A 72089-nucleotide genomic window follows, 5' to 3' on the forward strand; every position below is an offset into this window, starting at 1 on the left:
CCCTTGGTCTAGTCATCACCCATAGCTGGGTACAGACAGAGGATGCAATAACCATAGTACATTTGACCATCTGTAAAACAACATGGGAATAGAACCCTGAGTACGAGAAGGTACTCAGCTAGACTTACCCGTCATAAACTTAAAATAAAGACTCATCAAGGATCATGAAGGCTATTTAGTGGGGTAGCTGACAACCATTTTGCAAAGACCGCAAGGTTTTATTACCCAAACCTACATAAATCTTTTCTTCTTTAAATCTGCTCAAGTTGAAAGTATCATTATCTATTACCTAGGTTTGCTCCTGTGCTATTACAAGCAAGTATGAGACTATGATAGTACCTCATCACAGCAGTCATAAACCCGTTTCATTATAACCCAAGTGTTCCATAGTCCTTACTACGAGGACAGGGCTCATGTCAAGTGCTCACTATCCAGGAGCGATGGCGATTCGAATCGATTTCTAACCAGCTGGCGAGGTATTCCCCACACAAACTACACTCACTCATCAAGTGAGCTACAGATCACCGTATTACACTATCCAGGACCAATTCGCGGGTTCGGCAGGCACCGCCAGTACCCGAGGACCGTTTCCGGCGACCGAGGTATCCAAGGTATACCAAGGTTGCGCGCCGCGCCCTCGTCGTTCTCCTCAACCATCACCAATACAGCGCATGGCGGCTCGACTCCCGGCCCGGATAGCGTTCAGGCTTCGCGGTCGGAACGACTTATCCTTCCAGCTAAGTGTGGGGCATGCGTTCAACATGACAAGAGGGCCGTCAACGATCGGTCCTTAATCGACACAGGCAGGGGCACCATGGTCCACCCACCATAAGACCCCGCCCGGTCTCCAAATTCGTTCCACACTTGGTTATTCTTTTCCCCGAGCAACCAATGCTTAATCAAGCAGGTATCCACCTATATCTCGCAGGTGACAGGGAATCACCCGACTTCTACCAAACTAAGCAGGCTAAGCATAGACTCCGTGCCTATCTACATAGGACAAGGTAGTTGAATGAGTAGGAATAACAAGGAGTACTCATGCAGCAACGGTATCAGGCAACTCCTATCACTTAATATGCAATACAGTAGAACAAGTATAGCACTTTATATAAGTTAGCGAGAATAGGGAGACTTAGAATGCTCCGGGGCTTGCCTTTCTCAAACGTGTTGGGTCGGTGATCCGGACACTCCTGCAATTCCTCTCCGGGTTCCTGTGCTTCCGGAGGTTCCTGCTCCTGAAGCTCCTCGGGTTCCTCGGTTCCCACCTCGTTCTCCTGCGAGCCTGTATGATGCATACATGCTCATGAGGGGAGTGCGAGATGCCCGAGTGGATGCTTACATGAGGGAGTACCAAAGGAGTCATGTTATGATGCATAGGTAATGCACTTGGTCATGCTTATTACAAGGTAGTCAACATCATCCAAGAATAAACAATTGAATCAAACATCTATTACATTCTCTTCTATAATTATTTTTCAAATGAAATCAGCAACCTACATGATGCTTCAAAGATACACCAAACCCAACTTAGTCCATTCAACCCACATACACAACCATTCATAATTGTCTTTATTCATTTCTAAGCCCATTAAAAATCACATGCAATTCTGTTCATCAATAAATTCCAGAAAAATTACAGGAGACTACTAGCTAATCATAAAGTCTACTGTAAATTTTTCATAATTTTTGGTTACTTATTTTGAGCCACAAAAATCACAAGATTAATGGATAAGGCAAGTATAATCACCCTACTATGATATAAGTGTCAAACAACAGATTTCATATTTTTACAATTTATCTAATATCATAAGAAATACCCACAAAATTTTCCACATTTATTGCATGACCCATTTAATTATTAAAAATCATAAAGCACTGCCATGCAAGCATTTAAATTACCATAAATTCATTTATACACCAAATAATATGTAACAATATTTTCTCAGTGAGTAAACACACATGCAGAGCCAGCAAAACAAGTTTCACATTTTTCTGAGCCATATTTCATTTACTATGCATTTTCCAAGTTTAACAAAATCATGGATAAAATATATTCACACAGAAAAGTTGCTCCAACATGACATGCAATTACATCAAACTGTAGATCTGGAAATATAGAGCACACCAAAATTTATTTCATTCAATTTGGAGCTGTAGAACTCAAGATATAAATTTGACAAACTTTAAATCAATTTCTGGAAAACACTTTTTTCAAGAAAACCGACGAAAAACGCTACGCACACCCAGATCTACACCCACCGGGGTACCCCTGCGACTGACAGTGGGTCCCCGACCCCACCAGTCAGCGAGACCGAGAGGGAGCTCACCTCCGACGAGCGGATCTCGCCGGCGGTGAGGTCTCCGGCCACGGGGTGAGCACCAACGTGCTCCCCGCAGCAAGACGCACCCAGCGGTACCCTTGGATCGACCAGAGGACGGCCGGAACACCTCCGGCGAGCATGCATGGCGGCACGGCGGCGCTGCTCGCCGTGGCCAGGCTGCTCCGGCGCGGTAGAGCTTGCGCAAACGCCTCTCCGAGCTTCCTCACCTTCCTACCGACCTAGCGCAACAGAGAACGAGCGAAAAGACGCAGGGAAACGCTAGATCCGCCGCGGCGGAGTACTCCGGCGAGCTCGGGGTAACTCCGGCGAGCGATTCACGGCGCTCGACGGACTCTCACCTCGGTAGAACGTTCGCACGAGCTTACCCTAGCGACGGCGAGTGCCCTGGTGCTCTCGGCGTCGAGCTTGAGGCTCTGGTGTGGCCGGCGACGAGCGGCGGAGCTCTCTCCGGCAATGGCGCGCGGAGGAGCGGCTGCTGCGGCGCGGTGCGAGCGGAGGAGGAAGGAGAAGGAGGGCGCGGGGGGGGGACAGAACGGGCGAAATGGTCTGGGAGCCTGCGCCGGCGTCCCGACCAGGGGGGGTTGGAGGCCGGCCGCGGCGCGTCCAACGCCGGCGTACGGCCGCCACGTGGCCGGCGCCGGGTGGAGCGAGGCGCGTCCGCGCGCGGGAGGGAGAGGGAGAGGGGAGGCAGGCCGGGTCGCTTGCTGGGCCGAAAGGGAAGCGGGGTTGGCCCAGCAGCGCCTGCCCCTTTCTCTTTTTTTTTAAATTCTTTTCTCCAAATTCTTTCTAAATTCATTTGGACCAATTTAAAATCATTTTCACCTCTTGCTCCCAAAAACAAAGTTGTTCCAAATTAAAAACTCTACAACTTTGCTTTGACAAGCAAGACCAAATTCCAAACAAAATTTGAATTACAAGTTAAAACTCAGCTCTAGGTTTTAAATAAATTCATTTTGGAAAAGTTTGTATAAACTCCATTTCTCAAATTCCATAGCTCCAAAAATTGCACAAAAATGTTCTTAATTCTTCTTACACATAAAGCAACCTAATTTGAATATTTCACAATTTTAGAAACAAGCATCACATTTTTAACATAATTAAAGCACATGAAATGAAGCACATAAAATCATAATTTGAAAAGAGTGTCGTGCTCATGATGCTTGTGCTTGATGGAAATGCTTATGCATGACTTTGGTGAGACTAAGTGCATGCTTAACACCTAGGGTGTTACACCACCGACCTATTGGATCCAGAATAACATAGTACCACCTCGCCTATCGACCCAAAAACGCATAGAAGGGGAGGACTATATAAGGAGACCTCCTCTGGCCCCTGGAGGAGACAAGAAATTATCATAGAGATTGAGGGGTGCCCTCGAAGGAAAACCTCTTCTCTAAATAATATTTCTTTTTAGGCTTAGCAACCAATGTAAAGTAGAAATAGATCTTCTAGTTTCTACTAGATTGAGAGAGATAGAGTGGAGGTGTGGATCGGAGGAAGGCCGGCCTGTCGGTGTCTACTCCGAGTTGTACCTACGGGATCAAGTCTCCTAACCCGAGGCTTGCTTCTAAGATTCTTCAGTAATTCGACTTCTAATACTAGTAAGTTCTTGTTTTATTGTTCTTTGGTTTATGAGTTTACTTTAATCCTCTTCCGGTTGAGTATTAGAGTAATCACTTGTTAGCGTAAACGTGGTGTTTAGGCTAGGGTACTCATAGATATCCCCTGACTAGCTGGACCGTGGTAGTAGCGAGGAACGTGACAATTCCGAGTTACCTTTGCAGATCACATCTCGTTAGCAGGACGGGTATGTTTATAGGTGTGGGTCGAACATCCTTTGTGTTGTCTACATTCCGTGAGCCTCCCCAATAGAACAGTAGATCATCCTTACCAAGGTTAGAACGAGACTATGGTTGCAGTCTTCTCTATACATCACTCACATCGAGAGACATTCTTTGTAGCCTAAAGGGATAGTAGCAATAGATTTGGTTAGTCAGATGCACCCTTTCTCACAGTGGTAAAAATATAAATACGATAACTCTGGATAACCTCCCGGGTGAAATGCTCACCAATATCCGTGCGCTTGCGGATCATTTTCTAATTGCGTTACCAAATATCAACAAGCATTTCTGGCGCCGTTGCCGGGGAGAAAGACGGTTTGCTGAGATAACTTTGAGTCTTGCTATTATCTTGTATTATACTTTTATACTTTTATTCTTTTACCTTTTTATTTTTATCTTTATGGATAACTTAAATTCCATACCTATTATTAAATTCTTTGTACCTTCGGAGACCAACCATAGACCATGGGAGTCAACACGTCCTGCCCCTAATTATGATCTGTGTCCAGAGTTGATTGCAATAGGTCAAAACCAACCCTTTTCTATAGCTGAGGTCCTATCTTTTAATCAAAAAGATAATGCACTTTTAGCTACACCTAGGGAATCTGTTAATCTTTCTATAAATTCTGGTTTAGACCTAGCCCTACAAGACCATGTTTTTCCTAAATATTTTCACATTGGTCTTAATCATATAACCTTTGGTAGAGTCTTTCTTTCTTTATCTATTAGTAAAGGAAGGTATGTCTTCATTTGTGGACATCCTTCTTGTACTAGTCTTCATAGAAAAATCTTAGAGATAGAGAAGGAATCATCTCCCATACAAGGAAAGGAAGTTTTAATAGCCAATTTCCAAACATTTCAATCCCATGATTCGGCTATCCAACCCATCCTTGAGCTTAATAATCTCTACTATGCTATTTCTCTTGAACCTCCCGATAATCCTATAAATGCCAATTTTTAAATTGTTCTCAATTAACTTGATGGACTTTTGTTGATGTGGTGTGATGCTTGCTTGTTGCATGACTTTATGTGATCACTGAGTAAAACTTTCAAAATGCATTGAGTAGGTCGTTGGTCTATCTCCGGTGTATCTCTGTCGTTTTTTTAAATCAAATTCCGACCTTCACGATCTTAATCTTTCTATTTAGAGTTTTATAAGATCCCCAAATTCTGCTCCAAATCATTCCTATTAAAATTTCTCAGAAATTTTTCTGTCTTTTTCTGGAATCCTTTCTCGCTTTTCTATGACCATAATCTAATTTTTACATGCTTCTATATATCTTTTCATAAGCTCTAAATACTTTATTTGGTTCCCCATATTCCATAATATCTCCGAGATTTTTCCATAAATTTTCGGAGCCTTCAGAATATTTTTGGTGACTCATATAGTAATTCTAAATTTTCTAGAATTATTTTTAGCCATCAAATTTATTAATTTCGAAAATAATAAGCCATAATCCTTTTCCGACTTATCTCAATTCTCAAGTCCACTATATAAATCACGTTCCTCCTAAGGCGCCGACATCAAGTCTCTGATTCACGTTGCATATCTCAATCCTAGGTCAAGCCGCCGCCGCCGCCGCCTCGTCTTGCATCTCACCGGCCGCTCGCACGACCCAAACCATCCACGAAGAAGTTCTGAACTGTTCCATGCCTTGTCGTCGCCTGCTCGCAGCTAGATCCTGGCGCTCCACGAACGCGCTTCTATCGCTGTGATCTTCACCACGTCGAGGCTCTGTGGCTTCTTAGTCGTTGGTGACCCAGCATCGTCCTCTCTTTTCTTCCCCAATATGTTATCTCTGTTTTCTCACGATCCTGTTTCATGCATGCTTCACCGTGAGATCGATGAGCAAGTCGAAGCGCCGCCGGCAGTCTAAACTCTACAGATGCCGCTGCACGTATGGAGCTAGCGTTACCAATGTGCCCATCACCGGCCACCATCTGCAGTTGTCGCACTTCCAACCATATGAAGCTAGACATACTGTTATTTCACGCTATTACCAAAGCACAAAGTCTCAGCTGCTGCAACTGCATGACGTACGATCGCCCAATCCTTGCTACTCCAGAAAAGCTAATCGTGCAGCATGCAAATGTGCATCCTGATTAACTGAAGGTTAGTGGCCAGATTAGTCCCTTGCCATATTATTTTATTCATTAACCCTTATGCTGATGTCATGAGTATGTCATTCATGCATAATAAATTAGCATTATCTATTTATTCCTCAATCAAGAAAAAAAATACATTTTGTGTATACTTGTTCTGGCAACATTTGAGTCTCCCTAGTTATATATGCTCAGCATATCTTAATCACTTTAGTCTCACCATAATCTATTCTTTCTATGTCGCATCTGAACGTGTTTCATGTTTTCTAAATTTTTAAGTTAATTATTAATTTTAACTACTCTCTGTTCACACTGCTTTCTAAATTGAAACAATATGGAAATATATTTTTAATTTATAACTTGCTTAGTTTAACAATGCATCAGATAAAATTCCATTAATTATGTGCTCTCAAATATGACTTTGTTTTTGCAAATTAAAGTAATCGATTGATATATAAAAAGGCATTAAAATATCTATAATTAAAATGACTAGATTCAAAACTTGGTCTTTCGATTGAAATGCATAGTGACTAATCTGAATTAATATACTTCATATGGTTTTGTAATTATAATAAAGCAAGCATATAGTCTTTACTGTTATGATGTGAATTTGTTTTAAGCGTAGTTTCGTTGTCGATGTTTTTTTCATCTTGTGCCTGTAGTAATTAGTTCTCCTTTAGTACATTGCGTGATCTTGTGTGGTGTGCTGTTCTCAGTAGTTTTTGTTTATTGCTTGTATGTTTGGCTATGTGTGGTGCTTGCTACGAGTAGACGAGAACCGATTATGAGCGTTGAAGAAGGTGATGACCAAAAGCTGATGATATGAGAATTGAGCAAGTGGATTAAGGCAAGTATAACTTGGAATCATCCTTGTTACCTATACACAATTAATACAATATTTATCATATGCATGTGTCCACCTTGATGACCTTAGCAAAATCATAGATGATTGTTATCCTGAATTCCTTGTTACCTTTTTGGTTATGCATGGTAGTTCTTGCTAGTGCTTGATTATAATCCATGATCTTGTAACATGAATATTTGAATATACAATAAACAATAAAATAAGCTTTCTAGCAACTTGAACATAAAGGGTGGAAAGAACTCTGGCGTTTGCTAGATTGATCTTGACCCTCTATAAGGACTTATCCCTTGGCAAAAGCTGGGACAACTCGTACAACCATGAGGGCTATATGGCTCTGGCTTTAGCTCAGTATGAAGACCTTTTCTAGCTTGTTAGTGGTTACCCGAAATGGAGCTAGAGGGGCTGAACCGACACGGGTATAGTGCGAGCCCCTGTCCCTATTTGTATAGGCTGCACGTCATTGTGCCATTCGGAAGGGGTTATCTATATCTGCTCGCCAAGGAAACCTTGTGGCCCTAACATGTTAGACGAACTTTTGAAAAGCTTCATAGTGATCCCTGCCGACCTTCCTTGGTAGTGGGTTAAGAGGCTGATCACCTCGGGCGAAAGGGTAAATCATGACTCTTGGGTAAAGATGTACAACCTCTGCAGAGTGTTAAATATGGTATACTAGTCGTGCCCACGGATACTGGCGGCTCGAAAAACTGACGGAATAGATGGACATTGATGAACATGATTAATGATGATAAATGATGGTTTATTATATTGTTTATATGTGTTATTCTTTATTCTTGTATACATTGATCATGTGATTATGGGATTATATGCTACCTTGATATTGTTGTTGCAAAATGATAAACATGCTATATACATATAAAAGCTAAATGCAGTCAAACCAGTGTCAGCTATTTGAGCCTCATGAACCCCTGGTTATACTTGTTGAGTACGACATGTGCTCACTCTTGCTATTTCCCACCACTCTAGTTTACTAGTAAGAGTTATCAGAGGAGCGAAGGAGTTATGAAGGACGTTCTCAGGATACAAGAAGTGCCAGGCATATGTTACCCCCAGTCAACCGTCCCTGTGAAGAGTGAGCCTGAAGATTAGTTACCGTTCCATGATACTCTGATGTAAGTGTTAATTGTAAGTATGTTTCCGCTACATAACATTGTTTCTGATAATGTTCCTTTCTGTTGTTGTATGTGTGGACTTCCTGGGCACACATATGGCTTGCCTGGTTTTGTTCTTTAAAACCGGGGGCGACAGAGTGGTATCAGAGTATTGTTGACTGTAGGACGTATGCCTAGATAGCACTGATCGATTTCTAAAGAATACTTTACTATAAAACTATTTTCTGATCCCTTGACTCTTTGATTTTGATTATTTCTCAATCCTGTCTCGTTGTATCCTCTCCTTGATAGCTTCCTTTGAGCTATTATTGCTTACTCCCTTGATTTTTGTTCTATGTAAATTTGGTAAAAGTTTTCTGATCCTTCCTCATTCAAAAGTTTAATAGCCTTGTATCATCTCTCATCTACCCTTTAGGATGACCACCATTACTGAAGGAGCACGTGTAGAATCGATGATGTGCTGCGTGTATTGTCTTGCTTGATTGTGTTGCTTGTGTGCTGTCTCTATCCTTGTGTTCCAAAAGAGTCATAGAAGGTACCGTCTTGAGAAGTAGCTCAATCTTGTTAAGTTGGGTAGCGTCCGCTACCATCATCTATCTCAAGTACATCAAGTTCTAAGATATGAAAGTCTAATGATCAATCTTATCCTTCTTGTATACCACTTTCTTGTATATCAAACTTTATCTTTTCCATCATCAATCTTCATCTTCTTATGCTCTTTTATTAGTCTTTGCTCCTTGATCGTTTACTTCATGTAATATAACAATCTAAAGGTCAACTTCATATTTCCAATGTACCTTTCTTGTCATTGATCTTTATGTTTCTTGTGACCAACCAATATTTTCTAATGAACCCTTGTTAGTCTACAGTTATTTTATCATCTCTCACCATAGAGTTCGAAATAACCTTGAAGAACTAATCTTTGATCTCTCATCGATCTTTGATAATTTATAATCTTTTATCATAAATCTCATAAATCTTGAATCAAGGAATTCTGAGCACTATAAGATGTATCCTTGTCTTTTATATTACCTCTTGTTGATCTTCACTCTTTGAGTTTGAACCTCATAATGTGAAGACCCGTGATCAACCTTTACCTATTTTTTTAACCATCTTTGATCTTTCTTTTCCACCTATGCTGATCTTCAATCCTTTGATCTCATGTCATAAACCCCGAATTAATCTTGAGAACCAATCCTTGATATTTTGTCTACTTTTATTAATCCTTAATACCTAAATCATATATGATCAAAAGTCTCAAAGCAACCTTGATGATCAACTTTATCATTATCTCTAGTCTCTCTGAATCTCGGGACGAGATTGGGGTAGATTGTCACAGCCCAAAATTTTTGATTTTTTTGGGTTGTGCATAGAAAACACTAAACAAATATAAAATGAATCTAATATTGGATAATGTTTACCAAGTTTAGTTTGAGTTAGTGAAAATTTAGTTATAGGAAAATGCCAATTTTTAAATTGTTCTGAATTAACTTGATGGACTTTTGTTGATGCGGTGTGATGCTTGCTAGTAGCATGACTTTATGTGATCAGTGAGTAAAACTTTTAAAATGCATTGAGTAGGTCGTTGGTCTATCTCCGGTGTATCTCTGTCGTTTTTTTAATCAAATTCTGACCTTCTCGATCTTAATCTTTCTATTTGGAGTTTTATAAGATCCCCAAATTTTGCTCCAAATCATTCCTTTAAGTTCATCTTCCACCAACCAATCTATTAAAATTTCTCAGAAAATTTTCCGTCTTTTTCGGGAATCCTTTCTCGCTTTTCTATGAGCATAATCTAATTTTTACATGCTTCTAGATATCTTTTCATAAGCTCTAAATACTTTATTTGGTTCCCCATATTCCATAATATCTCCGAGATTTTTCCCTGAATTTTCGGAGCCTTCAGAATATTTTTTGTGACTCATATACTAATTCTAAATTTTCTAGAATTATTTTTAGTCATCAAATTTATTAATTTCGAAAATAATAAGCCATAATCCTTTTCCGACCCATCTCTATTCTCAAGTCCACTATATAAATCACGTTCCTCCTAAGGCGCCGACATCAAGTCTCTGATTCACGTTGCATATCTCAATCCTAGGTCAAGCCGCCGCCGCTGCCTCGTCTTGCATCTCACCGGCCGCTCGCACGACCCAAACCATCCACGAAGAAGCTCTGAACTGTTCCATGCCTTTTCGTCGCCTGCTCGCAGCTAGATCCTGGCGCTCCACGAACACGCTTCTATCGCTGTGATCTTCACCACGTCCAGGCTCTGTGGCTTGTTAGTCGTTGGTGACCCAGCATCGTCCTCTCTTTTCTTCCCCAATATGTTATCTCTGTTTTCTCACGATCCTGTTTCATGCATGCTTCACCGTGAGATCGATGAGCAAGTCGAAGCGCCGCCGGCAGTCTAAACTCTACATATGCCGCTGCACGCATGGAGCCAGCGTTACCAATGTGCCCATCACCGGCCACCATCTGCAGTTGTCGCACTTCCAACCATATGAAGCTAGACATACTGTTATTTCACGCTATTACCAAAGCACAAAGTCATCTCAGCTGCTGCAACTGCATGACGTACGATCGCCCCACTACAAGAAACACGTGGCTTTTTAACGTTTAGTTATGTCACAATATATGGAATTTATGTTACAAATTAAGATTTGTGACATCAAGTTGACAAAAATCAAAATGTGGAAAAGCCTGCGTCATAAAATGATTATGTGACATTTGTTTGGTTCATGTCACAAGCATATGACATTGGTTTATTGTCACAAAATCGTAGATCTTGCCACGTGGCAGCTGACATGGCAGGAAGAAAAAATGTCACAAACACTACAAAAAATGTCACAACCATCATAATTCTGGTACACGTAGTAGGCTGTTTATGGCCCATTATTCATGCCCATGTGTTTGTGGCACGCTCATGAAATACACATAAATTGGAAGAAAGCTCACAATTGACAAAATATTGGTCATCTTTTCATTGAAACCATCAACATTTGTACTTGTACAATTTTTCATAGAAAATACAAAGGCAATAAGCAAGCTACACGCAAGTAGCTACAAAATTAAGAGGGTAGCTTGTACAATACAACTCATATGATTTGCTTGCATAACAAAATCTTTCAAAAATAGCCACCATGTGCACTTTGATCCTCTTGCTGCACCAGTGTACATCTAAGCTCATTCTGACCTGAAAAACCAAAGGTTCCATTTATCACTAATGCAGTCTAAACAAAGTTATATGGAAAGGTGCTAGAGGTAAAAAAAACCTTGAAAACTTAGAAGCAGATTCTCAACCACGACTTGGTATAACAAGGCATATATAACTACTGCTTTTTTTTCTTTCATGCAAACTTTAAGCAACAAAATTGGTTTCCTAACATCAGCAAACAGAACTGAACATCATCCAAAATAAGTTATCTAGGTGTGAATTATCGACAACCTTGTCATCTCTTCCAAATGAAATTCCAATAATCCATCAATCACTTGATGTAGTTCTCGCAGTGTAAATGTACATATGCTGATGACATGAGAGCACATTTGGTATGCTCACTGTGGGGAAAATAATAGAGAACAATTATTAACAAGCACATATACATCAATCAAACATAAATACTGGAACTAGAATGTGAGCAGTAAAGTTTCAGAATTTCCACCATATACCAAAGTATTTAGATTTCTCGCATAAGGACAATATCAAAGATTTGGAGGCTCCTGGGTACCTCCAAATGCCATAGGGACTGAACCTTTAAGAACAACCATCACATACTGTGGAAGGAATACCATTCCAGTTAGCCCCTCAAGATGATAGTACTCAAGAGAAATGACTTCATCCAAATAAGTCAAGAGCAGAGAAACAATAAAAGCTAAAGTTCAGTAATTTGAGCCTAGCACCACAGGTCAACAACCATGGATCCAAATAATGTTAATATATGAGAATGAGATCAGCATGGTCAGGTTATGAACACAATGTATTCACTATTCAGAGAGGACAGTTTTGTCCTTGATAGTAGCTAAGCAGCTGCCTGACTAACACTAAATGGACTAAACGACTAACAGAAGATGAAAAGTTGTGATCTCTAGTACAGGGCATAAAAATTTGGGTACTGAACTACATAGCAAAGCAGCTGGATGAGTAACACTAACACGAAGTGACCAATAAACATGAACTTTCAAATTTCATCTATGTAAAATTGATGGCTGCAGTACTAGGGTAACATAAAGGAAAAGCACACGCAGCTCATGGTCCACATATTTAACAGCTCTTGAGATTAGTGCCAAAGAAAGGTATACACCAGAGGTTGCTGGTTGATAGAAATCTGGTCGAGAAAAACTATGGGCATAGACTTTCATCAGTTAGTTTGCTGTAACTACATCCTTTAAATTGGTAGACGAATGGTTTGGCATTTCTTGTACTGTGTGATCACAATTGTCAGTTCATCAGTCCCACATAGACACTGGGTGTGCAACCTGATACTGAGTTATCTAGTTGTATTCCTCAATGTTGAAAATATTAAAATAAAATAGGAACTCAATTTAAGAATGTCCACGATATGCAGGAGATTGCAGTCCCATCCTAGGGATTTTCTAAGTGAGTTCAGTGAGAATCAACATTGGGTCGTCCATAATGCACCTATAGAGGGTATTCCCCCAAAATAAAAGCCTAGAGGTAAAAATCCGCATTGAAGTATTTACCAAAAAGAAACATTGAAGTATTTACCAAAAATTAAACCTCAGATCTAGTACAGGAATGAAAAAAGAGGAAAGAAACAACCTTCGTGCCTCGCTTCGGCGGGCTGCCTCCATCCCCAAACCACGGCGGCGGCGGCGGCGGCGGTGCCTAGCCAGTGGCGCTTCCCCGTGAGCCTCGGGTCGTGGATCTCCCAAGCCTGCGGTGGCCTCGTGCCTGCACCAGCGAGTATCTGAGGCGCTGCAGATCCAGGCCGACCCCCTTCAACTGCAGATCCAGGTGGAGCAAAAAGAATGAGGAGTTGTGACTCACCTTAAGGGAACTCACGCTCGAACACACGTTGGTGTCCTGACTGCTCGCTGGAGCCCCCGCCACGCTGGAGTCCGGACCGGTCGCCGGTCCTCGCGGTGACCTCATGCCTGTGCCACACCGGGGTACCGGACGGTCGTCGGTGCCCTCGGCAGCCTCATGCTCGCGCCGTGCCGGCGTCCAGGTCAGTCGCTAGTGACTACGGCGACCTCGTGCCCGCGCCGAAGTGGAGGGTGCCGAATGGATTTGGGGAGGAGCGGAGAGATAGAGAGGAGGTCAGGCGGAGAGATCGGAGTGAGCAGAGGAATATCTGAGAGAGAGAGGAGAGATGTGAGGCATGCACCGCGTTGACCCAAGTTAACTACAATGGATAAATATTTCGGGTCCGTGAGAGCCCATTTCCAAAAAATTTTGGAAAAATTTTTAGATTCGTTCGTCACATCGAAGCTTTAGACACATGTATGGAGTATTAAATATAGATAAAAAATAAAAACTAATTACACAGTTTGGTCGAAATTAACAAAATAAATTTTTTGAGCCTAGTTAGTCCATAATTAGACAATATTTGTTAAACACAAACGAAAGTGCTACAGTGTCGATTTCCCAAAAATTTTTAGAACTAAACAAGGCCTAGCATTAAGACATTTTTATAATAGGTGGGCCAATTTTGACTTTTTTTATATATTTCTTTAATTTTGACTTTTTATATATATTAGATAATAAACTTTGCGTCCAACCTCGTCATTATCACTTAATCTCTGGGAAACAAAGATCATGAATTCTTCAACCCTCTCAGTATGTTCCCTGTTGAACATCCTATTCTTAATCCAAGATCTATCATCTGCAACAAATCATGACATACACTTGATCAAAAAAATTTACATATATATGATACATGACCAAAATTATCAAACATGTGACATATCATTATTTATATAAAAAAAATATGATCTGATATAATAAAATAGAAAATAGAAAAAAGGGAAAAACATATGTTGACGTGGCAAAAGACCTTGTCAACATGGAATGTTTTTTTTAAAAAAATAATAAAGTAATTTGTGACACACAAGCAGGCCTTGTGACATAGAAAATATTGTCATTAGATGAAATCAGACTTGTTAAATGACATTTATTGTGACATACAACTTTTAATTGTCACTAAGCCACTATGTCTAAAATATAATGTCACAAAATAGATGATATAGTAACATTCTTACAATTGTCATACTAAAAACGTTAAAAAGCCGTGTATTTCTTGTCCCAATCCTTGCATGCAAATGTGCATCCTGATTAACTGAAGGTTAGCGGCCAGATTAGTCCCTTGCCATATTATTTTATTCACTAATGCTTATTCTGATGTCATGAGTATGTCATTCATGCATAATAAATTAGCGTTATCTATTTATTCCTCAATCAAGAAAAAAAATACATTTTGTGTATACCTGTTCTGGCAACTTTTGAGTCTCCGTAGTTATATATGCTCAGTTATGTTATTCCTATCATATCTCAATCACTTTAGTCCCACCTTAATCTATTCTTTCTATGTCGCATCTGAACGTGTTTCATGTTTTCTAAAATTTTAAGTTAATTATTAATTTTGACTACTCTCTGTTCACACTGCTTTCTAAATTGAAACAATATAGACATATATTTTTAATTTATAACTTGCTTAGTTTAACAATGCATCAGATAAAATTCCATTAATTATGTACTCTCAAATATGACTGTTTTGGCAAATTAAAGTAATCGATTGGTATATAAAAAGGCATTAAAATATCTATAATTAAAATGACTAGATTCAAAACTTGGTCTTTCAATTGAAATGCATAGTGACTAATCTGAATTAATATACTTCATATGGTTTTGTAATTATAATAAAGCAAGCATATAGTCTTTACTGTTATGATGTGAATTTGTTTTAAGCGTAGTTTCGTTATCGACGTTTTTTGTCATCTTGTGCCTGTAGTAATTAGTTCTCCTTTAGTACATTGCATGATCTTGTGTGGTGTGCTGTTCTCAATAGTTTTTGTTTGTTGCTTGTATGTTTGGCTATGTGTGGTGCTTGCTACGAGTAGACGAGAACCGATTATGAGCGTCGAAGAAGGTGATGACCAAAAGCTGATGATGTGAGAATTGAGCAAGTGGATTAAGGCAAGTATAACTTGGGATCATCCTTGTTACCTATACACAATTAATACAATATTTATCATATGCATGTGTCCACCTTGATGACCTTAGCAAAATCATAGATGATTGTTATCCTGAATTATTTGTTACCTATTTGGTTATGCATGGTAGTTCTTGCTAGTGCTTCATTATAATCCATGATCTTGTAACATGAATATTTAAATATACAGTAAACAATAAAATAAGCTTTCTAGCAACTTGAACATAAAGGGTGGAAAGAACTCTGGCTTTTGCTAGATTGATCTTGACACTCCATAAGGACTTATCCCTTGGCAAAAGCTGGGACAACTCGTACAACCATGAGGGCTATATGGCTCTGGCTTTAGCTCAGTATGAAGACCTTTTCTAGCTTGTTAGAGATTACCCGAAAGGGCGCTAGAGGGGCTGAACCGACACGGGTATAGTGCGAGCCCCTGTCCCTATTTGTATAGGCTGCGCGTCATTGTGCCATTCGGAAGGGGGTATCTATATCTGCTCGCCAAGGAAACCTTGCGGCCCTAACATGTTAGACGAACTTTTGAAAGGCTTCATAGTGATCCCTGCCGACCTTCCTTGGTAGTGGGTTAAGAGGCTGATCACCTCGGGCGAAAGGGTAAATCATGACTCTTAGGTAAAGATGTACAACCTCTGCAGAGTGTTAAATCTGGTATACTAGTCGTGCCCACGGATACTGGCGGCTCGAAAAACTGACGGAATAGATGGACATTGATGAACATGATTAATGATGATAAATGATAGTTTATTATGTTGTTTATATATGTTATTCTTTATTCTTATATACATTGATCATGTGATTATGGGATTATATGCTACCTTAATATTGTTGTTGCAAAATGATAAACATGCTATATACATATAAAAGCTAAATGCAGTCAAACCAGTGTCAGCTATTTGAGCCTCATGAACCCATGGTTATACTTGTTGAGTACGACATGTGCTCACTCTTGCTATTTCCCACCACTCTAGTTTACTAGTAAGAGTTATCAGAGGAGTGAAGAAGTTACGAAGGACGTTCTCAGGATACAAGAAGTGTCAGCCATATGTTACCCCCAGTCAACCGTCCCTGTGAAGAGTGAGCCTGAAGATTAGTTACCGTTCCACGATACTCTGATGTAAGTGTTAATTATAAGTATGTTTCCGCTACATAACATTGTTTCTGATAATGTTCCTTTCTGTTGTTGTATGTGTGGACTTCCTGGGCACACATATGGCTTTCCTAGTTTTGTTCTTTAAAACCGGCGGCGACAGAGTGGTATCAGAGCAGTGTTGACTGTAGGACGTATGCCAAGATAGCACTGATCGATTTCTAAAGAATACTTTACTATAAAACTATTTTCTGATCCCTTGACTCTTTGATTTTGATTATTTCTCAATCCTTGTCTCGTTGTATCCTCTCCTTGATAGCTTGCTTTGAGCTATTATTGCTTACTCCCTTGATTTTTGTTCTATGTAATTTTGTTAAAAGTTTTCTGATCCTTCCTCATTCAAAAGATTGATAGTGTTGGTGCAAAAGTAGATCTGCAAACACAAATGGCTAATACCCGATTCAAACGTTAAGGCGTGCTAGCCGATTTGACCTTACTATCGGCAAAGGTGATAACTCGAATACTTTAGTCCTGACAACATCGATGCGCCTGGATGTCACGGCCAAGAGGTATTCACGCGGAACTCGAGAATACGCCGAGCTTAAGTCGACGAATTCCTAAGAACTCGTAGTAAAAAGGAAAAGTATGACGAAGTCATCGAAAGAGTAGATGTTGTAATATGAGTAAAAACTTGTGTTTGATTGATTGATAGATATCTTCATTACAAGGCCCTAGGGTCTACATTTATACCCTGCTCAAAGAACCACAATCAGACACGACTAGGACTCGAATCCCAAATTACACGGAATCTGTATACAAAACGAATTTAAACATCTATGGAAAACACAAAACTATCCTTCCGTAACGAACCAAGACACCACCATAGGTCAATCGGCAACCTTCACGTTCTCCTTCCGAGTCATCGGTAGCCCTCTCAACATAGTCATCGGCAAAGACTTAATGCTGACCATCGGCACGAACGCGTCACCACTCCTGGACTTAATCGCATTCAGCTATCCCTTCATCGGAACCGTCTTCATCGGCAATCCTATCGCAGACTAGTTACTGTTGCCCTATCTGCCGATCTTATACTTCACCGGTCCTAGGTACGTGTCCAAAAACGGTGTCAACACATGCCCCCCAATTTCGGAGTATGAAATCATTAATGCTCCAAAATTCTTTGCAGTAATGATGCCTTTCCACAATTAATTCTCTCAATTTGGCAACCGACCGTTCAAATCTGAACATCCTTGGCCCGATTCTCCTGCAGGTTCATCGAATTCCTCAACCTCCCGAACCGGATCTTTCCACTTTATACGCCCATCGGCAATATTACCGTTAGAGGGAACCGCCGATGAACCGACTAGGAAATCCCGCACAGTGAAATATCTCCAGATCATGACCGCTTCCTGTCAAATCATCTGCGCAATCCCTTGATTATCGTGTAAACAGTTACCATATCCACCTGAGTATCCTCGGATTTCACGGATACGGCGAGGAGATAAGTCAAAATTACCCTTGCCCGTTTTGTCCTATAAATACTTCCTTCTCGAGTACTCCTTCTCCACCTTGTCATTCTACAGCCCAAAACTCACTTTCCCGGCGGTGGCACCACCCAAGGTTTCCAAGATCCCCAATGAAGGCCTTTCTCCACCGATCCCAAAGTCTTCGATCGTCTTCCTTGCGAGGAGATGGCCATCAACTTCATCGTGCATGAGGTCAGTTCCACTTTTCTCCTGTACTTTTACTGCACTCTTGTTCATCTGCAGTTCATCTTACTGAATACTCCTTTCCTTTATTTTGTCCTTCTTTTTATCCCCAAAAACTTCTACGATCTGTCCAATAGAATCGTCATCCCTACCGATCAACCACACCTCCAATGTCTCGGTCCGCTAGGGAACCCAGATCCTACCGATCTGATCAACGCAGAGACAAACAAAATCCCCTTTAGAGCCGAGAATTTTTCTCTAGATCTATGGAAAGATGCCTTCCGTTCCTGGCCCAGTCCTACCAAGGGATGGAAGGATTGGTTCTTCAGAGTTAGCCACTCAAATGAGGTTCAGTGGGGTGAGCGAAAACTGGATCAATGCATCAGGTTGTCCCTTGCCGATATGGATAGGAACGAATCACTGTTGATTGCTGCATCGTATTTCTGGTCAGACACACTTAATGCTTTTATGTTTGGCCATGGTCCTGCTTCCCCCACACTTGCCGATGTGCTTATGCTCACCGGCTTAGATGTATCCATTGCCGATAGCACCCACCTGTTTGACACCAAACCCAGTGCTAAGGTAGAAACTCGTTCCATCGGCGGTTGGTCAGGGTACATCCAGAAATACCAACGAACAGGCCTTGTCAACATAAAGGAACAAACCACCTTCCTGAACATGTGGTTGGACAAATTTGTATTCTGTGGTCGATCGGCAGGACCAACTTCTGTCTACTTAGCAGCAGAGAAAGATTAGCTAATGGTGGCTGATTTCCTCTTGGTCGATACTTGCTCGGTTTGGCTTACCACCTTCTTCACCAAGTAGCCAGGAAACTCCTGCTCGGCCAACCCATCGGCAACTTAGGGGTCCCTGGTGGTTCATCAATATGTGGCTCAGTCTCCACATGCATAAGCGCCTTGAGTTTGACCTCTTCGCACAGCGCTTCCCCAGGGATATAGCCGAGGATTATGAACTGGATGAAGAAGAATCGGCAACTCATCCTCCCCTGAACTTTGGTGAAGCTACCATAGTTTTGCCTGGCACAGGTGGTAACGCAGACCAGGTTAGCCGATTCTTTCAGACTCTGTACGAGGGCCTGACCAGAGAACAGCGAGCATGGATGCCTTATGAAGACCCAGACACCACATTTCCTTTGGCCTTCCATCCCTTCAACGATGCTCTCAACAAGGATCACGATGTGATGATGGCAATCATCACCCCAAGAGCCATACCAGTTAACTTCTTTGGTGGTGGAAAAGCTTCTATCCAGACCTATGAATTCTACAACCCATCGGCACTAGCTCGCCAACTAGCTTTTGGCCAACTGCCGATTGCACTCTGCTACGCCGATGTGATAAAGCCAAGGGAGACTATCACCAACCATCTCGAGTGGATCAGAGTAGCCCAACTCCCACCGAATGCCGATACAAATGCCGATCTATCGGCTTGGGTTCCATCTCTCTTCATCACTCAGGCATATAAACAATGGTGGGAAGAATGGAAAGAACATCTATTCTGTAGATCGGCTCTCACATACCGTGGCATGATCGATCCCCAGTACAAAGTCCCTAATAATATTGTAAGTATCTCAATACCGATGTTTTAATTTCTTCACTGTATTTTTCAATCGGTAACCCCCTTTCTTTGTCACATACAGGTTGACGACACACCACCATCGGTCAGCAGGAGTGGCAAGCCGATTGAGCTTTTTCCATCAGGTCCGATCTTCTCGATCGGCAACAACGCTCCCACCTTGGCTGTTATAATGCATCGAGGTGTGCGTCTCAAGAAAGTCACCACCAGGCAATCAAAGACATCCCCATCGGTAGCCGCCACTGCCTTAGCACAAGCCTTCAAGGTAAAGTTTTTAATTCTTCAACTTATACCGATTCCATTCTTATACCCCATCGTACTTGTACTCACAAAACTTCTTACTATTGTATCAGCATACTGGCACATCGGCAAAGACCAGAAGTACGACTACCGATGCCCCCCAGTCCAGCCAACCAAAGAGAAAAGGCTCCAAGAGTACCGGAACCCAAGCGAAGCGCCAGAGAACAGCAACACCTTCCCCTCCTCCGAAGTCACCGATCCCGGTGGAATCTTCTCCCTCTTCTCCAGAAGTCCAGATACAACAAGCACCATCTCCTCAACCACAGGAAGAACCCCAAGTGGAAGAGTCCCAGTCAGAAGTACCTCAGCCAGAAGAAATACCAGCTAACGTACACGAGCAGACCACCGATCCAGCAAACTTAATTATAGCATCGGTAGTCTCCTCGATCCAGATAAGCACTGCACCTCCTCAAGGTAATATACTTTCTATTTACTACCGATGCACCTATTTTTCCACTTTATTAATCACTTCTATCAATCTTTTAGCTGACATATTTCCATCGGCAATCTCAGCCGATCAGCCCGTGGTTCCATCGGCGTCATCTAGTCAGAGGCGAGAGATGGCTCTGAAACAAGTAAATTACCCAATCTCTATCTGTATAGTTTACCAGTGCTTGATCATAGAATAACCTATTTTATTTTCTTTTTTAGGAACAAGATTCTCCTGACAGCTTGTTCTCCTTTACCATCGACATCTCTGAGGATGAAGGCAAGGAGGCAAGTTCTTCTCGAGCAGTTGGAATCACATCGGCAGAAATCAGGGCAAAGTTAGAAGAATTATCGGCCCTTCTTCATCAAGACACGGCCCAATTGGTCGATGACTCTGATCTGGCCAAGGCCTTGTTTAAAACCCTCAGAGGCCAAATCCCCGCCGATGCCGAAGAGATCCTTTTTCAAGCTGCACACCTAGAGAGCCGTCAGCTGCAGTATCAAAAGGCTGCCCAGCGTCTTGCCGATAGAGCTGCTCACGCTTAGCTCTCTGAGGAGATGATGAAAGTGAAGCTCCTCGCCGATGAGAAGCACAAGAGCATCGACATTCTGACATCCTCAGGAGATGTATTAAAGCAAAAGATTTCTAATCTATCGGCGAGAAGGGAAGCCCTGTTGGCAGAACTCAAACAGGTAGAAGAAGCCTTGTCCCAAGCCCAACAAGAAGAAAGCCAGCTGCCTGAGACGATCAAGCTTCTTGAACAAGAGCGAAATGTCCAAGCCCGCAAAGCACTGCAGATGAAGAAGAAACTGAAACCAGTGGAAGGTTCTGCCGATGATGATGTGAAGGAAATAGAAGAAGCCAACCAGATCCGTCTGCGCGCCATATCGACGATCCAGGCGCTGTTGAACATGTGAATTCTTCATCGGCGGCATTCTTTGCTTCTTTCTTCTAATCATTTTGGTCTAGCCGATAGGACTGTTATCGGTGCTTTTATAACATTAAGTCCGTCCCCAGATACATTTTGATCCTGCCGATAGGAATGTTATCGGCATTTAATCTTTTATGCATCGACCCATATACTTGGGTAATACTTCTTTAGATATTTACCATTTAATACTCTGGGAAATACAACTCCTTCGAGAGTTTCTAGAATATAGGCATTGCCAGGAGCAGATCGATTTATCCGATAGGGACCTTCCCAATTAGGAGACCACTTCCTGAACTTTGAACTTTTAGTCCCGATCGGCAAGATCAACTTCCATACTAAATCCCCATCGACAATCTCCTTAGCCTTAACTTTCTTATCATACCATCTGGCAACTCTTTTCTTATTTTGCTCTATGCTTATCAAAGCCCTCAACCGATGCCCCGCTAGATCATCCAACTCGTCTGTCATCAAAGTGGTATAATCATCGGCAGCCAATTGATCTTGAAAAGATAGTCACCTAGACCCAGTCTTAATCTCCCAAGGTAACACGGCATCGTGCCCATATACCAACTGATAAGGTGAAACTTTGGTCGATCCATGACAAGCCATTCGATATGACCATAAAGCCTCATTTAACAACGTATGCCACCTTTTAGGATTTTCTTCAATCTTTCGTTTAATAAGCTTAATAATTCCTTTGTTAGATGCTTCTGCCTGCCCATTAGCTTGAGCCTAATAAGGAGAAGAATTTAAAACTTTAATTCCCATACCGATTGCAAACTCATCAAACTCCCCTGATGTAAACATAGTACCCTCATCGGTAGTAATTGTTTGATGAATACCAAATCGGTAAATGATATGCTCTTTCACAAAATCAATCATGTTTGCTGATGTGACTTTCTTCAAAGGAATAGTTTCAACCCACTTGGTGAAATAATCAGTAGCAACTAAGATGAATTTGTGCCCTTTACTAGAAGGTGGATAAATCTGGCCGATCAAATCAATAGCCCATCCCCGAAACGGCCAAGGTTTAATAATGGGATTCATGGCCGATGCGGGCGCTCTGTGAATATTGCCAAACTTCTGACATCCTTGACACCCTTTGAAATATTTAAAACAATCCTCAAGTATAGTCGGCCAATAATACTCATTTCTTCTGATCATCCACTTCATCTTGAATGCCGACTGGTGCGCTCCACACACTCCTTCATGGATTTCTCCCATCAAACTTTTAGCTTCATCCTCACCCAAGCATTTGAGAAGAATTCCATCAATTGTCGGATAATATAATTCATCCCCGAGGAGCACATACTTGGTGGCTTGAAACCGAACACGTCTCTCAACTTTTTTGGATGGATCCTTCAAATAATCAACGATTTCTTTTCTCCAATCATCGGCACTGATTGCCGATATTGTATTTAACACGGGCTGATATCCCGAGGCATGCTGAGTCAATCGATTGGCCTCTTCATTATGTAATTGAGGAACATGCTCCAGTCGGAAGTCCTTGAATTCTTTTAACAGTTGCATACTCCTCTCGTAATATGTTATTAAAATCTCACTTCGGCATTCATAACTTCCAGCCAACTGATTTATAACCAGCATAGAATCTCTGAAGACTTCAACAGCATCAGCATGAGCTTCTCTCAACAATTGCAACCCCTTTATCAAAGCTTGATATTCGGCTTGATTATTCGTTGACGTGGCAACAATCGGCAGGGAGAACTCATATTTCTTTCCCCGAGGGGAATTTAACACTATGCCGATTCCTGCCCCCCGGTCACACGTAGATCCATCAAAGAAGAGTGTCCAAGGCACAATTTCCAAAGACTCCACTGCCCCGCAATGTTGAGTCACGAAATCAGCCATAACCTGTTCTTTAACTGCTTTAGCCGATTCGTAACGCAGATCAAATTCCGATAGTGCCAAAATCCACTTACCGATCCTACCATTCATAATCGGCATAGACAGCATATATCGGACCACGTCATCTTTGCATATAACAGTGCATTCAGCCGATAACAAATAGTGCCTCAACTTAATACATGAGAAATATAGACACAAACATAGTTTTTCAATGGCCGAATACCTGGTCTCAGCATCAATCAACCTTCTACTCAAATAATAAATCACACGTTCCTTCCCTTCAAATTCTTGAATTAAAGCCGAACCGATGACCATCCCATCGGTAGATAAATATAATCTGAAAGGCTTCCCTTGCTGAGGTGGAATCAAAACTAGAGGATTTACCAAATAACTCTTGATTTCATCTAGAGCCAACTGTTGCTCTTCTCCCCACATAAATTCTTGATCGGCTTTCAATTTAAGCAAAGGACTGAAAGCACGAATTTTACTAGATAAATTAGATATAAACCGCCTGATAAAATTTACCTTGCCAATCAAGGATTGAAGTTCAGTCTTGTTAATAGGGGCAACAATTTTGTTGATAGCATCAATAGATCGTCTACTAATTTCAATTCCCCTCAGATGCACCATGAAACCAAGAAACTGTCCTGCCGATACACCAAATGCACACTTATTGAGATTCATCTTTAAACCATGTTTCCTTGTGCATTCCAACACCTTTCGCAAATCGGCAAGATGCTTCGTGAAATCCCCAGATTTAACCACCACATCATCAATATAAATCTCCACCAGCTTGCCGATGAACTCATGAAAGATAAAATTCATGGCCCTTTGATAAGTAGCACCAGCATTTTTCAAGCCAAAGGTCATGACTATCCACTCAAACAGCCCAACATGACCAGGACATCTAAATGCAGTCTTTGGAATATCCTCTTCAGTAATGAATATTTCATTGTATCCTGCATTACCATCCATAAAACTGATGATCCGATGTCCAGCCGCAGCATCAACCAGCAGATCGGCAACCGGCATTGGATAACCATCCATCGGCGTAGCTTTATTAAGATTCCTAAAATCAATGCAAACCCGAAGCTTCCCATTTTTCTTGTAAACTGGAACAACATTGGAAATCCACTTGGCATACCGACATTGCCGAATAAATTTAGCTTCAATAAGTTTGGTTATTTTGGCCTTAATATCAGGAAGGATATTAGGATTACATCGGCGAGCTGGCTGTTGATGTGGCCGAAATCCAGACTTAATAGGCAACCGATGTTCAACAATCGATCGGTCCAAGCCAGACATCTCAGTATAATCCCAAGCAAAGCAATCTTTATATTCCTTTAACAAATTGGTTAACTGCTGCTTACACTCCGAATTTAACTTAGCACTAATAAAAGTAGGTCTAGGTTTATCACCACTACCTATATCTACCTCTATTAAATCATTGGCCGATGTGAATTTCTGGCCTAATTTTCCATCATCGGTGAACCTATCCATTAAAACTCCTCATCAGAATTGACTGCTTGGATCGGTGGAATTTCATAATCGGCAACTTTGAGGAAGTCCTTCTCCCAAATCTCTCCTGAGATGCACCTAGTCCTTTCATAAGTGTCCGCTGCTGCCGATGCAATAACATAGGAAGAATCTCCCGGGACAATCTCAATCTTGTCGCCTTCCCATTGGACCAAGCATTGGTGCATTGTTGATGGAATGCAACAATTAGCATGAATCCAGTCTCTCCCTAGCAGCAGATTATAAGCACCCTTTCCACTGATTACAAAGAAGGTCATCGGCAAGGTTTTGCTGCCGATGGTCAACTCGACGCATATTGCCCCCTTGACCGGAGACACATTCCCTTCAAAGTCTTTGAGCATCATATCGGTCTTGGTTAAATCTTGATCTCCTTTTCCAAGCTTCTGATATACTGCATACGGCATAATGTTGATAGCAGCTCCACCATCAATCAATATTTTGGTCATCCCCTGACCATCAACTCTTCCTTTGACAAACAGAGCTTTAAGATGCTACCTTTCATTGTCAGCAGGCTTTTCAAAGATAGCTGTCATCGGATCCAAAGTCAACTGGGCTATCTGGTCGGAAAACTCCAGCTCCTTGTCATCACTGGATGGCGCCAGAAATTCCATCAGCAACATAATTACCATGTTAACATCTGCCGATGGCCCTTTTCCCTTAGGATCTGATTGTTGTTGATCCCTAGACTGACCAAAATTTTCACCCTTAGCTCTTCTCGAATCTCGCGCTGCAGTCTCCTCTTCTGTGTCTTAGTCAACCCCTCTGGACACCATGGGGGAAGTGGTGACTGCCTCGCCGATGGACGACGATGTTCCCTTGACTCCATTCGATGAGTATTAGCATCTCTGCAAATATATGAACTCATCGGGAACTCATGCATTTGCCATTTCTTCAAGCTCTTCTTGGTTCCTGGGAAAATATGCAACACGATCGCCAAGCCTGTTGTGTACACTGAGCCTACCCCCCAGCCGATCATGAACCGACGCTCTCCCTCTAATCGGCCCATTAAATCGCCGATCATCTTCCTGATAGCGTCGATCGGTTTTGTCATACCGATCGTAACCATTACACTCAGGGCAATCTCTAACGGTAGGTAATTTAATGTTCTGCTCCCAGCAATGGATAAAGAACGGGCAGTTCCAGTGATCTTTGTGCCGATTCCACTCCTATCGGCGTCTTTCTTCTTCCCGATGATAGTTTTATTGCTGGCGCCGATACTGATCCTCACGTTGCTGCCAAGTCTCCCGAGGCCTTCTATGAGTTATTACAATACCAGATCGGGGAGGCCTTCGTGAATTAGATCCCTCCTGGATCAAACCCTTTCCTTTAGCATCGGCAGGAGTAATCTGATGTTGAGGATCAACCGATGCACTTCTTTCAGCTGCCTCTGACGTCAGCACCTTGGTTTTCCCCTTAGCGTCCAACATATTTGTCGGAAAAGGGTGTTGATCAATCTTCATCGGCCTCTGAGCTTTGGAACTATCAAACTTGATTCTCCCAGATTCAATAGCCGATTGCAGCTGTTGCCTGAAAACTTTGCACTCATTGGTGCTGTGAGAAGTTGCATTATGCCATTTGCAATATTTCATCTTTTTCAACTCTTCAGCCGATAGAATCACGTGATTGGGTGATAACTTGATCTGACCTTCCTGAAGTAGAAAGTCGAATATCCTATCGGCTTTAGTAATGTCAAATGTGAACTTCTCTAGCTCTTTATGTCCAAAAGGGCATGATATTGACTTTTTGTTCTTTACCCATTCTGCCAAGCCGATGACTGGTTCCTCATCAGAATCCGAGCTTGCTGCTTCATCAACAAATGACACCTTTTTATTCCATGCTCTCTTGGGCTCAAAAGGTCTGATATCCTGATCAGAAATTCTCTGCACTAAGTGACTTAAGCTCACGAACTCCTGAGAAGCATACTTGTCCCTGATGTGCGGCAACAAACCCTGGAAATCCAAATCGGCTAGCTACCGATCGTCCAAAACCAAACTATAGCATTTGTTCTTTACCTCCCGCATTCTCTGCACAAAGCTCTCAACCGATTCATCATTGCGTTTCTTTAATCTGACCAAATCGGTGATCTTCTTCTCATAGACTCTAGAAAATAAGTATTTGTGGAATTGTTTCTCTAGATCGGCCCAAGTAATCACTGAGTTGGGAGGTAATGATATAAACCAAGTAAATGCCGATCCAGACAATAATGACGAGAACAAGCGAACCCTTAACTCGTCCCTATTAGCGGCTTCTCCACATTGGATGATGAACCTGTTGACATGTTCCATGGTTGATGTATCATCCTGTCTAGAAAACTTAGTAAAATCGGGTACTTTGTACCGATTTGGAAGTGGAATTAAATCGTATGCAGGAGGATACCTTATCGGCCCAATAAGCATCGGCATCTTGCCGATGAGGCGGTTGCGGATCTGGCACCTGCTGATAGGCTTCCACGTGTCTATGCGGTGCGCGATCTGCATGGAACATTGGGTTAATCATCTGACCACCAATCTGCTGACCACCGATCTGTTGACCACCAATTTGCTGACCAATATTCATCGGTAGGTTGGTCAACCCTTGATTCTGGAACCCAGGTTGGATTTGGCCCTACTGAAACCCTGTAGCCTGATGATTCTGTTGAGGCATCTGTGGAAATACAAATTGCCCAGGCCATCCACGATTAACATTCATCGGCATAGACCCTGCCAATGACTGGTAATTGGGCATCGTCATTGAATTGACATACCGTGACTGAGTCATAAACCTCTGTTGCGTCGGCATTGAATCTGCCGATGCGTTAGGCATCTGGAATGTTGGAGCTTGAGAATTCCCAGTGTAAGGTCTTGCAGTAGTAGTTGTAGTATATTGGGGACTCTGATTCATCGGCATATTTGGAGGTGCCGATGCCATAGGAGCCTTGCCTCTCACATCAGCGGTCTGAGATGTGCCAGGTGTCTTCAACGTCAACTCTGGGGGTATACCATAACCCCACCAGTTAGGAGGAGGGACCGATCCCGACATCGTCGATGCTAATAAATCTGTAGCCAGCTTGATTTGCTCATCTGAAGTTGATGGATTGGTCAGCATCAGTGTGGATTGTGCATTAGTAACTCCCAACGTGCTTGGAGGAACAGCAGTTTCTAAGCCCGCAGCGGCTGTAGCAGCCGATGGAGCTGTAACTACCGGTGATCCCGGCTGATGACAGACAGGGCCCACATAATTTGGTGGCAATTGCCCCTCTTTGAAAGTTCTAGCCACGGCATTGAAAACCGTATTGGACAATACACCAGCTTGATTGATCAAGGCACAGTTAATAGCTCTGTCAACCATGTCTTGGAGTTTACCAGGATTGGCATCAAAAGTAACCTGCCGAGGTGCCGACAGTGCCTCCTTCTGGATCACCTCGCCGCTCCTGTTTATGCTGAAGGATTTCAAACATTGCTGCTTGTAGTCCTCCATGGCTTTTGCAATAGCTTGCTTCTGCTCATCTTTGAGATTGGCTTCTGTCACCGGGATGACGTTCTCTAGATCAAACTCGGTAGTCGACATGTCGATCTTGATCTTGAATAGGTCCCGCTGGGCGTGCAAAAAGATGTGTTGGTGCAAAAGTAGATCTGCAAACACAAAGGGCTAATACCCGATTCAAACGTTAAGACGTGCCAGCCGATTTGACCTTACTATCGGCAAAGGTGATAACTCGAATACTTTAGTCCTGACAACAGCGATGCGGCCGGATGTCACAGCCAAGAGGTATTCACGCGAACTCGAGAATACGCCGAGCTTAACTCGACGAATTCCTAAGAACTCGTAGTAAAAAGGAAAAGTATGACGAAGTCGTCGAAAGAGTAGATGCTGGAATATGAGTAAAAACTTGTGTTTGATTGATTGATAGATATCTTCATTACAAGGCCCTCGGGTCTACATTTATACCCTACTCAAAGAACTACAATCAGACACGACTAGGACTCGAATCCCAAATTAAACGGAATCTGTATACAAAACGAATTTAAACATCTATGGAAAACACAAAACTATCCTTCCGTAACGAACCAAGACACCACCATAGGTCAATCGGCAACCTTCACGTTCTCCTTCCGAGTCATCGGCAGCCCTCTCAACATAGTCATCGGCAAAGACTTAATGCTGACCATCGGCACGAACGCGTCACCACTCCTGGACTTAATCGCATTCAGCTATCTCTTCATCGGCAACCGTCTTCATCGGCAATCCCCTCGCAGACTAGTTACTGTTGCCCTATCTGCCGATCTTATACTTCACCGATCCTGGTACGTGTCCAAAAACGGTGTCAACAGATAGCCTTGTATCATCTCTCATCTACCCTTTAGGATGACCACCATTACTGAAGGAGCACGTGTAGAATCGATGATGTGCTGCGTGTATTGTCTTGCTTGATTGCGTTGCTTGTGTGCTGTCTCTATCCTTGTGTTCCAAAAGAGTCATAGAAGGTACCGTCTTGAGAAGTAGCTCAATCTTGTTAAGTTGGGTAGCGTCCGCTACCATCATCTATCTCAAGTACATCAAGTTCTAAGATATGAAAGTCTAATGATCAATCTTATCCTTCTTGTATACCACTTTCTTGTATATCAAACTTTATCTTTTCCATCATCAATCTTCATCTTCTTATGCTCTTTTATTAGTCTTTGCTCCTTGATCGTTTATCTAAAGGTCAACTTCATATTTCCAATGTACCTTTCTTGTCATTGATCTTTATGTTTCTTGTGACCAACCAATATTTTCTAATGAACCCTTGTTAGTCTACAGTTATTTTATCATCTCTCACCATAGAGTTCGAAATAACCTTGAAGAACTTATCTTTGTTCTCTCATCGATCTTTGATAATTTATAATCTTTTATCATAAATCTCATAAATCTTGAATCAAGGAATTCTGAGCACTATAAGATGTATCCTTGTCTTTTATATTACCTCTTGTTGATCTTCACTCTTTGAGTTTGAACCTCATAATGTGAAGACCCGTGATCAACCTTTATCTATTTTTTAACCATCTTTGATCTTTCTTTTCCACCTATGCCGATCTTCAATCCTTTGATCTCATGTCATAAACCCCGAATTAATCTTGAGAACCAATCCTTGATATTTTGTCTACATTTATTAATCCTTAATACCTAAATCATATATGATCAAAAGTCTCAAAGCAACCTTGATGATCAACTTTATCATTATCTCTAGTCTCTCTAAATCTCGGGACGAGATTCCTGTTAAGTGGGGTAGATTGTCACAGCCCAACTTTTTTGATTTTTTTGGGTTGTGCATATAAAACACTAAAATAATATAAAATGAATCTAATATTCGATAATGTTTACCAAGTTTAGTTTGAGTTAGTGAAAATTTAGTTATAGGAAAATGCCAATTTTTAAATTGTTCTGAATTAACTTGATGGACTTTTGTTGATGTGGTGTGATGCTTGCTTGTTGCATGACTTTATGTGATCAGTGAGTAAAACTTTCAAAATGCATTGAGTAGGTCGTTGGTCTATCTCCGGTGTATCTCTGTCGTTTTTTAAATCAAATTCCGACCTTCACGATCTTAATCTTTCTATTTAGAGTTTTAAAAGATCCCCAAATTCTGCTCCAAATCATTCCTTTGAGTTCATCTTCCACCAACCGATCTATTAAAATTTCTCAGAAAGTTTTCTGTCTTTTTCTGGAATCCTTTCTCGCTTTTCTATGAGCATAATCTAATTTTTACATGCTTCTATATATCTTTTCATAAGCTCTAAATACTTTATTTGGTTCCCCATATTCCATAATATCTCCGAGATTTTTCTCTAAATTTTCAGAGCCTTCAGAATATTTTTGGTGACTCATATAGTAATTCTAAATTTTCTAGAATTATTTTTAGTCATCAAATTTATTAATTTCGAAAATAATAAGCCATAATCCTTTTCCGACTCATCTCAATTCTCAAGTCCACTATATAAATCACGTTCCTCCTAAGGCGCCGACATCAAGACTCTGATTCACGTTGCATATCTCAATCCTAGCTCAAGCCGCCGCCGCCGCCTTGTCTTGCATCTCACCGGCCGCTCGCACGACCCAAACCATCCACGAAGAAGCTCTGAACTGTTCCATGCCTTGTCGTCGCCTGCTCGCAGCTAGATCCTGGCGCTCCACGAACGCGCTTATATCGCTGTGATCTTCACCACGTCTAGGCTCTGTGGCTTCTTATAGTCGTTGGTGACCCAGCGTCGTCCTCTCTTTTCTTCCCCAATATGTTATCTCTGTTTTCTCACGATCCTGTTTCATGCATGCTTCACCGTGAGATCGATGAGCAAGTCGAAGCGCCGCCGGCAGTCTAAACTCTACAGATGCCGCTGCACGTATGGAGCTAGCGTTACCAATGTGCCCATCACCGGCCACCATCTGCAGTTGTCGCACTTCCAACCATATGAAGCTAGACATACTGTTATTTCACCAAGCACAAAGTCATCTCAGCTGCTGCAACTGCATGACGTACGATCGCCCAATCCTTGCTACTCCAGGAAAGCTAATCGTGCAGCATGCAAATGTGCATCCTGATTAACTGAAGGTTAGCGGCCAGATTAGTCCCTTGCCATATTATTTTATTCATTAACCCTTATGCTGATGTCATGAGTATGTCATTCATGCATAATAAATTAGCATTATCTATTTATTCCTCAATCAAGAAAAAAAATACATTTTGTGTATACTTGTTCTGGCAACTTTTGAGTCTCCCTAGTTATATATGCTTTGTTATGTTATTCCTTTCATATCTTAATCACTTTAGTCTCACCTTAATCTATTCTTTCTATGTCGCATCTGAACGTGTTTCATGTTTTCTAAATTTTTAAGTTAATTATTAATTTTAACTACTCTCTGTTCACACTGCTTTCTAAATTGAAACATTATAGAAATATATTTTTAATTTATAACTTGCTTAGTTTAACAATGCATCAGATAAATTCCATTAATTTTGTGCTCTCAAATATGACTTTGTTTTTGCAAATTAAAGTAATCGATTGGTATATAAAAAGGCATTAAAATATCTATAATTAAAATGACTAGATTCAAAACTTGGTCTTTCAATTGAAATGCATAGTGACTAATCTGAATTAATATACTTCATATGGTTTTGTAATTATAATAAAGCAAGCATATAGTCTTTACTGTTATGATGTCAATTTGTTTTAAGCGTAGTTCCGTTATCGACGTTTTTTGTCATCTTGTGCCTGTAGTAATTAGTTCTGTCTTAGTACATTGCGTGCTCTTGTGTGGTGTGCTGTTCTCAGTAGTTTTTGTTTGTTGCTTGTATGTTTGGCTATGTGTGGTGCTTGCTACGAGTAGACGAAAACCGATTATGAGCGTCGAAGAAGGTGACGACCAAAAGCTGATGATGTGAGAATTGAGCAATTGGATTAAGACAAGTATAACTTAGGATCATCCTTGTTACCTATACACAATTAATACAATATTTATCATATGCATGTGTCCACCTTGATGACCTTAGCAAAATCATAGATGATTGTTATCCTGAATTCCTTGTTACCTTTTTGGTTATGCATGGTAGTTCTTGCTAGTGCTTGATTATAATCCATGATCCTGTAACATGAATATTTGAATATACAATAAACAATATAATAAGCTTTCTAGCAACTTGAACATAAAGGGTGGAAAGAACTCTGGCTTTTGCTAGATTGATCTTGACCCTCCATAAGGACTTATCCCTTGGCAAAAGCTGGGACAACTCGTACAACCATGAGGGCTATATGGCTCTGGCTTTAGCACAGTATGAAGACCTTTTCTTGCTTGTTAGAGGTTACCTGAAAGGGCGCTAGAGGGGTTGAACCGACACGGGTATAGTGCGAGCCCCTGTCCCTATTTGTATAGGCTGCGCGTCATTGTGCCATTCGGAAGGGGGTATCTATATCTGCTCGCCAAGGAAACCTTGTGGCCCTAACATGTTAGACGAACTTTTGAAAGGCTTCATAGTGATCCCTGCCGACCTTCCTTGGTAGTGGGTTAAGAGGCTGATCACCTCGGGCGAAAGGGTAAATCATGACACTTGGGTAAAGATGTACAACATCTGCAGACTGTTAAATCTGGTATACTAGCCGTGCCCACGGATACGGGCGGCCCGGAAAACTGACGGAATAGATGGACACTGATGAACATGATTAATAATGATAAATGATGGTTTATTATGTTGTTTATATGTGTTATTCTTTATTCTTGTATACATTGATCATGTGATTATGGGATTATATGCTACCTTGATATTGTTGTTGCAAAATGATAAACATGCTATATACATATAAAAGCTAAATGCAGTCAAACCAGTGTCAGCTATTTGAGCCTCATGAACCCCTGGTTATACTTGTTGAGTACGACATGTGCTCACTTTTGCTATTTCCCACCACTCTAGTTTACTAGTAAGAGTTATTAGAGGAGCGAAGGAGTTACGAAGGATGTTCTCAGGATACAAGAAGTTCCAGGCATATGTTACCCCCAGTCAACCGTCCCTGTGAAGAGTGAGCCTGAAGATTAGTTACCGTTCCATGATACTCTGATGTAAGTGTTAATTATAAGTATGTTTCCGCTACATAACATTGTTTTTGATAATGTTCCTTTCTATTGTTGTATGTGTGGACTTCCTGGGCACACATATGGCTTGCCTGGTTTTGATCTTTAAAACCGGGGGCGACAGAGTGGTATCAGAGCAGTGTTGACTGTGAGACGTATGCCTAGATAGCATTGATCGATTTCTAAACAATACTTTACTATAAAACTATTTTCTGATCCCTTGACTCTTTGATTTCGATTATTTCTCAATCCTTGTCTCGTTGTATCCTCTCCTTGATAGCTTCCTTTGAGCTATTGTTGCTTACTCCCCTGGTTATACTTATTGAGTACGACATGTGCTCACTCTTGCTATTTCCCACCACTCAAGTTTACTAGTAAGAGTTATCAGAGGAGCGAAGGAGTTACGAAGAACGTTCTCAGGATACAAGAAGTGCCAGGCATATGTTACCCCCAGTCAACCGTCCCTGTGAAGAGTGAGCCTGAAGATTAGTTACCATTCTATGATACTCTGATGTAAGTGTTAATTATAAGTATGTTTCCGCTATATAACATTGTTTCTGATATTGTTCCTTTCTGTTATTGTATGTGTTGACTTCCTAGGCACACATATGGCTAGCCTGGTTTTGTTCTTTAAAACCGGGTGTGACAGAGGGACATCCTGTCCTTTGTCGGAGTATTATCCACATCAGGCAAGTGTTGTTTCTTATAGCAAGCACCCACGACACTCTAGGAGGATTAGTACGCTTTCACTGCCCGTCAGCAATCTTAGCAGACTATGTCAACATCTAGGTTGGGGGAGAGCAACCCCATATACCAAGCTAAGTATCTCTTACTTACTCATGTATTTATTCCTAGTGTGTTATGACAAGATAAAAAGACGAATAACCTTAGAAACCCAATAAATATTTTATCTTTCATGACTAATCTTGCTAGCTAAGGAGAGCTCCTAATGAATCTGTTAAAATGAAGCTCTAGAATAAACTCTTGTATGGAGATGATGAATAGTTGCTCTGTCATGATTCCTTACAAGTACCTAGTTTTCAACCTTGTATTCTCCTGAGTTTTAGATACAACTATTTAGACTTAAGATTTTGCTCTAAGCCTAAAACTTGTGGGTTGTGAATGCTTGATCTAAATCTAGGTAGTTGATGGATATGATAACGGAGGGTTCTGAGCTGCTATCAATCTTGCTCCTAGAGATGCTAGAGTTCTAGAGAATTTTATTTTGAAAATATTAAAATTGCTACATGATGAGTTCCTTTATGACGAGAGTTTTAAAGTTCCTACCATAGCAAAATACTCATGCTTACTAGATTAGGAAAACCTCTATTTCAACCTATAAGCATTGAGGATAGTTAAGCTGTGTAGACCCTAAGGAACTAGTAATGCAGTTAAAATCAATATTATGTGCTCTCCATCCATTGATCTTAGCTACTTTTGTCCTCAGAAGTATGCAACCACTCACATTCACCATATTCACTATGTGCTACTTCTGTTCCTAGAAGTACCACCCACATATACACACTATACTTTGTGTTGTTTCTATCTTGGAGACATGCACCTATGCTGCTCCAACCTTGGGAGTATGCACTCATTCACCCATACACATTCCACATCCACTTAGAAAATGTTCTACTCATACACTGGGAGAAGACACCCAAAAATATTCAATGTTTTATTCTACTTATCCAATAAAGCTCTAGATATTTCAGTTGATACTTCCTATTGTTATCAATGCATTAAAAGGGATGGCTGATCTCTAAAAAAGAAGAAAAAAATGAGAAAAGAAAGAGGACAAAAGTCCGAATACAAAAGAAAAGAAAGACAGCCAAGTCCTTATTCTCAAATTAGGGAGGTATGTTATCCCCAAGGAGCAAGTGTAGAATTAGATGTTCACTATCAGTTATCACCTCTCATAACCACTTTCATTCTTATCACTTACTTCATTCACTTCACTCACATGCACATATGACTTGATTGTATAATTAGTTTCTTCGGATCCATGATTTAACTATATACAAGTAGGTTTGAATTGTCTCCTCCACCTATAAGCTCCACATAATCCAATAAGAAGTAGGGTAAGAGAGAGAATCCAATGCCTTAGTCCTAAAAATACTACATATTCTGAGAGAAGAGAGAAGGTATACTTTACACTTGCCTTGAGAGGATCCAAAAATACCACATATGAGAGACTTGAAAGGGTCATACAAGGAATCTCTGAGTTTTATTTGAAAATATTACAAAACTCCAGAATAATAGTTGATCAAAGAGTGAGTAACATAGCGCTTGACTTAACTGTTCTGTCTTTCAACTGCTCAAGACCTAAGTGATAGCTATAAGCCCCATGGTGAAAGGTAATATGGGTGAGTCTTGAGTTAGAATAGTTCACTCTAATTTGGAGGAGAGTCCTTGTTTGAACGCATGTGTGCTTGTGAGGCGTGAAAGCATTGTAGCAACTCCTGATCCAACTCTAGGTGTTGCTAAGGGACTAGCAAAACGTAAGCTTGGGGGAGTTGTTGATGGTGGATAGCATCAACATTTTATATATCGAAAGGCATGAAAAACACATCAATATCTAGAAGGCTAGGGGTTTATCTAACAATTTCCACGATTTTTGGTGATTTATCAATTTTTAGGGACTAAACTAAAAACACCAAAAAAGGGGCATAATTACAAATCTACATCACAAAATTATTCGAAACTCAAGAATGCGCCAAACTACTCTAGAAGGATCCAGAAAACACCACAGCAAAGGAGAGGCGAAGCCACCTGTAGGTGGGGCCGGCCAGACCCACCTGCTAGGACGGCTGACCTCCCATGAGGGGAACCCTCTCCCCCCTTCTGGAATGTTTCTCCACTGCCTTTTAATTAGGATCAATCTTAGCCCTACGTGAAGTCGGTTTCATCAAACAGCTGGCCTGCATCTCACCGGGCTATATATAAAACCCTAAACCCCTAGAGGCGCCTCCTTCATCTTCTTTATTAGCTACATCCAAAGCAAAAACTAGGGTTTCATCAAGAAGGGAAGTAGAGGTCCCTCTAGATCTTCTAGTTCTAGTTCTTCTAGTTCTAGTTCTAGTTCATCTAGTTGTAAACTAGAAGAGGAGAGAGCCAAGGAGGAGATGGATCTATCGAATCTTCCTCAACATTGTATATTTGCAGAGCAGCTAGTTCATCTTTGGCTAATCTCTAGGTACTTCAATTCTATATTTCCTGAGTTCTTATTTAATCTCCATATTTACCTTTAAGTTATTTATTCGATTCTTGCTTGCACCAAGTGATCTAGTTCTTAGCGGTGCTAGAGTAGTAATTAATATGTTAAGCGTGGTGCTTAGTCTTGCAATCACCTAGAATTGCACCCAATATAGCATATTGTTGTGGTAGCCCTAGGATCATGATAGTCCTAACGGCTGACGTATTTCACCACGTTCTGGTTGTTATTGTAGGACCGTAGTCAGAGCTTCCTAGCCCCTTTCTCATCTCTTTCTATGGTTAGTGTTCTGATGTCCCAAGACAAGTAACCATAGAGTAAATCCTGATTCCTAGATCAACCTATAGAACTCTTAGGAAAATTCCTCTCTATCCTACAATACTATATATATAGTTATCCTTGGGCGATCTAAAACTCAACTAGTACACTTCACGTTCACCGTGGAAATCGATACCTTGGAATACTCCCGAGTGAAAGCTACATCGGAACCCATGCACTTGTAGATTTTTCTATGTGCATTTAAAATACCCAACATTGGTAATTATGTTTTAGGTCCTTTCTCATGCTATGTTCATGGTTAAAAATGAGACTTATATACTGTCAACAAACTCCCCCAAGCTTACCTTTTGCTCGTCCCTAAGCATCTAGACTCAGTGATGGATCAGGATTTGCTACAATGCTTTCTATCCTTATAGGTACACATGCGTTCAAACAAGAATTCTCCTCTAGATTAGAATGAACTATCTAATGAAAAACTTACTTATATGACCTTTCACCATAGGGCTTGTAGCCGTCACTTGGGTCTTGAGTTAGTTTTAAGACAGAACGGTCAAGTCAAGTGCCATGTTTCAAGCTCTTTGATCATCCATTATTCTAGAGTTTTGTATGATTTTCAAAAATAAAACTCAAATATTCCTATGTATGACCCTTGCGAGTCTCTCCTTTGTGGTATTTCTGGATTATCTCCAAGGCATTTATGGTGTATGCCTTTGCTCTCCTCTTGAAATATGTGGTATTTTTGGTATTTATGAATAGTAACATTGCCTTCTCTCTCACCCTACTTCTAATAGGCTTATGTGGAGCTCATAGGTGGGGAGACAGCGAATACATACTTGCAAACATTTATTGCACAGTCAAACCATGGATCTAGAGAAACGAGTCATACAACCAAATCAAGATATACATGTGTATAGGCTATATGGTAGGTGGTATAAATGATAAGTGGTATATGGGATAGAAGTGGTTATGTAGGGGTAAAGGAATAGGGATGGTGAATGCTTAGCTCCTTTGAAAAACTTTTCTCATACCTCTCTTCAAAACTCAAAACTTCTGGTGAGCTTATTTGGTCAAATCGTCACGTCTCGGCAGAAACCACCACCACCAAGTGATAGCACTCATCGTTCTCTACATCATGGTATACTTGTTTTCTCGAATCCATGGTTGTTTGGTCTGTTCTCCATATCTTCTTTCTCTACTCTAGCGAGGAGCTTCTATGGTCGGCCATATTTTCTTCTCCTCTTCTCCCCTCCTTGCTTTGGCCACGCCCTGCCGCGTCCCCTGCATTGCAGCCGCTGCGTGCCACCTCCCTAGCCCCACATGCTGGCCCTAGAGCCCGTGCCGCCTCTCCCCTCAGCACTGCTCATCAGTGGAGGCCGAGCAGGTCTGCCCTAGATGCGTGCGGTCGTGTGCTGCCACTGGCTGCCGCTGGCTAAGCAGGCCCTTCCCCTCCATGTGCGTGCAGCAGCAGCAGCACTCCGGAGGCTGCGTTCGTGAAGAAGGAAAACATCAAGGTAGAAGATGTAGTTATTTATGATTCTGCCATCCATCTTATAATCCCATTGTTTAGTCATTTTAACTCTGATTTGAGTGGTTCAAGTTGCGTGAGATTCATGTTGTCGTACTCTACGCAGTAGTGCTAATATTTTTAATGTCGCTTAATTATAAATTTATTTGTTTAAATGTAATTTGATTAATATTTATTTGATCTCTTTTTAATTAAAAGCAACCTAGGGTTAACTTGTTGCATGGAGATCGTGCCGATGTATGCTGTGTGTTAGTAGCAATGTTTAATATGTTGCACAACTCTGAGTTTTATAAGTTAATTATTAATTTAATTAATACTTATGCAATTGAGTTTCTAATTAAAAGTAATTTAGCGTATTATTGACGGCCTTTTTATAATTAAATGTTGATTTGATTAATACCAACTTGAATATGTCTTCACTAAATCTAACTTGCTTAGGTATAACATTGCATGAAATGTTTCTAATATACTCCTTCTGTCCCGCTTTAAGTGTCATTCTGGGGTGGAGCATTCACAGTTGATTGGATGCACTAGGATACATATATCTCCACACTCAATGAATCTTTGTTGTACCTCTGAAAAGCTAAAATGTCAATCAATAAAGAAAAGAGGGAGTATGCCTCTACTTCTTTTAGGTTTTCTAAAATTAAATGTTAAAATTACTAATTTATAATTAAAACATGAATAGGTCTTACTCTGGCTTTACAAATCCAAATTTAATTATTTTTGTCTCCATTCTCTAATATATATTTCTATCCTTGTCTAATCATGCTCTTCACCTATATTTCAGTGATGCCATCACATTTCAAGTGAAATACCTAGAATGCCCCTGTTCCTGATAAACCTTGCAACATCCATATCTTCTTCGTGCGATCTTCGTTTTCAGCGGTTTTTGCGCTCACGTGACTGTAGAAACAAGACCTATGCATAAGTTGTCTTTTCATAAGTTGTTTACCATATTTGTTTTATTGCTTTTATTTATTTGTATATGTTTGTTTGTATGTCTGTGCGGCCAAAGTTTGTCGCGATGGAAGCAAAGGTGTTTGTGAATCCCGAAGACCATGTGTATGAGTTGTTATGCATTTCCAAGCTTGAGACAAGTCTCCTTGACCATCTTGCACCTATTTTATTTAACTTTGAGTTAGAGTAGTTAGACCATTAGTTGCATGTGGAGTCTAATTTGAATCCTATGATTAGGGTTTACTAGAACTTGTTATATATATCATCCTTGAAACCCAATTTGGATGGGTAGGAGTGAATGCTTAGCTTTGCAGTTATGGGTTGGGATGGTTATAAATGTTAATCTTGAGTAATGATCTATGCAACATGTGGGTTGGTAAGCTGTTGGTGGCAGCAACATGGTGAGTAGGAAAATTTAGCAGGATGGACCGTTGGTTTATGCCATGGTATGGCGGCTGATGTTGCCATGTTGGTGGATTGGGTTTGTGCTCGTACCTTCTTGGATTCTAAGGACCAGTTCATGGACAAGTAACCTAGCTTAACCATGTATCCATGATGTCAATATGGCATGACCTAGCTAATTAATTAGTTTCCTCCAAATTATGCTACATTGGGTTGGTTTTTGTGGCACAAGAGGGGGCTTCTGCAATGGTGTTGGTACCCACTGTTAGCGGTAGAAACCTTAGTGAAGGTATAAAACAAACTTGGAGGGACTTTGTAAAGGCATTGTAGTGTGACCCCGCTGAGCAACTAGGTATTGTGTGAAGCTTGATGGAGAGAACATGACTCATGATGAAAGTGTGCAACCTCTGCAGAGTGTAAAACTAATAGTATGCTGTAGAATCCAAGAGCGGCTTGGACTTATTTTCGATTAGATAGATCTCTAGTCACTGGTTTTGGTGGTTCACTTGGTAAGGGAATTGGTGGTTCACTTGGGAGGCTTGGATAGAATCCAAATGTTAGTTTGCTTGGATATAATCCAAGTGTTGGTTGGCTTGGATGGAATCCGAGTGTTGGTTTGGTTCTCTAAGGAGAAAGTAGAATTTAACTTAGTAAATAGATGCTAAGGATTCAAGAAAAATAGGATGTGTTGCTTAAGTGCTTGTGTCAAAACTTATAAGTTTGTCCTTGTGTTGGTCATCATTTTTTTAGATAATGGATATTAAAATTCGGCTTCATCTATCGAAAGATAGAATTAGCCCAATTATTATAAGTATGTGTCAACAACACAAGTTCTTCATCACAGTGAACGGGAAACCTAAACGAAATAAGGTTTGTGCTAAACATAGCCAACTAATCTTGTAGATAACCATCCACTAGAGCTAAAAAAACTGCAAAGCTGAGGACTCTAAGAACTGTCCAGCTTGGATCAACTGTTCCCGCTGATCATCATGTCTTTGAAGACTTGCCCACTGTTAAAGCCAGTGAGTTCCCCTGAATAGTACCTGCAAGAAAGTTTTTGGTCTACATTTGTCAAAAACTACTTCATTTCTAGTTAACCATATTACCCAACATAGTGCAGCAGCTGCTGTTAATAACAATGAATTATGCTTTTTACTAGCTATTTTTGACCACCTCAATAAAGATCAAATATATCAGATGGTGGTGGTAAACCAAAAAGTAAATGTATAGCATGCCATAAGAATTTGGCATAAAAATAGTCTATGAGGTGTTTTATAGTTTCTGGAAAATGACAGAAACAACAGTATGTGTCACCATTCCAGTTACATCTAACCAAGTTATCCTTAATTAACAACACTCCTTTTTTATGTACCACAGAAAGATTTTTATTTTCAATGGTACTTTAATTTGCCAAATATCTTGTGACACCCTGACCCCACTATTAATTAACGCAACGTACATGGATTTGACTGTAAAGCAACCAGACACATTCAAGCCCCAAACAAAAATATCCCTTTAGTCTGTTAGATGTAAATCTTGTAATGAAGAAACAATTCTTCCAAGCCCTTAAGTTTGCTCCCGCTGGATTTCTTCGAAAGGAAATATTCAGAGGGGTTAAACTGAGTATTGTGGCCACATAATCCTGTTTTCTTCTTACAACATTAAATAGCGAAGGGAATTTATCTTTGAGAGGCTTATTACCCAACCAGAACCTAGTTTGAGATCCATCATTTACTTTGAATGAGCCAAATCCACGAATGGTTCCATGACATTCATCAAACTTTTCCAAAAATGAGAATTAGTCGGTTTTTTAACACAACTTCCTAATGTGTTCTCTTTGATGTATTTGTTTCTTAATAATTCCTGCCATATACCATCTTTGTTTAATAACTTGAATAACCATTTACTTAACAAACATTTATTCTGAATATCTAAATTTTGTATGCCTGAACCACCCTGGTCCTTCGGCTGACATAGAGCCTCCCATTTAGTTAATCTATATTTTCTCTTGTGCTGATCATTTTGCCAGTAGAAACAGGATCTAAAACAGTCTATTTTTTCTAACACTCCTCTTGGTAGTTCGAAAAAAGACATCATAATCATTGGTAACTAGAAAGCACCAAGTTTGTCAAGACCAAACGCCCCCCTACTAACAACATTTTCTCTTTCCATCCACTCAATCTTTTCTCTATTCTATCTTCGATTACCTTTCAGTCTTTGTTATTTAATTTCCTACTATTCATAGGCAGACCTAGGTATCGAAAAGGGTAATTTCTGATGACACAACCAAACAGCTGCGAATAGAACATTTCGTGCTCTTTTGCTTTCCCAAAGCAAAAAAATTCACTCTTGTGAAAGTTTATCTTTAGGCCTGATAATTGTTCAAAAGTGCTTAGTAAAAGCTTTATATTTACCGCCTTTCGAACATCATGGCTCAAGAAGATAGCTATGTCATCCGCATACTGAAGCATAGATAACCCGCCCTAGATTAGATTTGGGATCACCCCTTCCACCTGCCCTTCCTCTTTTGCTCTAGCAATAAGTATAGCCAACATGTCAACCATTATATTAAATAGTATGGGAGACATTGTATCACCTTGCCTCAAGCCTTTTTTGTTTGGAAGTATGAACCTAATTGGTCATTAACCTTAATATTAACATTACCCGCTTCTATAAAACTTTGCACCCATTGGCACCATTTTTGCGAGAAACCTTTCAACCTCAATGTTTGTTGTAAGAAACTCCATTTAACCTTGTCATACGCTTTTTCAAAGTCAATTTTAAAAATTACTCCATCATTAGTTTTAGAATGGAGTTCATGAATCGTCTCATGAAGGATAACTGCACCCTCCATAATGTTTCTCCCTAGCAAAAATGTCGTTTGAGCGGGTGTAATAACTTTCTATGCTATGGTAGTTAATCTGATGGTTGCGACTTTAGTGAAGATTTTGAAACACACATTCAGTAAACAGATCGGTCTGTATTGCTGAATTACTTTCGCATCCTTCTCCTTAGGTCGAAGAATTGTGGTTCCAAAGTTAAAGCGATTTAACGTTAATGTCCCCTCTTGGAAACCCATGAACAGAGCCATTAGGTCCTCTTTTATAACCTCCTAAAAGACCTGATAAATCGCAGCCCTTACCTCCCCTTGTGAGAAAGTATCTGTCAAGTACTCATTTTCTAGCTAAGAAACCTGTGGAATTATCTGAAGGACCAAACAGGTTCTTATAATAAGCGGTGATATGTCCTTTAAGTTGGGCATCACCACTTATTATATTATTTCCATCCTCAAGCTGGAAAATATGAGTTTTACGATGTCTACCATTAGCTAACAAATGGTAATATTTTGTATTAGTGTCACCCTCTAGGAGATCTTTAACTTTGGATCATTGGTACCACGTAATCTCTTCTTCCCTTAATAGTTTTGCTAATCTTTCATTTAGCACATGTTTTAGATCTAGTTCTGATTGAGTAAGTAAAATATTCTCTGCTTTCTTGTCTAACTCATCGAGTTTGTTAAGAATAGTTGTCTTTTCTTTTTTATATGCACCACTCACATTTTTTGCCCATCCTCTTAGATGTTGGTGAAGCTATCTAATCTTAGCTTGCCATCTCTCTATTTGTGAGCCAAAGATTAGGTGTATTCTGCCATACATCAGAGATCATATCACAAAATCCATCTCTCAGCAACCATCCCAATTCAAATTTGAATTGTGGTCGGTAAGATGAGGAAGGATTGTCTGTGGAGAAAAGTAATGGTGTGTGGTCTGAAATTTTCCTGTTCAAAGCATGTACAGTGGTATGTGGGTACTTAGACTCCAAATCTGTGCAAACAAGTATTTTGTCTAATTTTTTCAAAGGTAAGATGAGGAAGGATTGTCTGTGGAGAAAAGTAATGGTGTGTGGTCCGAAATTTTCCTGTTCAAAGCATGTACAGTGGTATGTGGGTACTTAGACTCCAAATCTGTGCAAACAAGTATTCTGTCTAATTTTTTCGAATGTTTGATATTTCCTTCGATTAGCCCAAGTGTATTTTCGCCCTGATATCACAATTTCTCGAAGATTTAAAGTGTCAATCACAACGTTAAACATAAAAGTCCATCTATCATTATAGTTTGCGTTATTTTTCTCATCCGGGCTCTGTATAATATTAAAATCGCCACCTATAATTATAGGTAAGGCCTCTTTGGAACATACACGGACCATCTCCGATAAGAAGTAAGATTTATGTTCTGCCTGAACCAGCCCATAGACTGCTATCAAGCTGAATCTAAAATCTTCTTCCTTATGTCTAACTTTAAAGCGAATATAAAAGTCTCCTTCCTCTATTTCTCCTATGTCAAAAGTTAGCAAATGAATACCTAGAATCATGCCACCAGACCTTCCCTTTAGAGCCATGCAATGCCAAAGAAAATCTCTGCCTATGCAGATATTATTCAATGTGGTTTGTGGGAAATTGGCTCTTCCAGTTTTCGATAAGACAATAAAATCTAAGTTCTTTTCTTTTGTAAATTCATACAAAAACTTATACTTCTTGCCATCAGCAAACCTATTACAATTAATTTCACAAAATACCCTTCATCTCGATGTACTCACCTTTGTCTTTGTTCGCTTACTACCCCATTCAGTTGTTCAGACTAGAAGACGGAGTCCCTTGAAGATGGTGTTTCGTGAAGACGGTGTCGATGCTAGGCTGGTGTACTCCCGGTCGGCTACCTGAGGGGATGGCGACCCTGCTTCGTTGAACTTTGATGTAATTTGGTGTTTATAGGCCCTTTGGTCATTTTTTTAATAATGTAATCGCTTTTGTAATAAACACTACCTTGTATCACTACTATACTGTCGCATGTATGAATAAACAAATCTTGGTATATATGTGATGTGCATTCGGTTTGTTTTATAAAGCCAAGTGTGACTGTTTTATATTCTCTGAATACCGGAGCCTATTCTTGCCTCTCTCTCCGTTTCTTGAGCATCGTGACATCAGCTGCTATAGTGTGCAAAGTGATGCTCTAATCTTGTCTCGCATATTTGGGTATCACTCTTGGCTCATATTGCGTAGGGCTAAATTTAACCATGCTGTGTTTGAGGCCTTGTTTACTTTGCGAAAAAATTAGGTTCAGTTACTGTTGTACACTTGTACTTTTATTTGTATTTGCACGTGCGACACGCACGTGTTTATAAATATTATTTCATATATAAGTGCTTGTTCGATTTTATTGGGTCGTGTACAACAAAGTTCAAATCATTTGTTCGTTAGGATGCCTCAGCTGCATATATTGCTGCACTTTAACTTACACCTTTTATAAACGGCTCGTGATGTTGCCCCTATGTTATCGTATTTCCATAATTTTATTGATCCATCCTCGTATAGATGGAGAACCCAAATCTTTGTACGTGTACAGAGAATCCGACGTATTTTAAGTTTTGCTACCGAAGGTTTCAGGGAGATTGAAGATGAGAGCACTCATCTTGGAGCGAGCTTACTAATCATATGGAGATTGAAGATGAGAGCACTCATCTTGGAGCGAGCTTACTAATCATATGTTTTTAGCAGTTATCTTTTCCATACTTAGGTACCTAACGTTTACTATAGGCACATACAAACAATGCAAGAGATTATTACTTTATTAATGATGCAATAAGATTTTACCTAAATGAATACATATAAAATAACATGATATAAACAAACAAGCACTTTTAGATTAAAATAATTATGACTTAAATAATGTAGTAATAATTTATTTAGCAAGTCCGTCTAAACATAACTTTATGTTTTTTCTTTTTAGCCCTATAAATAAATAATGTTTTATGTTTTTTTAATTCCTAATATATATACGAGGCTAGACTTAAAGGTTATGCAGTGCATGTAATTTATTTATTAGTTGCATTTGTATTGATGTGCCTTGAGGACTTAGAACATCTTTGTCACAACTCTAATAAATCCTAGAGGCCATATACATACATGTTGTTATGTAACAATGTTAAGACTACATCGTCATACATGAGTTATATATATATTTTTGTAATATGCTATTATATGACAATGCAAAACCATGCTTCCTACGTGATGGAAGCACATTACTTCTATATAAAAATACTTTTAATGGCTCCCTGCCAAAATAATTGCACAATTAGCAAATACAACCTCCGTACCTAGCCAGGCGCCGTGCAGGGCGCTGCGCGCCAGGATAGCCAAAGGCCAGAGCCCGACGTTTGGAGCACCTTTGTTGCGAGAGAGGTGTCAGCAAAGCACATGCTCTTGGCGATGAGGTCCTGCCTGCGCCCTCGGCCACGACGATGACCATCTGGCCTTTGCTATCGCAGAGGCTCTTCTCCACGACTCGAGGAAGCCGTCCTTGCCCTCGAGGTCCCAGATGAGACAGAGTCGACGTCGTCGCCGCTGGTCATGAGCTTGAAGACCCCGATGCCATTCTCGGTGCTCTTGACCTCGACATGCGCGGTGTTGATGGCGCGCTGCAGATCGGAAGGGGATGGGAAACGAATTGGGACTCTGGGAGGGTCTTTTTTTATTACCGAGAGAATCTTGGTATAGGAGGAGTCTTACATCTATATAAGATAAGATCACGAATAATAAAGGGTTCATATAGCACGAGATTTAGATCGAACGGTTATTATGAAAGGGGAACCATCTCAAAAAAACTCGCTCTTTTATAGTTTGATTTTATAATTATTATTTAATTATGACTAACTAGACTCAAAAGATTTGTCTTGTAAGGCCTTGTTTAATTCTGAATTTTTTTAGGTTTTGGATACTGTGTTAGATGTTTTGTGGGCTTGGCCCATTAAATATTTAATGAATCAAGTAAATTCTACGGTCCGGTTAATGCCTATTAAATGATTTAGTACCATATGAGTTTTTAACTAAAGGTTGACTCAAATTAAATGGTTGATCCTTGATCGGTTACCTTGAGAAGTTGAGAAAAGAATAGATAAGTGCCACACACGCGTGCGCTGCCGTCGCCGCCGCTGCTTCCCGAGCCGGGCCGGGGCGTGGCGTGGCAGGTGACGGGCGAGCTTTAACTTTTGCCACTTAGCTCCATTCATGGTTGGAGTTGCAACTAGTGCTAATGGTGGCTGGAGTTGCAACTAGTCGCAATGACGAGAGGAGTTCCTCCTGAACCGTTCGCATCCGCTGACCCCTTCCTTTCCCTGGTGCCTGGGACTCTATCTCTTGATCTCTCTTCCTCAACATCTATAAATTTAGACCCTCTCCTTCAGTTCATGACCTGACAACAACACATCACAATCCAGCAGCCCCTGAGTTTCTTTGTTCCATCTTCTGTGAGCATTCGAGATAGAAGAGTAGGCCTCCGAAACGTCTCTCCGTCCATCGGGTTCACCTGCTTGGGTCAGGACAGTAATCATGTTTTTGGGGAGTGTCCGGCAGCGACAAGACTACTCGCTTCGTCCCCTCCCTGATTCCGGCGTCTGCAAGGTCCTCCACTCGGCGTGCAAGGGTCTTCACGGCTTCCTAACTGCACTTCTTCGATCAGGACGACTACATCAGCAAAAGCACCATGTCTTTCGCTGGTGCTTCTGGCTCTACTGTAGGGTATGAGACCTTTAAACATCGTCTTATTTTGTTGATCAAAACATTGCTGGTTTGCGTTGTTTGGATGATGTTCATGCTTTGTTTACACAATAAGATGCATGATATTATTCTGATCAGTGCTATAATTATTTTTACGATGATTAGTCTAAACAAGCACATATATGATATGTTGTGTAAGTCTTATTTTTGGAATAAATTAAACATAATTTTGCTTATATTTGTAACAATTCAAAAATGTTATTATAGGCAATTTTTATCTGTTGGCTTTGTGGGTTTGCTGAAACCTCTCCGCCGTTTGAGAGCACTGACTACAAGAGGTGGCGCCAGAAAACAATTCTGTGGTTGACCTCTATGAATTGCTTTTATATGGTGAGTGAGCAGTAACGATGAAAATAGAACGGAAAAATTCCAAACCGACCGCTTTCATTTTCTATATTATGATATTGTTTTCTATATTATGATACCGTTTTCGAATTTTATCAAACATAAAAATTTGTCAGTTTCAGTTGATTTCACAACCATTTAGAATCATTTTTTGTACTCTTTAATTGTTAAAATGTAGAAACATTCTGTACCGACTGCGTTTGTTTTCTATATTGTAATTCTATTTTCGACCGTTTTTCACCGTTTTCATCCTTAGTGAGCAGGCTGTTGGTGTGCAAACCTCTGATGAAGATCATGCATTTCAACATGCTGACACCACTTGCAAAGCCGCTCTGTTGAGCATCATAGGGGATGCTTTAGTTGATGCCTATGTGCAGCTTCCGACAAGAAAAGCTATGTGGGATGCGCTTGAGGCCCGTTATGGCATTTCTGATGTTGGCTCTGAGTTGTATGTCATGGAGCAGTTCCATGACTATCGGATGGTAGGCCCATGAAATATAGGTGTTGGTGAAAGAACTTGAGCTGTTTTGATGTGCGCTTCTTGACAAGTTTGTGGCAGGTTGTATGATTGCCAAACTACCACAATCTTGGACTGACTTTGCAACTTCTCTGAAACACAAGAGGCAAGAGTTGAGCTTGTTGGGACTCTAGATGTTGAGGATAAGGCCAGGGCAAAGGATGTCAAAGGGAAGAAAATTGTTGAGGTGAATTCTAGCAGACATGTGGTGCAAAAGAACCATCCCAAACCACAGAAAAAGAAATTTCAGCAAGAGCTTAAGCAAAAGTCCACCACTCCTTTCAAGAAGGGTAAGAAGATGAACAAGGAAAAGATGAACTGTTTCACCTGTAGGAAGACTGGGAATTTGTCTAGGGAATGTCCTAAGGCCAAGTGGAAGCCTCCTCCACATAAGTCAGCAAACACCATTGAGAATGAGGCAGCTACATCTGGGTATGGTACTTTATTGACATATGCTTTTTCAGTTTGTTATTGACCCGATTGGTGGGTTGATACTAGTGCAAATATTCATGTGTGTGTTGATGCTTCCATGTTCTCTTTTTATCAGGGTGGGTGGTCTGGCTCCTTGTTGATGGGGAACGGGGCTTGTGCGGCTGTTCGTGGTGTTGGTACAGTCGATCTGAAGCTTACTTCGGGAAAGACCGTACAACTAAAGAATGTGCATCATGTCCCCTCAACAAAGAAGAACTTGATTAGTGGCTCCTTATTATGTTGTGATGGCTATAAACTAGTATTTGAATCCAATAAATGTGTTGTTTCTATGAGAGCGGAACTTTTGTTGGCAAGGGCTATGAGAGCGGACGACTGTTTCGCTTGAATTTGATTCATACTTGTTTTAAGTCTGCGAATAATGTGGTGAATAATTTGGCATTCAAGGTTATGTCATGTTAATTTTGGTTGCATGTCCTGCTTAGCTAGTTGAAATTTAATAAAGAAGTTTGATTTGCTCAAAAGTTCTAAGTGTCATGCTTGTGTCGAAGCAAAACAACTTCGTAAGTCTCACAAGGCTGCTGTGACGAGGGAGTTGGCACCACTTGAGCTTATTCATTCCAATATATGTGAGATGAACAAGATTTTGACCAAAGGTTGTGGCAGAACCACCCTAATTATATGGCCCACATGCACCTATCATTATCCTTAAGACCTCTGATTACTGCACATGAGAGTCATATAATTCGAATAGTCTGTTGGGTGCCCTCAGAGGACCCCGAATCATCCACATTTTACAACTCATACAGGATCAACATGGAGTTACCACAACATTACAACATTTGTCACAAAAATAACTTACATCGGAGTGCGGAAGATTTATAACTCAATTTACAACATATGATGGAATATAAACAACTAAATTTCCAAAAGGTGTGTAGAGTAGCAGAAGCACCTTAGGTGAAGCTTCTAAGGTAGAAGAGGTGGACAAATCATGTCGCACCCACCGACATGACCTCCATTAGCAGCATAAGTCAGCACTTGCAATAGGGGTTATAGAACTCTGAGTATGGGAGTACTCAACAACACTTACCCGGCAGAAAAAGAGGAGAACTTAAGAATGTAGGCTTTAGGATAGACAAGGAGTGGCTGAGCAAGGAACCAAATTATTTTGCATAAAAGCTTACTAAAAGTGGATCCTTACTTTCATAGTTTTAGCCTCAAACCGGTCACCTAGAGAGGCAAATGAGTTTGAGGATAGTCTATCTAGTTGCTTTTCACGGACAAGTTCGTGAATCACTAATCCCTATCAAGAGTGTTATTCTTCAGACGGCCATAGTTTCATGTCACTATGAGTCCAGGAATTGGGATCCGAACTCCATGAGACATTTCCCCTTTCCCCATTTCATAACTTAGATGCATCATTAACTACAATGAGGGTCCAAGGAATTGAGTCTCCCAATCAGGCAACGATGATTCGAATCGCTTAGCAATCCAGCTGGAGTTCCTAACCACCTGACATATGTAGAACCGAATCTTGCATATGTCAACCCAGATCTGGCTTTCCCAAGATCTTACCGGGTTCGCGGCACCCGAGAGCACAATACTCCAACATCCAGCCCATTTGCTAGGAGGGTACACGCTACTCTCGCCGTCGCTCCACGCCCAGTGCGCGAGTAGACGCTCTCGTCGAGGAATCACAAGACCGGACTTACTAGGGCAGGTGGCCAGTACTATAAAGTCTCAACCCAGCAGGCCATCAACGGACCGGTGCTTAATCGACATATTTGGAGACACTACCTTAGGACTCCATTCCTAAAGCAAGTCCACCGACCGGTCTCAAGTTGAAACTTCATTAACTATCAAAGTTATCCCACAAAAACCCTTCAAACTTTTAGGTTTTGAAAACCTATCTATTAAGCAAAACTAAACATCACTACGCAGTTTTAAAATAAAATAGGTACAAAAGGACAAGATAACAAATATCAACGTGGTAAATGCAACAATTGGTTAAACCCGACTCCTGACTACGTAATGCAACATTTTTAATTTATAATTGACAAAAGGTTTAAAACATTCAAGGAAGAGTTAAATGCATCCGGGGCTTGCCTTGGTTGTAGAGCTGAGTGGGTTCCTCGGAGACTTCCCAAGTCTCGGTTCCAAATTCCTCGGACAGAACACCAACTTCGGGGTTCGGCTCAACGGTCACACCTTCAGACACGTGCACTATACGCAAGCATGATGTATGCTCATGATATGCTTGTGACGACATACAAGAAGGATTTACTTGAGTACAACTTTCCTTCTCGGTACAAAAGCAAGTTAAAACTTTAAATAAAGGTTATTTACTACTTTAGAGTTTTTACCCAAGAGGTTGCAACAGTAATCTAAGACTTTTCTTAATCTATAATTATTCTTATTTAATTAATTATTAATCCCACTTATCTTAATTAATCCTTAATTAAGCATTAATTACAGTAATTAAGCACCAATACCAAACAATAATTAAATGCCAAAGGTCGTTAAGGTTAAGGACCCCTGGTTATCACACAATCCCAAAATCACTCAAACCCTAATCTGCAATTTAAGCTAATTATCATTTAATTATTTTAAGATTATTACTTAACTACAAATTAAGGGTATATTAATATTTTACTCAAATTTTATGCAAATGCTACCAAACATTTTGTGAAGCCAGGAAGTAATACTCAAAGACACCTCACAAATTTTGGTGATTTTTGGACATATAAATAAATTTCTAAAAATCATGGAAGTTCTATTTACTAAATAAAGGACACAATTTTTATACATGCTCAAAGTATCAGAAAATCAAATCTAACATTTTTCCTATATTCTACTCTCAGTACAGAGCATATATAAAATTTTTCAACATTTTTGGACCTGCACAACTTCTTCTATACAAATTCAAACATAAATCAAATTTGCACATAAAAGAAAAAGGAAAAAGGCACCATGTCGTGGGCGGGCCAGCAACTTAGCCCATAGGCCGGCCCACACGCGCATGCCACCTCTCCCTTTCTCTCTCCCCTAGACACTGACGGGGAGGTCCCACCCGTCACTTTCCTCTTCCACCTCCCGCCACCGGTCCGGCCGAGCCCAGGCAAGCCGTCGGCGAGCCTCCGGCCCTCGTGGAGGGGCGTGCTAGCATCTCAACCTCCTCACTCACCCCCTGAAACACTCAGGAAACGTTCTACGCTCCTCTATCCTCTTCGGCCATGTCCATGGCGGACGACAACGTCGACCGCGCGAACGCCAGCCGCTACAAGTGAGTAGAACGCAAACCAAGGGACGCACAAGCATTAGTAGCTCATCGTGACTTCAAAAACCTAGACAGCGGCGGTAGAGATGCTCAGAGGAGAGCTGGCCGCGGTGAGGTGCTCACGGCGGCGTTTCTACCGGAGTTGGAGGAAAACGGCTCGATTTGGAGCTACAAGGGGTTAGAGCATGCAGTGAGGGGTTCAGGAAGTAGCTGGGCTAAGGGTGGATCTGAGGACGGGCACTTGGAGATGGCAAGGCTCTAACGACGGTGAAATTTGATGGCGAAGGGAGCTCGCCGGTGCTGAGCAAAAGGAAGGAAAGGAAGTTCGCAGCGAGATGTGGTCACGGAAGGGAGTTGATGAGGACGCTAGGAGCTCGGCCACTTCACGGCGACCTCGAGCAGCTAAGCAGCTGCATGGCAGGGTGCATGGCGACGTGCGGAGCAGCGGCGCCTGCCACGGCGGCAGTGCATTCCCCCCCTTCCGGCACTGTAGCCATGATTATCTCCCCCCTTTCTGATTTTCTTTAAATTGCTCCAAAGTTTTGAATAGAAGTCAAATTTCGGTCAAAACAAAGTTTGTTCAAAATTTTGAACTCTACAAAACTTATTTAAGGACCCAGAGCCAATTTTGAGTGGGAGAGCATGAATTTGTTTAAAACAGTTTGAATTTCAAATTCCAAATTGGGGGCGAATCAAATTTGAATTTGATCAGAACAGAAATTCTAAAATTACTATTGATTTTACTCAACAAGTTGAAAAACTCCCAAAATAAAAGTTGTTCATTTTGATGAGCTCCACAACTTTCATTTTGGTGACCTTTCAAGATTCCAAATAGAGTTTGAATTTGAGATTCAAATTGAAAAGGGGACACTTTCTAGAAATCTATATTTTCAAAATTACTTTGAATTTTGTATTGAAACTTCAAAAACTCAAAACACCAAAATTGTACATCTTGACAAGATCTACAACTTTGCTTTTGAACTCATCCCCAAATTTTGCTTAGTTTTTAAGTTACACAAAAGGGGGTAGAGACTAGGGTTGAAATTAGGGTTTTTCTTAGCTATTTCCTTAGAACCCTCCTTGACTAGAGACTGAACAAACACCACAAGCATCACATCACAAGATAAACACACTTGAGCTTCCTAAGCACACTCAACCAAAATAAATGTATTTTAGGTTGATGCATCATAATGTGCTTAACAAATATGCTTTCCAATGCTTATGATGACATGATCAAGTTTTAGTATCCATAACATCAGGGATGTTACAGCCCTTCCCCCTTAAAGAAATCTCGTCCCGAGATTTCTAGGGTACTAAGACCTGTGGGGTTAAGTAATGGAAAAGGAAATGTGTCAAGCACATTAACTTCTAAGAAGTTCATAAACAGCTACGATTGGTCTCAGAAATACAACTAAGATCAACAGAAAGTTGAATCAACTAGGAATTTTAGAGAATTCAAAAGAAGATATGAATCTTCAAACGAGCTGCCAAGGAGAATGAAAGCACACTAACTGTAAACTATAGTGGAGCATGACCAGAGATCCCGATGTTTAACAAGCACCCTGTAGTATTTCCTTATGGCTGCAGTCCACAGGAGACTACAAGGTTCGACGTTATAACATTATCACAGATCATAGTACGGTTACAATAGCTTTCAACAACCTGTGTTGGTATTTAGAGTCAAAAGAAGAACATGTGTCAGGGTAGAAGTAATCAAGGTGTGACACATGCATGAATTGAGAAGTCAAGGAGATATCTCAAGTCTTCATATTTATGTTGGTGATCTATCAATATGCATCCAAAAGTACCCCCAAGGATAGGAACTTTGTGGAGCAAGGATTGTCAAAAGGATATTTAATTTGATGAGACCTGGCACATGACAAGATGTATCGAATAGAACAACTATAAGGAGAATAGTTGTCCTAGATTAAAAAGGGAATCTATAACATCCTCGTATCATTATTTTGAAGTGAATGATGTGATGTATGCTCGCCCTATACGTCTTCACAACATTAGCCAGGAGGTAACTACTTATATAGGGCATACTTTATACATTATCTTTATTGCTTCAGATGGAAGGCTGCAAGACTGTTGACAAAGCATTGTTGGAGTAGATTGATCCTTCACTTGGCTTGCCGAAGACTTGAAGCCTCTTTCAATGTCTTCTATTTGAGTCAGTAGAAAGTCTTCATAGAACTTGGACAACAAGCATAAGAAAAGTGAAGGAGCATTTGTAAGTTGTTATCCTCAAAACTTTTAATTTGGAAATTCCTTTTGAAGTTTTTCCAAGTAATGTTGCAGAAGATCCATGTATGAGCTCTGATACCACTCTGAGGCAGAACCACCCTAATTATATGGCCCACATGCACCTATCATTGTCCTTAAGACCTCTGATTACTGCACATAAGATTGCAAATGGGGCGGCGGCAGTCAGCCCGCGCAGCGTCTGCGAGAGCTACAACCGAGTTAGCGGGCATATGAGGCAGCCCGCGCAGCATCGCTAGCTTTTGTGGGTTTTGCGACAGCCCGCAGAGCGCCACATAGCTTCTGTGGCCAGACAGTTACTATCAACGCCACGGAATGATGGGACACAGGATGAGCGACTGAGAAGAGAGACACGACAGCAGCGGCTAGTATCTGCGCCGGCACTCGTCCGCCCACCTCCGCAGTAGCTCCCGTCGCTGGCACCTGTTGTGCCAACCTCGTCGGTGTTTCCTTCAGCGCCACCGTCGGTGCCCCTACCCGTGCTGAGTCACATCAGATTTGCTGCCACCGCCACCTGCGTTGCTTAGGCTAAAATAATGTAAGTGCCGTAGTTGTCGCAGCAGCAGGGGCTAAGGTCGTCGCTGCCGAAGATCCAGCTCACATCTCAAAGGCAGGTTGCAAGCTTGCTGTGCCGCTGGGTAATGCGGGTTGGCCACATAGCACCGCTAAAATGATGTGGGCCATGATGTGGGTTCTGGTGAATTTGTGGCGCGGGCTGTCCCAGCGGGCTTGCGGCTCAACCCGCTGCCACTTGCATCCTTAACTGCACATGAGAGTCATATAATTCGGATAGTCTGTCGGGTGCCCTCAGAGGACCCCGAATCATCCACATTTTACAACTCATACAGGATCAACATGGAGTTACCAAAACATTACAACATTTGTCATAAAAATAACTTACATCAGAGTGCGGAGGATTTATAACTCAATTTACAACATATGGTGAAATATAAACAACTAAATTTCCAAAAGGTGTGTAGAGTAGCGGAAGCATCTTAGGTAGGTAGAAGAGGTGGACAAATCATGTCGCGCCCACCGACATGACCTCCATTAGCAGCATAAGTTAGCACCAGCAACAGGGGTTATAGAACCCTGAGTACGGGAGTACTCAACAAGACTGACCCGACAGAAAAAGAGGAGAACTTAAGAATGCAGGCTTTAGGATAGACAAGAAGTGGCTGAGCAAGGAACCAAATTGTTTTGCATAAAAGCTTACTTATAGTGGATCCTTATTTTCAAAGTTTTAGCCTCAAACCAGTTACCTCAAGAGGCGAACGAGTTTGAGGATAGTCTATCTAGTTGCTTTTCATGGACAAGTCCATGAATCACTAATCCCTATCAAGTGTGTTATTCTTCAGACGACCATAGTTTCATGTCACTATGAGTCCGGGAATTGGGATCTGAACTCCATGAGACATTTCGCCTTTCCCCATTTCATAACTTAGTTGCATCATTAAGTACGATGAGGGTCAAAGGGATTGAGTCTTCCAATCAGGGAGTAACGACGATTCAAATCGCTTAGCAATCCAGCTAACCACCCGACATATGTAGAACCGAATCTTGCATATGTCGACCCAAATATGGCTTTCCCAAGATCTGACCATGTTCACGGCACCCGAGAGCATAGTACTCCACCGTCCAGCCCATTTGCTAGGAGGGTACATGCTACTCTCGCCATCGCTCCGCACCCAGTGCATGAGTAGCTGCTCTTATCGAGGAATCACAAGACCAAGCTTACCGAGGGCACGTGACTAGAACTATAAAGTCTCAAGGCCACCAACGGACCGGTCCTTAATCGACACAGTTGGAGACACTACCTTAGGACTCCATTCCTAAAGCAAGTCCACCGACCTGTCTCAAGATGAAACATCATTAACTATCAAAGTTATCCCACAACAACCCTTCAAACTTTCAAGTTTTGAAAACCTATCAATTAAGCAAAACTAAGCATCACTACGTAGTTTTAAAATAAAATAGGTACCAAGGACAAGATAAAAAATATCAAGGTGGTAAATGCAACAATTGGTTAAACCCAATTCCTGACTACGTAATGCAACATTTTTAATTCATAAGTGACAAAACGTTTAAAACATTCAAGGAAGGGTTAAATGCATCCGAGGCTTGCCTTGGTTGCAGAGCTGAGTGGTTCCTCGGAGACTTCCCAAGTCTCGGTTCCAAATTCCTCGGACGGAACACCAACTTTGGGGTTTGGCTCAATGGTCATACCTTCGGACACGTGCACTATACGCAAGAATGATGTATGCTCATGATATGCTTATGACGACATACAAGAAGGATTTAGTTGAGTACAACATTCCTTCTCGGTACAAAAGCAAGTTAAAACACTAAATAAAGGTTATTTACTACTTTAGTGTTTTTACCTAAGAGGTTGCAATAGTAATCTAAGACTTTTCTTAATCTATAATTATTCTTAATTAATTAATTATTAATCCCACTTATTTTAATTAATCCTTAATTAAGCATTAATGACAGTATTTAAGCATCAATACCAAACAATAATTAAATGCCAAAGGTCGTTAATGTTAATGACCCCTAGTTATCACACAATCCCAAAATCACTCAAACCCTAATCTAGAATTTAAGCTAATTATCATCTAATTATTTTAAGATTATTACTTGCTACTAATTAAGGGTATATTAATATTTATCTCAAATTTTATCCAAATGCCACCAAACTTTTTGTGAAGCCAGGAAGTAATACTCAGAGACACCACACAAATTTTGGTGATTTTTGGACATATAAATGAATTCCTAAAAATCATGGAATTTCTATTTACTAAATAAAGGACACAACTTTTATACATGCTCAAAGTATCAGAAAATCAAATCTAACATTTTTCATATATTCTACTCTCACCACAGAGCATATATCAAAATTTTCACCATTTTTGGACCTGCACAACTTTTTCTATATAAATTCAAACATAAATTAAATTTGCACATAAAAGAAAAAGGAAAAAGGCATTGTGCTGTAGGCGGCCCAGCAACTTAGCCCGTAGGCCACCACACGCGCGCGTGCCACCTCTCCCTTTCTCTCTCCCCTAGACACTGATGGGGAGGTCTCACCTGTCAGTTTCCTCTTCCACCTCCTGCCACCGGTCCGACCGAGCCTAGGCACGCCGTCGGCGAGCCTCCAGCCCCCGTGGCGGGGCATGCTAGCATCTCCATCTCCTCGCGCATCCCTTGAAACACTCAGGCAGCGTTCTACTCTCCTCTATCCTCTTTCGGTCGTGTCCATGGCGGGCAGCAACCACTACAAAAAAAATGCATGATTTTTTGACATATTCAGTATGACAATAGACCGCGATGTCATTATATCATCCAGATTATAACATTCTATAATAGGCATTTTGACCTAGTGACATAAAACAGCTGGATGTCATAACAAATGTCATAGAACTATTTTAATTTCATACCATGTCATCCACTATGCCAAAACAACACAAAGGAGACACCTCAATAGTGACTCAGAACTAAAACGCGTCACTAATAAGTATTTTAGTGACGCAGCTAACAATATACCACAACCAACAATTAGCATCGGACAATGGTTGCTAAAACGTAATATTAACATCCAACTATTGGAAGGTATAAAGTTGTAATTGATCATCGGTCGCTATTTTTATTTGAAGCAACTGTGGATAGGTCAGTACATATATTTAGTCGCTAAAAACATATATTACGCCTTGTTTAGTTTCCAATATTTTGGATTTTTGGGTACTATAGCACTTTCGTTTTTATTTGATAAATATTATCCAATCATGGATTAACTAAGCTCAAAAGATTCATCAAACGATTTACAGACAAAATGTGTAATTAGTTTTTATTTTCATCTATATTTAATACTCCATGCATATACTGCAAAATTCATGTGATGGGAAATCTTGAAATTCTTTGGAAACTAAACAAGGCCTTAGAGTCAGTCAACCAGTCGTTATAGCCCAATTTCATTTTAGTGCGGTGGGCCCAGCCCACTCAGCCGCAAAGCAATTTTCGTGGCCCACCCATCATACATACAATACCCAAAACTCTATCCCTTCATCCCCTTCGCCCACACACCAGCAGCCGCACAACTTGCTCCACCGTTGGGGGCGCTCCCTTTGTGCCGCCGCCACCTTCCTCCACTGCTCGGGCCAAATCGAGAGCTCTCGGCTGGGGGCCACGCGAGCTCCGGCAGGATCCGTCGCCGGCGGCATCCTTGCTAGTCGCGCTTCTCCTCGGGTCCCACCTCTGCCGCGAACACTGCCCCTGCTGCGCCTGCCGTACCCGCCCAGTCTCGTCCGTCGCCATTGCTGTTGATGCTGCGGCGGTGGATCTCGCACAGTCGCACATGGGGTAAGGAGGTAGTTAGAGCCGGATCTCGCACACAGGCGGAGGACACACAGACGGATCTGGCTTCCTCTTGGTTATCTCGTGTCCTCCTCGGTCTGTAGTTATGTCAGCACTTATTTATGAATGCATGTTTCCTATATGGTCGGATAGAGTAGTTGTTGATATTGAGATGATTTAATAATTCCTGCGTCCATTGATTTTGTTTGTTTGATTCAGCTGAAATATTTTTTTCATGAAATCCTTTGTTGGAACAAATCTTTGCTTGAGATTTTAAGAATTGTTTTACTGTTTTGACGAATCAGTTTTTCATGACACCGAATCCTGTTGTTCTAGTATATACAGCAGACATAATACATCATACATGTATGTTTCTTCACACTTGACACTTTATTCTGCCTGCTGTTAATTTCAGCGGTGAATGCTGTCAGGTCATGTGCTTACTTTTCAGAACACTGCATAAGAGTACTTGATGACCATACCGGTTGGAGAATGAGATCCATCAAAAGAAAAAATAATTGTTGCGTAATGAATTGATAGAGGGTTTGATACATAATAGATATAGGAGAATTTGTGAGCCTACGACGTTATGCTCTCCGTGACTTTTAATTTCATAAGCTTTATTTTTTTAGATTAAATATCATTTTAATGTCAGTATTTAATTTTATAGTATTGTTGTTTTATCATGAAAACCATAAATTTTTAGTATAAAAGTTTAGTGGTCCCGTAGCAACATAATATGAGCAAAAGCAATATAATTTGAGCAACATAATTTGAGTTATCTATCCTACCTTCTCTTTGCTTGCAGTTTCAACAGTTCAGAAGAGCAACATGGGGGTCCTTTGTTTATCGATTCCAGCAGTAGTTTTAGCTTCAGTTCTTGTGCAAAAGCAAGTGGGCAGCACATAAGCTGCTTAGCTCTTATCTCAGGTGAGCAAGTGACAGTAGCTAAACATGAAACATAGAGAGCAAATTTTATTTTTATTTGGTACTTAAAGATGGCTTTGTTATCGCACATGTCACGATAGGTCAGGACTTAGATACATTTTCTTACAAATTAAATGCTCTACAGACCACATGGATCCTTACTACTGGTCTCTGAGTATATAAGTGGTGCTTCATGTGCAGTGTGGACTTGAATCAGTGTGTCTATGAATATATAAGTTGTATGCTCGGTAAAGTTTGTTTTTTTACATATATGCACACATTAGACCCACATAATTGGGTGAGTGTCACTTTTTTATTTGGTATTGTACTCTAGTTAAGTCAGAGAATGGTAACTATCATATTATAGTGTTCGACACAACCCATCTAATCAGCTAGTGATTGCTTCCTTATATGCTAAATATTGCTCCTCTTACTGAACCAAAACTTCTAAATTATCATTAATAGTTGGGTTGTCCTAGCAATAATACTACTGAAGGTGCTATTTTCATATTCATTGATAGTAGGTTTACATACTCGGAAGTTGCACCAGAGATCATCTATGCACCTCTAGACTTAACAACTACCTGCTGATTTGTAGAAATTGAGTAGAATGACATTTCTTACATTTATGTCTTTAATTAACTATCTGTTGTTTTGTTGTAGCCTAGGAGCAGTTGGCCTACATTGAGCTAAGAGGAAAGGAGGTAGCTAGGAGGTATATGTATGGCCATTTATTCTACAAAGCAACCGATCTGGTGGATACTCTATGTAACCACTTACAATTTAACATTGTCATGTATTATGATCACAAGAGCTTGTATTGTGAAGTGTGAAATATTTGTGTACTGCTATGAAATGTACCATGTTGTGAAACATGAGATTCAAAAATGTACACGGTGCATCTAGATTTTTTTTGTTTTTGCAAATTGTTATCAGTGACGCGTTTTAACTATATGCGTTACTAAGGACGCAACATCAGTGACGAGTCTTCTCCATACGCGTCACATCTATTTTCACATCAGTGACGCATCTTCTCAATACATGTGGTGGTGAGGTCTCAGATATTATGACAAATAACCAATGTCATACCTTATGACAAACAATATACAAATGTCACATGATCCATTTATGACGGTGATTTTTTGACATATAGTTTTTTGTCAACTAATTTTCACAACTCTTATGTTGTAACATTATTTTCGTATGTAATGATATAAATAGAAAGTCAAGAAATCACAGGATTCTTGTAGTGAATGTCGGTCGCGCGAACGTCGACCGCTACAAGTGAGTAGAACGCAAACCGAGGGACGCACAAGCATCAGTAGCTCATCGTGACTTCAAAAAGCTAGACAACAGTGGTAGAGATGCTCGGAGGAGAGCTGGCCACGGTGAGGTGCTCGCAGCGGCGTTTCTACCGGAGTTGGAGGAGAACGGCTCGGTTTGGAGCTACAAGGGGTTAGAGCATGCGGTGAGGGGTTCAGGAGGTAGCTGGGCTGAGGGTGGAGCTGAGGACGGGCATTGGGAGATGGCAAGGCTCTGACGACGGTGAAATTTGATGGTGAAGGGAGATCGCCAGTGTTGAGCAAAAGGACGAAAAGGAAGTTCGCAGCGAGATGTGGTCACGGAAGGGAGTGGATGAGGACGCCAGGAGCTCGGCCACTTCACGGCAACTCGAGCAGCTAAGCAGCTGCGTGGCGGGGTGTGTGGCGATGTGCGGAGCAGCGGCGCCTGCCACGGCGGCAGTGCATTCCACCCCCCTTCCGGCACTGTAGCCATGATTATCTCCCCCCTTTCTGATTTTCTTTAAATTGCTCCAAAGTTTTGAATAGAAGTCAAATTTCGGTCAAAACAAAGTTTGTTCAAAATTTTGAACTCTACAAAACTTATTTAAGGACCCAAAGCCAATTTTGAGTGGGAGAGCATGAATTTGTTTAAAACAGTTTGAATTACAAATTCTAAATTGGGGCCGAATCCAATTTGAATTTGATCATAATAGAAATTCTAAAATTACTTTTGATTTTACTCAACAACTTGAAAAACTCCCAAAATAAAAGTTGTTCATTTTGATGAGCTCCACAACTTTCATTTTGGTCACCTTTCAAGATTCCAAATAGATTTTGGATTTGAGATTCAAATTGAAAAGGGGACACTTTCTAGAAATCTGTATTTTCAAAATTACTTTGAATTTTGCATTGAAACTTCAAAAACTCAAAACACCAAAGTTGTAAATCTTGACAAGATCTACAACTTTGCTTTTGAACTCATCCCCAAATTTTGCTTAGTTTTTAAGTTACACAAAAGGGGTAGAAACTAGGGTTGAAATTAGTGTTTTTCTTAGCTATTTCCTTACAACCCTCCTTGACTAGAGACTGAACAACCACCACAAGCATCACTTCACAAGATAAACACACTTTAGCTTCCTAAGCACACTCAACCAAAATAAACGTATTTTAGGTTGATGCATCATAATGTGCTTAACAAATATGTTTTGCAATGCTTATGATGACATGATCAAGTTTTAGTATTCGTAACATCTGGGATGTTACAAAGGTGTTCAGAGATATTTCATTACTTTTAGAGATGATTGCACTCAATTTTGCTATGTGTATCTAATGAAAACTAAAGATGAGGCATTGTACTATTTTAAAGTCTATAAAGTCGAGGTAGAAAATCAAATTGAGAAGAAAATCAAACGGTTGCAGTCTGATCGTGGGGGAGAGTATTTCTCTAATGAATTCTCTGAGTTCTGTGCGGTAGACGAAATAATTCATGAGAGGACACCACCATACTCACCTCAATCTAATAGGATTGCTGAGAGAAAGAACCGCACTCTAACTGATTTGGTAAATGCCATGTTGGAGACTACTGGTTTATCTAAGGAATTGTGGGGTGTGGCTATTTTAAAAGCTAGTCATGTCCTATATAGAGTACCCACTAAGAACAAATAAATTACACCGTTTGAGGAATGGGAGAAGAAGAGACTAAATATCTCTTACCTGCCAACTTGGGGATGTTTGGCAAAAGTGAACGTGCCAATATACAAAAAGCGAAAACTTGGACCAAAAAATGTAGATTGTGTTTTTCTTGGCTATGCTATTCATAGTGTGGGATATATATTTCTAATAATAAATTCTAGTGTTCCTAAGATGACTGTTGATACAATCATGGAATCTAGAGATGCAACATTTTTTTAAAGAAGAATTTCCCATGAAAAAACATACACATAGCATATCTAGTCATGACTCTATTTCTATCCTTGATTCTCATGAACCGATAGTACACACTGGTGATGAAACCCTTTAAGAAAATTCTAAGGAGGACAATAACATAGTAACTTGAAAGAGTAAGAGATAGAGGGTTGCAAAATCCTTTGGTGAAGACTTTATTATATACCTCGTGGATGACACTCCCATAACCATTGCTGAGGCATATTCCTCTCTTGACGCTGACTTGTGGAAGGAAGCGGTTCAAAGTGAGATGGATTCTATCATGTCTAATGGAACTTGGGAAGTGGTTGATCATCCTTATGGATGTGAACCTGTGGGATGCAAGTTGGTATTCAAGAAAAAGCTAAGGCCTGATGGTACTATTGAGAAGTACAAGGCAAGGCTAGTGGCCAAAGGTTATACACAAAAGGAAGAAGAATATTATTTTGACACTTATTCACCTATGGCCCAATTGACAACCATTCGTTTGCTTCTATCTATGGCTGCCTCACACGGTCTTCTCGTCCATCAAATGGATGTTAAGACAGCTTTCTTAAATGGAGAGCTTGAGGAAGAGATCTATATGGATCAGCCAGATGGATTTGTTGCAAAAGTTCAAGAGGGCAAGGTTTGTAAATTGCTAAATCCTTGTATGGCCTAAAGCAAGCTCTAAAGCAGTGGCATGAGAAATTTGATAAAACTTTAACCACAACCGACTTTGCAGTAAATGAAGCTAACAAATGTGTTTATTATCGGTTTGGTGGAGGCAATAGTGTCATTTTATGCTTCTATGTAGATGATATTTTAATCTTTGGAAATAATATTGATGTGATTCAAGAAGTGAAAGATTTTTCTATCTAATAACTTTGAAACGAAATACTCATGACTGATGTTATTCTCAACATCAAACTACTGAGAGACAAAGGGAATGGTGGGGTAACTCTTGTACAATCTCACTATGCGGAAAAGGTACTAAGTCGCTTTGGGTACAGTGACTGTGTACCTGCTCCAACTCCTTATGACCCAAGTGTGATACTGAGAAAGAATTGAAGAATTTTAAGAGATCACATGAGATACTCTCAAATAGTCGGTTCTCTCATGTACCTGGCTAACGCTACAAGGCCTGAAATCTTATTTGTTGTAAGCAAATTAAGCCAGTTTGAGTCAAATTTGGGAGATACTCATTGGAGTGCTCTTGAGAGAGTACTACGCTATTTGAAAGGTATAATGAGCTATGGCATTCACTTTTTTGGGTATCCAAGGGTACTGGAGGGTTACTGTGATGCTAATTAGATTTCTGATGCTGATGAGTTGTAGACCATGAGCGGATACGCGTTCCTGGAGGTAGTGCTGTTTCCTGGAAGTCTTGCAAGCATACTATCTTAACAAAGTCTACAATGAAATCAAAACTGACAACATTAGATACCCCTAGCGCTAAGGCCGAGTGACTTCGTGAACTCCTTATGGATTTATCGGTTGTGGAGAAACCTATACCGGCTATTTCTTTGAACTATGACAACCAAACTGTGATAACAAAAGTGAACAGTTCTAAGAACAACATGAAGTCTAAAATGCATGTGAAAAGGCGTCTAAAGACTGTTAGAAAATTGAGAAACTCCGGAGTAATTGCATTTGACTATGTCCATACAACTAAGAATCCGGCATATCAGTTTACTAATAGTCTATCATGCAATGTGATAGAAGGTGCGTGAGGGAGTTGGGCTTGAGACCCACTTGAAGTCATTCCATAGTGGAAACCTGTGTTATGTGATTAGAGATCCCATGAATTAGGATGGCGAAACAAGCTAGTGGATGACTAAGGGAGAAACTCCTTAGAATAAAGTCCGGCTCATTTGAGATATCTCCAATATTGTAAGGAAGGTTGAATAAGTTCTTAATGTGATCCGAGTGGCTTGATTAAGTAGGGATGTTGTCCTACAGAACATCCTATAAGAAACACACCTATATGAGTTCCATTGCTAGTCACAATCTATGAGATGTGGGTCATCTCTAGACATTCATGAAAAGGCTAAAAAGTGTGACTTATATGCTTCAAACAGAGGGGATGCTCTTTGGCTCTAGTAAAACTCATCTCACACAAAACTATCAATTCAAGGTTTTGTCCATTGCTGAGTGTAGCTACTTAGCAGTCTCCATCGAAACTCTGGTATATAAAAAGAATGTGGTACTAAGTATGGTTTGCATCGAAATCTAAAGTTTGGTGGGGATTGTTAGATATTTATGGGCTTGGCCCATTAAATATTTAATGAATCAAGTAAACTATATATATGGTCTGGTTAATGCCTATTAAATGGTTTAGTACTATATGGGTTTTTAACTGAAGGTTGACTCAAGTTAAATGGTTGATCTGTGATCGGTTACCTTGAGAAGTTGAGAAAAGAATAGATGAGTGCTACACGCGTGCGCGCGCCGCCGCTGCCGCCATCGGTCGGGCCGGGCCGAGCCGTGGACGTGGACCTAGTGTGGCGTGGCGAGGTAGGCAGGCGGCGGCAGCGAGCGAGCGGATGGGTGAGACTTAACTTTTGCCACTTAGCTCCATTGATGGTTGGAGTTGCAACTAGTACTAATGATGGCTGGAGTTGCAACTAGTAGCAATGACGAGAGGAGTTTCTCCTAAACCTTTCGCATCCGTTGACCCCTTCCTTTCCCTGGCGCCTGGGACTCTGTCCCTTGATCTCTCTTCCTCAACATCTATAAAATGAGACCCTCTCCTTCAGTTCATGACCTGACAACAACACATCACAATCCAGCAGCCCCTGAGTTTGTCCGTTTCATCTCCTGCGAGCACTTGAGATGGAAGAGTAGGCCTCTGGAACGTCTCTGTCCATCGGGTTCACCTGCTCGGGTGAGGACGGCAATCATGTTTTTGGGGAGTGTCCTACAGTGACGCAACTACTCGTTTCGTCCCCTCCCTGTTCCCGGCGTCTGCAAGGTCCTCCTCTTGGCATGCAAGGGTACGGTCTTCATGGCTTCCTAACTGCACTGCTTCGATCGGGATGACTACATCAGCAAAACCACTATGTCTCTTGCTGGTGCTTCCGGCTCTACCGTAGGGTATGAGACTTTTAAACATTCTCTTATTTTGTTGATCAAAACATTGCTGGTTAGCGTTGTTTGGATGATGTTCTTGCTTTGTTTATACAATAAGATGTATGATATTATTGCTATAATTATTTCCATGATGATTTGACTGAACAAGCACATATATGATATATTGTGTAAGTCTTATTTCTAGAATAAATTAAACATGATTTTGACTATATTTGTAACATACTGTAGCACTTTCGTTTTTATTTAATAATTATTATTCAATTATGGACTAACTAGACTCAAAAGATTTATCTTGCGATTTAAAGATAAACTGTGCAATTGGTTTTTGTTTTCGTCTATATTTAATGTTTTATGCATGTGCCATAAAATTCGATGTGATGAAGAATCTTTTTTTTTTATTTTTGGTTGAACTAAACAATGCCTAAATTTTTTTAGGAACTAAACAAGCCCTGAGTGTTGAGATGGACATGGTATAGGGGTGAGCGGCAGTGGCGGAGCGTGGCTTAATTTCAAGAGGGGGCCAAATTGTTCATTTCAGTATCAAATCATGGTGACATATTGTAGATACATACTACATCAGCTACTATAGATTTATAGGCCATAAAACTTTTGTCAACCGGCTCAGTTTGGCCTCCACTACCCTCCGCCCCTGGTGAGCGGTAGTCCGGATCGAGAGGAGTGGTGGCCGTGTGGTCGTGCAGTGGGCGTCGCTTGTTCTAGACGCTCGGCGCTGTGGCACATGCATATGATGTGCGCCTGGCTGGATCCTTCGCGTTTTGTCCATTCGGTGTTGACCAGCTCACCTACTCACCCACCACCAACCAGCAAGGCATCCCTGTTGATAATCGATGGATCGATGGAGAGCACATGCCATGGCATGTTGTCGCCTGTCGGTGGTGACCGTACCATGGGCGCACATGAATCTGTAGAAGCTTGCATGATAGTAACAGCATCTGTCATCTGGCACTGATCGAGACGCACACAACAAGATATAATCTCATTCTGTAACTGTACGTAGTGCCAGGGTAGATTTATGAATTCTGACGTTTATTCCTCAGTTTCTGTAAGGAGATTTTACAGGACGACTAATAAACCATCAAAAATGATCCTTCTTCTTTTCAGAAATCACAGAACTACTACACCAACCAGCAGCCACCTGCATCCAGATCCAGGACGCACGCTGCTGGGCTAGCGGCTCTTTGTAAGTCAGACGACACGATGTGCGTACGTACAAAAGAATTACAAGAAAAGAATAAATACGTACTGGAATATATGCCTAATATAATATCTGCAGTAAGGAACGGATCGGATGAGGCCGGCCGCCGCCGGCGAGACTTCGATCGGGAGCAGATGCATGGATTGGATCATCAGTTGCGGGCGCACTCGCCGGGGAACCCCTGCGGGAAGCGCCACCCGTCCTCGCAGTAGTTGTACTGCAAGCAGTTCCGGCGCGCCCACTCCACGGTGAGCCGGTCGGTGTCGTCGGGCTGCCTGTCCATCCACTCGTTCCCACCGGCGGCGTCGGGGCACGACGACGACGAGCCCCCGCCGCCGCCGCCGACGGCGCAGGCGTTGGCCGTGTATGCTCGGTAGGAGACGACGAAGGGCGCGCGGGACCAGTCGATGGGCACCTTGCCCTTCTCGGTGGCCCAGTAGCTGCCGTCCCACAGCGTGGCGTGCACCGCCATGGGCTTGGAGCTCGGGTACGGCAGGTCGGCGTAGCGCTTGAAGACGCGCACCGTCACGTCGTCCACCTGGAAGATGATGTTCTTGTCGTTCCAGGTGATCTTGTACTTGTGGAAGTCGGCGGCCGGGTCGAACCACAGGTAGAACTGGTGCTCCTTCTTGCCGTCGCCGCTGGCCCACACGTTGGTGTTGAGCACCGTCGGCGACCCGCTGGAGTTGCCCATGAACTCCATGTCGATCTCGTCGTGCTCGTCGCCCTCGCCGGACGTCAGCTGCACCACGTACATGCATGCACACACAGGATCGATGGAGTCACCACTGCTGGATTAATGTAGTAATAAAACGTACAGGTCAGGAGTTGAGCGGAATGATGCATGGCGGCGTACGTACGTAGAAGGAGGTGACAGTGCCGGCGGAGTTGCCGGCGACGAGCTTCATCTCGACGCTGAACTCGCCGAAGAGGTACTTGCGGGTGGAGTTGAAGCCAGCGCCAGAACTCTGGTCGAGGACCAGCGACGCCACCTGCCGGCCAGAACCGTCGTAGTCTTTGCGGACGTCGCCGTCCGTGGTGAACTCGTCGAGCCAGAACTCCGCGGAGGTGGACCGGCCGACGAGGCAGAGGACGGCGACCGCGAGCGACAGAGCAGGCGGAGTCCACGCCGCCGGCCGCGCCATAGCTGTACGTTGATGGATGTGTGTTGTCGCTAGTGCTCGATCGGCTGGCCTGGATCTCGGCTTCTTGGAAATGATGAGCTTGATCAGACACTAGCTGTGGGTAGCATCGATCAGTACGTGCGGTTGATCTGGTGCAGCCGAGCACGGGATTTGTAGTGTGGCAGCGTCCTCTGGTCCCTGTGGTGGTGGCGCACCGGACGCTGCACAAGTTGCGTTTTCCATGAGTGCTGTGCGGCGCATTTGCTTACTCTCTTGTCGGGTTGCCGCCAAATCTCTCTTACTCTCGGTTCATTCACGTCGGTCGGTGAAGGGGTTGGATTTGGCCATTTGGGTGATTAAATTACGAATAGTCTGCCTGGTTAGGAAATTTGTCCAATCGAATTGGATTTGCGCAGTGTCAGACGCAAGGAAAACGCTTTCAAATGTTCCATCCCTAATTTCGTTAGTCACTGACACTACAGCTAGACTACAAGATGGATTAGGCCTTGTTTAGTTCCCAAAAAATTTTGCAAATTTTTTCACATTCCTCATCTTGCGGCACATCCATAAAACATTAAATATAGATTAAAAAATAACTAATTGCATAATTTATCGGTAATTTACGAGATGAACATTTTAAACCTAGTTAATCTATAATTGAATAATATTTATCAAATACAAACGAAGGTGCTACGACGTCTATTTTATAAAAAAAATAAAACTAGACAAGGCCTTATTATAATAAAAATCTAGCCTTGGTGTAAACAAGGCCAAAACTGAGGTTCTCTAGCCTTTGCATGGCAATACCAGTGGTTCTTACACTCCAATGCTTTTTAAGAGCATGTTTAGTTGGAGGTGCTAAGAATTAATGAGTATTATAGTATTTTTATTTTATTTGGTAATTAGTGTTTAATCATAAACTAATTAGGCTTAAAAGATTTATCTCGTAAATTATTCTTTAGTTAGTTTCATAAATAGTTTATATTTAATACTTCATCTCGCTCGGTCTTAGAAAAAAATGTTGTTTTACGTTTTCGTGTCACAAAGTTGACTTGATTTGTAGAAAATACCTATAATATTTGTGTCTCTAAATAAATTTATTTAAAAAAAACTTAAAGATCTTTCCAACGATATTAACTATGTAATATATATATTAATATTATATATTTAGTTAAAATTATTTTTGAAAAGCTAAAACAATATTTATTTTTAAGACAAAAGAGAATATGTCTAAATATTTAATGTGATATGACAAGATATCGCTGGAGGGGTACGGCCAGTCCTGCTTCGTCTGGTGTGGCGACGACTGATGCTGGCAGACATTCACGGACGCCCCACCAAACGCCAGAAGCTTCGAGCAGCACTCACCAGCACGCTGCACGCAACCGCGATTAGAAAATTTTCGGAATTGTAAGTGTCCTCTTCGACTACCTCTCTTCCATCTAAGCTGTCTTCGAAAACTCACATGTATCGGCCCCCTCATCCATCCACACTTCTTGCACTAGTACAGGGCTTTAGTACCGGGCCGTAAGCGCCTTTAGTCCCGGCTACGGAACCGGGGCTAAAGTTTCGGGACTAAATGTCCCACCTTTAGTCCCGGTTGGTAACAGCAACCGGGACTAAAAGGTACGCCAGGGTGTGCCATCTGGCCTCCACTTTTAGTCCCGGTTGTTGCTACCAACCGGGACTAAAGACTTTTTTCTTTTTTCTTTTTTCTTTTTCTTTTCATTTGGTTTTCCATTTAGGGTTTACAATTATGTTATTGTTATTTTCGAATGCGTATTGTTTGCTGGTAGTTTATGGAACGCGCACCTATAATTTATATAATTTAAAGGATTACATATAAATATACTATAAAACACTATATATATATAAATAATTATATCTATAGGTCCATAATAAAATATTTACACATATGCTTCACGGACAAAGTATTTACAACACAATTTTTCTCCACCACTCAAGCATTGTACAAATGATCATCGTTATTTGGTTTCATCTGCTCCTGAGGGTTGAAGTAGCACTCGCCGCCAGAATCCAGGACTTGGTCATTAAGAAATCCTGCGATTGTCTCCTGAATTCCTTTTAGGCGCACCGCATCCAACACCTGCTCCTTCAGCCATATCTCCTTTAATAGACATTAAAGAAAAAAGTTAGAGGTATGAATAGGATTTATTAAATAGCAACAAATAAATTAAATATACTTATTATATATACATGTTACATACTTTTAGGTGCTCAAGATTAGTTCTTTTGGCATACACCGTCATAAACTCGCACACATAGTAGCCACACAAATTGTTGTCCGGTGTCTGCCGTATAACCCACTGAAGTAAGATGGGCTTTGAAAGTGCTGCATTCAACTCTGGACGGTGTTTCTGCACGAACCCAGCCCAAACCCTAGCAATAAAACGATCATTATTAATTATCTATTACCAAGTTAAAAGAGCAGAATTTAATATATAGAGATCGGAGTTACCCTTGATAATATCTATCATTTTTTGGTAATCATCCTGTGGTTTTCTCAAAGAGTCATAGATTACCAATTGACATTGCGAGAGATCAATGACAATTAGTATCCAATGAAAGCAGCATTTGTGTGCATATGTAGGCAAAATTAGTATATATCTTCATATTGATCTGATTAATTAGTTAAATAGAATGTACACACGATAACGACACTTACTTAAAGTTGTAGGGAAAGAGTATATATCTTTTATCTTTTTGGTTGATCAAGAACCTCCGTAGATTTCTCTCCGTTTGAGTTCTCCATAAAACATACGGGGTCTTGTGGTCTTTGAATACAACATTTGGATCCACAAATCCAATCTCCTTGTCATTTCTAACTCTGAGGTCCCTCATCATGTTTCTGCATATGTATAGCGGGTTTCTATAATTAGTTATATATATACATGATAAGTTACAGAGACATTATTGAAAGGAAGAATCACTTACAGACAGAAGCAACTCATTAGAGATTTGTCAAGAGCGTCCATGTGGCATAGTTGGTGTAGCTCATTAAATTGAACATAAATAATATCATCACTACGGAAGTAATGATAGTTTCTAATTCGGACACAAATATAGTCATCTGCTTTTCTGACACACGCTTCCATGTACCATTTGTTTAGCATGTACATTTGCGTTCCAAGCTTGCTGAGGGCCGCAGGGTTGTATAAACTCTTGCCATATGTATATTCCATCTGCCAATGATCAATTTGTGGAGCACTTTCAATTGGTGCCCCCACTATCATTTGGGCTAAGCTAAGACCAGTTTCCGCAAAAAAAATTTCAAGCTCTTCAAATTTTAAATCTGCCGGTATCTGCTGGTCTAGCACGTCAATGTTTGAACCATATTCATTTCCAATGACTAGCGGGGGCACTGATTGCTTTGATTGTTCCCCGAGCTGTGCTACACCCTTGCGTGCTCTTTTCTCTTTCTTCTTCTCTTCTTCTATGGATTTTCTTAAAGTGCGATCATAGTCCGATAAAGATGATGATTCTTTCTGAGCTTCACGCCTCTTTTTTTGTTCAGCCTCAACCCTTTGTCGTAGATCTTCTGGCCGTAGTAAGAGGTACGGCTTCTCAGGGTTTCGCTTGGCTTCTCTTTCAGTCTTAAGTTTCTTGAAGAAACTATCCACATCTGATTTTACTGAAGCATTTAGTTCTGCATCAGTCATCTCATAGGACAACTTCTTAGGAATGATAGCTTGTTTCTTTTCGGAGGCTTTCTTTTTTGGCGGCGGGGCGGCCGACACATTTGATTTTGTGGCCGGCCTCTTCTTTCGTGCTGGAGCCACGTGTGGAGGCGATGGGGCGGCCAGTGACGGTGTTGGAGCCCGAGGAGGCGGCGTTGGAGCCCTAGG

General features: G+C 41.0%; 2 protein-coding genes and 1 long non-coding RNA gene across 6 annotated transcripts; 1 reads left to right on the forward strand and 2 right to left on the reverse strand.

Annotated features, from left to right (window-relative positions):
* Positions 11242-13548, reverse strand: LOC110437350. Of its 4 annotated transcripts, none has more exons than XR_002455443.1 (5): positions 13290-13548; positions 13062-13193; positions 11951-12055; positions 11730-11839; positions 11242-11477 (listed from the first exon to the last, which is right to left on the reverse strand). It is a non-coding gene; the product is annotated as an uncharacterized LOC110437350 (long non-coding RNA). The 4 variants fall into 4 exon arrangements; XR_002455444.1 differs by having other exon boundaries at positions 12010-12055; positions 13290-13547; XR_002455442.1 differs by lacking the exon at positions 11951-12055 and having other exon boundaries at positions 13062-13217; positions 13290-13536.
* Positions 52399-60525, forward strand: LOC110437232. Its single transcript, XM_021465609.1, has 4 exons — positions 52399-52552; positions 58306-58684; positions 59487-59608; positions 60269-60525. The coding sequence occupies exons 1-4, from the start codon at positions 52399-52401 to the stop codon at positions 60271-60273; spliced, it is 660 nt and encodes a 219-aa protein (XP_021321284.1). The 3' UTR covers positions 60274-60525.
* LOC8067957 (xyloglucan endotransglycosylase/hydrolase protein 8) lies at positions 66914-68480 on the reverse strand. The gene is made up of 2 exons (XM_002445279.2): positions 67960-68480; positions 66914-67841 (listed from the first exon to the last, which is right to left on the reverse strand). The coding sequence occupies exons 1-2, from the start codon at positions 68242-68244 to the stop codon at positions 67251-67253; spliced, it is 876 nt and encodes a 291-aa protein (XP_002445324.1). The 5' UTR covers positions 68245-68480; the 3' UTR covers positions 66914-67250.

Source organism: Sorghum bicolor, chromosome 7 (assembly GCF_000003195.3).
Source record: "Sorghum bicolor cultivar BTx623 chromosome 7, Sorghum_bicolor_NCBIv3, whole genome shotgun sequence".
NCBI lineage: Eukaryota > Viridiplantae > Streptophyta > Magnoliopsida > Poales > Poaceae > Sorghum > Sorghum bicolor.

What these genes read in the sequence shown, in the direction of transcription:
- LOC110437232 (XM_021465609.1), top strand. Translation starts at nt 52,399, where the DNA reads ATGTGGTCACGGAAGGGAGTTGATGAGGACGCTAGGAGCTCGGCCACT. An exon ending in ATTCCCCCCCTTCCGGCACT is followed by an intron (nt 52,553 to 58,305) that starts GTAGCCATGATT and finishes ATTTCATTTTAG; the next exon opens with TGCGGTGGGCCCAGCCCACT. An exon ending in CTCGCACAGTCGCACATGGG is followed by an intron (nt 58,685 to 59,486) that starts GTAAGGAGGTAG and finishes CTTTGCTTGCAG; the next exon opens with TTTCAACAGTTCAGAAGAGC.
- LOC8067957 (XM_002445279.2), bottom strand. Translation starts at nt 68,244, where the DNA reads ATGGCGCGGCCGGCGGCGTGGACTCCGCCTGCTCTGTCGCTCGCGGTC. An exon ending in GCACTGTCACCTCCTTCTAC is followed by an intron (nt 67,842 to 67,959) that starts GTACGTACGCCG and finishes TACGTGGTGCAG; the next exon opens with CTGACGTCCGGCGAGGGCGA.